The sequence below is a fragment of the Harpia harpyja genome, chromosome 6, assembly GCF_026419915.1.
Source record: "Harpia harpyja isolate bHarHar1 chromosome 6, bHarHar1 primary haplotype, whole genome shotgun sequence".
Taxonomy (NCBI): Eukaryota; Metazoa; Chordata; class Aves; order Accipitriformes; family Accipitridae; genus Harpia; species Harpia harpyja.
In genome coordinates, this window is record NC_068945.1 from 28,952,718 (window position 1) to 29,010,243 (window position 57,526).

Genomic DNA, 57,526 nt, shown 5'->3' on the forward strand with positions numbered 1-57,526 from the left:
ACAGGAGGTGAAAAAAACATACTTTGGTTCTCTAAACAACAAAGAATACAACCATATATCAGAACTATAAAATAAAGGTCATACAGGATCTTTATAGACATACACAATCTTCACAGATATTTTACAGAACATAAGACTCTAAGTTACGGAAATCAGGAATAAAACAGCAATTTCTGAAAAAAAAACTATATTAAACTATGAAGTTATTGTTTTACTTGTCTGTTTCCAAGTCACTACTTGAGGAAAAGAAAAAGCATTTAACTTTCAGAAACAAGTCTGTCTTGACACTTTTGGCATTACGTATGTGCTGCTTTTCAGGCAACACCATACAAGAGGTTAAGAGTACACAAACACAAACGCAAACTTCTAGGCTACTACTAGTTCGCAGTCAGATCTTACCAAGGTTACAGTCAGTCTCTGTTCCCATCCGTAGAACAGAGGTCATTCATATCTATACATATTTAAGTTTCATGATTACAGAATGTTCTAAAGCCTCAGATAAAAATGCCCTACAGAAGTACACCATACTGCCATTAACAGATAATTCTCACTCTAGCATGTCTTACACGTCAGAAATGCAACTCTATACATATCTAACAGGTAAGCACGGAATCACAAAAAGACCATAGTATTTAGGACAAAATTATATAAACACAATACCATTTTCATTCTCAAGGAAACAGTCTTTCAAGATAGAAAACAAGCATTGGGAAGTTTCAAAGCAGAAGCATTTTTCCCAAAATACACAATTTTAAATCTCTCCAAAGTACCAAGAATATGTTTCATTGAAAAATAACTAGCAGTAAAACTGCATAAATCAGCCAAAAGCTAAACAGAGGAAATTGCATTAGAACAAGTCCTAGATTTGACAGGGATTTTCTAATCTTCATGAGGCACTTAAATTTAACACTGGGGACCAACAAATGAAGAACAGAAAGATAATTTTATCTCTGATGAAGCTCTAAAGTGATCAGTATTTAACATCCAACTAGTATCCATCTGCAACCTGCACATGAAGTTACCACAACTCTCTAATTTGTCTTTACTCAAAGTCACATAGCCTCCTGGCACTCCCTGTGTAGTTCAGCGACCATGATTCACCAGCAAAATTTACCCATGGGATATGTTTGGGGTGATACCTGATTGGAGTGTTGTCATCTGCATTTCTGGTTCCAGCAGTGTCATGTTGATCCTTTTCTCAACAGTTACAATCCCTTAAAGACCTCTCTCTATATATAGATAGATAGATATGTTAAAAAAAAAAAATATCCAAGAGGACCTCTCAACTTTAATCTCACTCAAAACTTGCAAGAAATTCTCATCCTTATATGATGAAAACTGTGCCTACTGAGAAAACTCAGTCTTTCAACACGCAGTTCTCTGCTTATTCACTACAGGCAAGTTGGAACAGCCCAGAATCAAATTACTGCTAGAAGAAAAACGAATACTCAAAGGGGAACGCAAGATGTGTAGTTTGCAGAAGTAAGGTCCGCCCCTGATGCTCTGTAAGTAAAAGGGAGGGGGGAGGAAGGGGTCAGAGACACTAGAACTGGCAGTTTTTTCCCCTTTTAAAAGAGAAGGATGACGTCTTGGGTAGACTTTCAATCCCCTAAGGGGCTCTGCTGATGGGGCAATTTCATTCCAAGGACAAGGAGACCCAGTGTTAACATAAACATGCAGACATCCTCTGCTTTGTAACAACATGGCCAAAAACATACACATCCTGCTGATAGATCAGTCACTTTCCTTCAATCTTTACCAGTCCTTTTTCTTAATAATTGCACTATTCCCCTATCCCTATCAACTCCCCTTGCTGACCACTAAACCTGAGCTACTGTAACAAAGGACTGGAACTTCTTCCAAACAGATGGTAGTGTCTGTTTCTTAAAAACAAACAAACAAAACACCCTTTCTCCTTCGGACTTTTCCCATTGTGGACCACACCCTCCATCCAACCTGTCTAGAGGTTAAAAAAAATTAAGCCATGTTTCCCCCCTCCAGATGATTAGTTTCAAGTTATTTCGAATGGTGGACAAAACTTTTATAGTCAAATATTTCTTGAGTAAAAGACAAAAATAGCATTAAATCTTTCCTCACTAGATGATTCTAGCTCCCAACAGAAAGGAAATTCAATTTCAGTCTCTAAAGAGTCTCAAGTAATTTGCCCAACAGATAATTTAATTATCTTAACAAACTAATTCCAACGCTTCTGTCCCCAGAGCAGCTTTCCCTTATTCCTCATCTTTCCCCAAGGCTCATTGTCATTTCTCATTAGGTCATCTAAGTAACTGCATAAATCTGCAAAAATACATTGAGCTCTGCATCAAACATACAGACCAATTTTTAGATTTAAAATCCCTTTGTAGCAAGTCAGAATCCCTCTCCTGCCACAATAGTATTCACGAAGATGAGTAACTGGGTGTGCAAAACTGCTTTAGCGCTGTTTTCTGACCCCTTCAATGTTAAATAACTTCAGGGCTTCTCAAGCACTGAGATGCAAGAACTCCCCAACAGCTGCTCAACAGCTGAGAGAAGAGCATGGCAGGTTTTAGCAACATATCTTCCTTCCCCCACACAACACATCTGGGGCTTCAAAGGAGGCAGCAGAAACTCATTTGGCAGCTTTAAATACAGGAAAATCCCTTACAGTGATGATACTGTAGTATTTATCTGATTTCCATACTCCGTACATCAGTAGCATGTTGTAAAAGGCCAAGAATCAGCTCATTTGGGCTTCTCATATTCAAACGCCACACTTATGCAGTCCTAGCTTCACAGCCAGACTACGCAAAAATTGCAGGCCTAAATGCTCATTCTTGCTCTGCAATCCTTATGGAAAGAAACTGCAGTGGTGCACTGTATTGCAAGAATTTAGAGGCACTAGTGACAGAAATAAGTCACTTCAACACCTACCCTGAATATCCATATTAATCATAAATAAAGGAAACCATCAATTTTCAGCAGAATGTATGCTTCTTTTTTGCGGTGATACATGGAAATATAAGGGAAAGCAGTATGATCAAAGCAGAAAGGAAATCTTTCGTACAGTGTCCAGGAACATCACTTAACTCCCTGAAGTATCTACACATGCACTATCAGTGACCATGAACAGACAGATGAAATTTAAAGCATTAACCAGGATGTTGCTTCTTTGACCCACAAGGAAGATGAAGATTGCACTACCGAATCCCTTCAGACAGAGGTTCCTTCATTATACTCTGTGGTAATGTACTGACTGTGGCAGAGGGAGACTTACAGGCTGCAGAAGTGGCTGATGGTATCCCAATATAAATGAATTATAGAAAACTTGAAATTTTCATGACAAAAGCCACAGATTACAGAAGCAGGCTACTACGCAAAGCTAGGATTCAGTTTGCTAAGTACTAGCAGCAATTGACTATTGTGAAATGGTGCAATCTTTCTTGCGTGAAGCAGCCACTCACTGTTTCAGTAGAACAGACTGAGGATCCTGCTGAATGGCGTTCTCCCTTTAAATAACCAGACTTCCTTTCCCCATTACTACCCTTAATACTTAAAACAGCAAAACCAGCAACAGAAGTCCTTACTCACACAGACAAAACAGCTGCCCAGACCTCAGCCTGACTTGTTTAGCAAGCAGTTTAAATTCATGAAAAAGGATTTTTTTTTAAATAGCTATCAAATTATATGTCTAATGTTCATCCATCAGCCCTGAACCTTGAAACCTCAAAGGCAAACAAAGTAAGAGAGAAACTGGAAAGGAGAAGCAGAAGGGAGAGGAATATTACAAACCAGTGATTGGAGAAGGGCATTAATCTTGTTAACTTGATCAGGAACGAACAAAAACTGTGTTGAGAGCTAACTTGTTAAAGCCACCACATTAAAGCTGCCTTTGGCATTACTCCTTCCAGCTCAACTATTCCCCCATCACTATTTAAAAGTTTGTTCTAAATATTTCAAGAGATTACTGCTTCTCAGCTGTTTAGTAGCTCCCATCAGTAACAGGCCAGTCATTTCTATCATGCTCTGAATCTCATAGCTCTATCAGAAACTTTCAGACAGCATGCTAAATTTATAGTCTCCTGGGACATAAAGTCTCTTAACACAAATCTATCCAACATAGACTGGTTGTTTTTATTCTAACAACCATTCCCCTTACTCACACACAAAAGAAAACAGCAAGCCTCATTGGAATGTGTGTGAAGAACAGATCAGAGAAAGCTATATATTTCCTGTCTTGATCCTTTTGTTACAATACAGACTTAATCTTCTTCACATGTAAATTCTGGATGAGGCAGTAACCACCACTTGGTAATCAAATGTAACTTTGAGTCACACTATTCCAGAAATCGGATATACACTAGAACAAAAAAACCTCCAAAAAACCTGAGGAAATAACTTCAGAATAATCCTGTCTCTTTAAAACCCTTTCTTGGGAATAAAATACCACCCTTGTTAATAAACAAACATGCCTAACTTCTTAAATGAGTTCACAAGTCACAATATTCACTTTTTAAAAGGACAGTTTAATGACATGATTTTAAGAAAACATTATCAATGTTTTTAAAGTCACAGTAGCAGGAAGACAGCTATAAAATCCCAAAAAACACCATAATAAGTTATATTTGAAATAAATCCTGAATCTGACTGCATTCAACGTAATGACAATCCAGGATGGGAAAGGGAAAGAAGGAGAGGGAGACAGGAACATATAACCTAATAAAAGAATTATAGGAGCAATCACCTATAGAATTCTTTAAAATAAAACCAGGTGGCCTAATAAACATTTCAAATACTACTCCTGCCTTTTAACAGTAATCAGGCATAGGCACACAAGCACTAAATTAGCTCCTTAGAACCATTTAAAAAGTTCAACTCTGCATTTTGTAGGTGAGTATAATCACCAACAGCTTATGTGGCAACAATTAATCCCATGCTTTGTACAGCACTCTGCCTTTACAGTAAACAGGAGTACCTTCTGATACCTAAAGCACATGCCTGTTACATGACTTCGAGTCATACTGAAATTCCACACATTCCAACTAGTCTCCTTCCCTGCAGCACATATGGTACTTTCTAGAAGGCAAGCATCCCAGATCAAGTAAACCCCCAAAACTGACAAGCTGGTACAAGTTTTGTCCAAACCTGTAATCATAAAATGCAACAGTTTGTTTGAAAGACTGTTACCTCATCTTTAACGAGCCTACAGAGAGAAGAAACCAGGACTGTCCTAGGCTTTTAACACAATGTTTTTCATGACCTCTGGACAAAGACAACTATGAATTCATCTGGGAAAAACAGGTCAAGAGAGAGGGTCAATAAGCTACTGGAGCAATTATAATAATCTCAAATGAAAGTTAAATAGAAGGACAATTTTGACCAGAAATTATCAAACTGCATAAGATTTGTATATTCATCACCTGTTTTTTCTCTTTTTTGTAACCACGTTCATCAGGGACTTGCTCTAACCCTGCCCCAAGGGTTGGGAAAAGTTATCTTGGTATCTTAGTACAGCTGACTGAGAAAAATCAAGATATACTTAACAGCTTCAGATGACTCTGTAATGACCTTTTTTTGGCTTGTGTGGCAACGAATGAGTCAGTCACAGGTAATCTCTCATAGTTAAAGAAAGTCGAGGCCTTGATGAACATGGGTAAAAAAGGAGAAGGAATGTGAATTTTGGATAGAAAATTCACTGTGAAGCACAAAGAAATATTAAATAACTACACCTTAAATGTTCCATTAAGCTTGATGTCTGAATAGAACCTAATAATTGTGTCAAAATATTTTACTAACATCTTACCACATCACTTCCACTGAAGTGACAGGAAATTGTTTCCTGTCTATCTGTTATGTTCCAATACTTCACACATATCCTTAATAGCTTTTATTGCATTTTAATGTAGTGTAACTTAATAACAACTATTCAGTCAAGATGTTTAAGGTCTTTACACTCATCTGTCTAGCTGTACCTATCCTTGTAGGAACACACACCTACAAGGATAACATGTAGCTGTGATAAGGGAGAAGAATATGAAGAGGAGTCTGGGTCTGAAACAAAACCAAACCAACAAGAAAGCCCCTAGAAACTGTCTCTTGCTGCTCTTCAGTTCTCTAAGAGCAGAAAAAAAAAACCCAAAGGGAATCCGATGTCCTAGGACATATGGCAGCATGTGCATACAGGACTGCACTCCCAGTTCTCCCATGGGATACATAATTCCATGATGCTTCACATGCCAAAGAAATTTCTATTCTAACTCAGCTAGTAGTTTATGTTCCAGAACCATGGCCTGAAGTAACAAATTCAGTACAAATCCATGCAATATTTTTCTACGGACATCTACAGATAAACAGTCTTCTGTAAGCAAAAGGTGCGCAAAGGGTTAACCTGTTAGAAGCGCTCAGCATAAGTAGTTAGTTCAGCTGTGAGTCAGCAATGCCTGTCTAGAACTGCAAACAGGAGACCCTTTGACACAGATAAGCAGCTTCCAGCAAGTCCCTTATTTACCATCTCCTCCCGCTGCCACTCAGCTTGAATCTTCCTCATACCTTGAATTTGGCAAGTTGTCACAGAAGCAGTTTCACTGCACAAGATATGCTTCTACAACCACTTCGGATTGCTCAAATGTTTAAGCAGATTGCCATCTCGACTGGCAGATCATCTCTAAAGGTTTTTTAACAGGTTTGAAGCAAAAGGCACAACAACAAAGATCCACCATCTTTAAAAAAGGAGCTTTAACAAGCTCAACAGCTGTGCAACCTCTACCCCAAGATAACTGAAAAGTTCCCATTTGAGGGAACAAGTTTATTAATTCAAAATGCATCAGCTATGTTTCTCAACAGCTCACTAAGCCAAGTCTCCTTCTATGCTGTGACAGTTTGCAGATAACCGTATTTCAACAGCACTTTTCAGTCCCACAATGCTTTAATGAATGGGCACACAAACAACACATAACAACATACTGCAGCCTAGGAGAAAAGAGCATTGTATACCTCTGAAGATAAGGAATATTCAGGTAGTCTAGATCAGGGACTTTGGACTTTATGCCCTGTCTGAAAAGCTGCACCTCCAGCAGTAAAATTTCCACTATTGTGCTGAGCCCTGATAAAGAATCAGTTCTGAAGAGACACACCTAATGAGTCATTTCCGGGAATATCCTAATTTTCTTTGGCAAAAGGTATGGGCAGAGGTGTTCCTTTTCAAATACTTTTTAAACCCAACTCTATTTTACCTGTTCCAGTCAAGCAGATTTGCAGCCCACAATGATACAGATTCAAGGTTGAGTCCATAAAAATAACATTATTCTGATAGAGGAAACCCAACTATTTCTGTAAAATATTCCCAAGATACCAATTTTTAAACCTATCCAAAAAACTGAATCATATAAAGACTCTTTCATTTCTGTAACAGAATATCCTTTCCTTTCACCACAACAAATGCTGCTGTATCCTGCTTGTATCCATTCAAAGCTGCTGTAAGTTTCATTTTCCTAAAAAGGTACTTTTATCTGTTCCCAACACTAGTATCTCTTTCCCTGTGGCATCAAGAATAAACTGCTTCTTCCCAATTCAGGACCCTTAATCATGTCTTATCCACTAAGAAAAAAAAGAACCCTGCCTCCAGTAAATTCACAATGTCACCTTCAGGTGGTCAGCTGTCAGGTTTTGGAAACAAAGGCTCATGTGCTTTTCCCATGCTGCTTTCGAGCCCTCTACCAGTTTCAAAACTACCTCAGTTAAATTTGTTTGAAATCTCTCTTTGCCTTCATAACTATAAAATGCCCAAATCTACCACTAGTTGAGATGTGTTGAGACCACAGCCTACCATGCTGACTAATATTCCAAATTCTTCTCTTCTATTTACCACCACCACCTTTATCTCTATCTGTTGTCTTTTATACTTAGAGGACTGCAAACATCAAGGATTAGAAGGTTTTTGTTCTGTTTCTGCAGTTTCTAGCTCCTCCATTTTTAAGGCCTGTAAACGTGACTTGTAATCACATAATGATGGTATAATGTGCAGGAATGAGGAAACTCTTTTTATCCTCTTAAACAATATTTTGGATTGAAGTTAATTAATTCGTCCAGCTAGCAAAACACTGATACGCTGTTCAGAGAAGGGTATGCTCAGTTTCTGGAGGTAAAGAACCAGGCATGCCAAATGAGGTATCCCTCCAATTCAGATTACTGTCCTACAGTTCACATATTCTAAATCACTTTACCATAAGCATTATGTTTTGGCTATAAAGCCACTCCAAAGCTCTTCAGCATCTCCAATATGCTCTGCCATGCAACTCTGTGTAATTTATATAGTGCCCAACACTGTAAGGCACCCAGGACTCAACCATGCTCAAATCCATAGTATCTTGCAGGTAAAGTTGATAGCAAGAATTCAGACTCTAGAAAGACCTTCATATTGCCAAGAGCCACCAGCATATACCCCAGAGGGCAGAGTGAAGGGAGATCACCAAGAGGAATTCACGAACAGAAGGAACCAGTTATCAAATGGTTTCATCAGCCTGACACAGGATGGGGCTGAACATGCAAAGGCTTTCATGGCAGCCTGGTGATCCTCAGCTTCAGACAGTTCACATTCTTCCAAAACCAGGAATTCTGGTCACCAAGCGACCCTATATTTTGCCACTCCACTGTCACCCACCAAACAGTTAGAGGGATTCATGCCATAGTTGTCCATAAGCTACCCGCAACTTGAGAAACATAGGCAGGTCATTCTCACTCTAGGATTAGAAGGCCTGCTAGGGTATTTCATTTTTAACTTTAGGTCTTGTTCCTCCTTCTAACAAGTCTGACAGAACCTTTCAGACATTTGCAGTGAGAAAGTTACTCACCCTTGGTAAGTGCAGACCAAGGTGGCAAAGAAACCTCTATGGATGGCTATAGTCTGAAGAGGAGCTAACACTTCCTTTGACTGATGGTCTCAGCTTTGCACAACTTTTAGTCACCACAAAGCACATGGAAGTGTTTCTGGTATTCACCTAAAACAATAATCTAAAGCATTTATCACTGGAGCTCTCTGGAACTTCCACAGCCAGTAACATCAATGCTTCCCATCGAACAATGTAAATCAGTTTTATCAACTCTAGATTATTAGTTCTCCATACAAATAAAACATTGTAAGAAGCAATAAGAAGCCGCAGTGTCATCAGAACACGTACCATGACACCACCACAGTTCTTCTGTGGCGAGGACATACTACATGAGACATGAGTGCACTGTACCACTTACCATTCTTCCTTTCGCTGAGTGGAGGAAGGTTGGGGTTTCGGCCATGATGGAGGCTGAGGGTCAGCTCGGGCTGCAAGGAGAGCTCCTGCAGCTCATTGGCAACAGCTTCGCTCTGAGGGCTGGGGGCCGCCGAAAGTGACACCAGCACCGGCTCATCATCATTTTCGCCAGCCCCTCCTCCGTCCAGCCCATTTCCAGCAATGACGGAAGGGGGCAGGCACACCACACCGGAGAAATCCACTTTGGCTTTCGTGATGGCAACCTGCAAGACAAACCAGAAAAAACCAAACCATAAATCTCACATGAGAGTCTTAACCCACATGTTCAGTTCATCAAGGCATCTCCATATTCTGGAGCAACATGTTCCTTAGCACAGTGTTCATTATCATCATCAATTCAAATACAACTAGTGATTGAAACTTGCTCAACTTTAAAGTTTAAAAGCTTGCATAAACCTCCAACAGTGTCACCGCAGAAACTACAGATTATTATAATTTTCTTAAAAAGTATGAGAACATTCTCAACTTTTGGTACTTTAGGAACCCAATCGTGAGAAGACACAGATTGAGTTGTTCCAGTGAAAGCAGTCTATCTAGAACCTTGCTGAACTCTTGATTGCTGTCCTTTTATACCAACAATAGTGTTTTAACTATTTCAGTGTCAATCTGAAATCGAGTCAGGTAAAGTATCCTTCATAATAAACCTGGAGAGAGAGCCGAATACAACAAATTGAGGATTTTCAAATAAAATCAACTGCATTTCAAAAAACAATTCTCTTTCTTGCTCCATTATCTCTTCCCCATTCACTATCAGTGAAAATGAATGCAAGAAAAATATTCCACATGAAGTAAACAAAAAAGCTTTCCTGTCTAAAACCTCAGCTACGACTGAAATGTGCAATATATAAAGGACTTTAATGAAATAAGCAATTTTTAAATGTTTCATGGTATTTCCATAATTCTTTAAATAAGTATTTAAAAGCCATCACTATGCTAAAATTAAAATTGTTATGTTCAGTAATTTAAACAGAAACAAACTAGCGAAAAGTCTCCAGTGAAATTGTTACTGTGCCAACATTTAAACAGTAATGGACATTATACAAGGGCAATTATATTTGGTTTTGATTAATGAAGATGGAAATCTCCTGCTTCTTAGTATGCTGCTGTTTCAACCCATCTAAACTCAGAAGACTACCACTACATAACTCTGCTGCACTGTACTAATTTATCAAGCAAAAGGTACTTCCAGAGGCTAACCTTCAGCTTCAAAAAGACACAAGTAAAGCAAGCTGCAAATAAGTAAAGTAGAAACCATCAGGATAGGACAATCCTCCAGAAATCAATCAGAAAGCATAAACTTGGAGCAACGTTAGGAGCAACGTTTTTAACAATACAGTTTTTTATTAAGTATTCCCCACTTAACACTCATAATTAACCTGAATGAGTGTGACAACATCAACACATTGATAACTGATAAAGTAGCTCAAACAGTCTTTTTCCCCACTTCCGTTTCAGTTTCGTACTTCAGTTGATTAGTAACGTTTGCTCTGTAATACCCAGAACAAAGTCATAAGTGGTAGTACATTTGTTTCAAAAATTTCTTCAGTGTATATTCAAGGCAGCAATTAGAATTTATTGGTAATGAATAAACGCTATTTCATCCATGTTGTCATACATTCATTCCCAGGACCCTACGTCATGATTTGAAGAGAAGCAAGGGAAAGAAGGGTGGAGGGAAAAAAACAACAAAAACCACCAACCGAAGCTGGTGCTTGTTACAACAAAACAAATGAGACTGAGCCAAACCTTACTGCCATGTGAAGTATTTGCTTTTACTTCAGTTACAATTTGGCTAGAAAGAGCCTACCCCCTCCTTGATATATTTCCTGTCCAAAGCAAACATCGCTCATTTCCATTTGAGAGCAAATCGTAACAATCTGCAAAGAGAAAAAATTGGGATTGTGCCCTTCTTTTCTCTTTACAATGGATACAGAAAGCCTGGAAACACACACCCTTAAACCGCAGACTTAGAATAACAGTTTGGTAAGCTATCACAATCCTTGCAAAGGCTGGAAAGAGTTAAATCATGACCAATATAATTGGCCTCAGGCCCTGTCGCTGTAGGATGGGAGGCCTGTGGAAATGGGCTAAAAGGAAGAGTAATTGCTCAGTTAGGAGGCTGGCTGGTAAGGACTGCTGTCACCATCGTAGAGGAGCCAAAGCCAATTTGCCTTATCGAAGGAGATATTATACTTTGCCTCGTACCACATGATGGTTAGGTCAGATCATGGCAGAGGACAAGCACAGCCAGGCCTGAATCCATGAACAGGGGACAGACATATCTAATAATCCATAATCCAGCAAGGATTTGGAATGGGGGGAGACTCAACCTTCCCTCCTCAATCTACCCCAGAAAAGAAGAAGAGTTCCTTCCTCTTCCCAAAAGGGGAAAAAAAGCTTGACATGTCTCAAATACGTAAGATCTGCTTCAACTAGGTAAACAGCAAATGTACTTGGGAACTTCTGACATACTGGATTTTCTTTTAAACAGGAGTTTGTAGCCTGCCTAAACTAGGAAAATCACATTTCAAACACCATTTTAACAACAGTGTTGTAATCTATTGTTGAATCTAGTTATATTCACATCAGCCAGTCCACTGAAACTCTGTCCTTTATGTACAAGCACAGTACCCAGCTACAGTAAAAGCAGTGTAGCCTAGCCAGCTACAGCACAAAGCAGAGCAAGAAATCAGTGCTTGCACACCAGTTTGCTATGTAACCCTGAGCAACACCATACCAATTAGTGTTAATTGGTACTGGGATTATAAACCAGAGTTTCTCCAGTAAATTGTCCAATGGAACTTCAGCACAGCAGCTGGATTATCTAGAGTTGTACCTGGACCTGCAGGTTTCCTAACTCGTGCAGAAGACTACAGGGATGGAAAGCATCTTTTTAATCCTAGTTGGCACGTCATTCAATGTTTGTCCCACATCAAAGGTAACACAGCTTAAGCAAACCTTGCCTTGCCTTGACATTCATTCTTGGCCTGCCACTATGTCCTGTGTTGTGCCAGCAGTGCTGCTTGTACAGCCACACTGTGAACCATATCAGAAAGCTGATTCAGCTGAAATGCAATTTTTCCTAGGTTATTTTTCAGCTGGATCAATTCCTCCATACAAGCCACAGTTGAACCAGCACAGTACAGGGGAACACTGCCACAAAACGCAAAAAATCACAGTCTGACTCTGTGCATCTCAAAAAGCCTGGACAACAATTCTATTACTCCAAGTAGGGTTGCAGCTCAAATGAAACTAAACTGGGATGAACCATTAAATGCATTAGGAAATCCTGCCTTCTCCTTCCACCACATCCCCTACCATTTCAGGCCAGCACAAGAATCTGCAGTGACACGTGATAAACCAATGAGAAAACTGACCCAGGTGTAAAAGCTAGTCTTCTGGATCACACTCCAGCTAAATCAGGACCCTGGTGCAGTTTGCCATGCAGCCACACCAACACTTGTGCCAGCACAGCACAGGGGAGAGAACCTGCTTGCACCATTAGTACATCCAAACATCTAGCCACTACCTAAGGGAAAAAGAACTTTTTTCAGAGCAATGCCAAGTCTTAGTATGCAACACATCCCCACTTTCAAAAAAAAAAAAAAAAAAAAGCAAGCAGCATTCAGTCCAGAAGACTACAGTAAAATCTGTAATTGCGTGAGTTTGATTTTGATTTTAATGTTTTCAATTAAAAGTCTGATGAGGGCATAGAGGGATTTGGAAGATGCTTTGAGGATTTATAATCATCCATGCTGCATTATTTGGAAGTCCTGTGAAAGGCATGGAATCCTTTTCTGTAACCAACAGTAAGACTGTTTTTAGACTTCCCAGACAGTTATACCACTCTATAACTGTCATTGTAGAATGATCAATCAGTTAGTTACACACATTACTATGTAGGACCTAATTAAAATTTCAAAACGTTTGTTTTCCTGTCATTTCTGAACAGACTAGAAACTTTCCCACAAAGAAATGGGCCATACCATGGTCTTTAACTGAGTCATCCAGCAGCTGATGGACAGTATTAAGAGCAAGTATTTCTTATCCTCAGTAAGTGTTTCAGGGTGAGTGCCCTCAAGGATTTGTATCTGTTGCCTAACCAGACACAAGCTTTCTATCACGGCATTTTTCTACTTTTGGGCCAACTGCTTCCAGGATAAGAGTGGTTGTGATCCCACAGATGTTCTACAGCAGCAACACCAGCTTAAGCAACCCTAAAGTCCTCCACTGTCCAGCTGCTCATTTCTGTCCCTACGCTGCCCCTTCTTCAACTGAGGAATCAATTTAGCTGAAAACCATACATTTTTCCTGGGTATTCAGCAAAATCAGTTCCTCAATCTAGTCCACTGCCAACTACACACACAGCTGTGTCACCATAATGCAGGGGCAACAGTGAGCTCTCAGGAGCCAAGAGTGCCCAAATTACATTGCTATAAAGCACAAAACCACTGCCACAACAATACAAGCATGGACCACAACACAAGGGAGAAGATGGAGCTGCTCAAAAGAAACATTAGACACTACTCATAAATATATAAATAATCTTCATCCCTTTCTGACTTCTGGAGGCGTCTAAGAAACTTCAACTTCAGACAGACAAATGAGGCAGAGTCAATTTTGCACGAAGTATAAGATTAAAAACCATAGCCAATAAGAATTTTCAGAAAAATATTATCTTCATCAAACCTGCAAACTACAAAGACCAAATTGCTCTGCAGCTTCTACATGGTAGCTTTTTAGGTGCATCCTCCTGCCATCGCAACACCGTATCACAACAAACACACAGTAAACCTCATTAGCTTACTCCTTGGTGAAAAAACTATTCTACTTTGCATTTACCATATGACAAAATTACTTATAGAAACTTCTCGTAAAGCTGCTCATCCAGAATCACTGAAGGGTAGCTCAAAGCCCAAGACGTGAAAGGGAAACAAAACAGACAGACACGTGCAGTACTGAAACCTGTCTGACCCACAGTAAACTGGTTCACGGAGCTAAGTGAAAAGAAAACTGGGAGGGGGAGAAGGGATTAGGATTAGTTTCCTGCCATTTTAGCTCCATTAATCATCCCATCATAAGGCCAGACAAGCACCAATGTTGGCACAAGGAAGCAACAAAGGCATGCATCCAAGACCGCCCCTTTTGGCAAGAGCCAGCTTAGATCAACTTAGCTGTATCATAAGACCACATCCTCTGGTTAGACACTAAACTGGCATTGCCAACAAAAGGAACAGTCCAGCCTGCTCATTCCTCACCTCCTGTGGGCCAGCACAGGCTGAACCAGATCAAGGAACTGATCTGTGTTAAATTTGACCTGGCCATGCACATACAGACTACTAGTTTTAATCTGTATCAGTTCCTGATCCAGCTTGCCACCCAGCCACACAAAAAACTTGGGCTAGCATGAGGGAGAATGAGGCACAAGAAAATAAAAAAGAAATCAGGGTGGCTATTTTTGGTAGCAGTGTCACCTTAAGGTATTATACAGTTTAATCTATCCAACATTCGTGTTGATATGGACACATGAACTAGGTCTTCATGCACTAGACTTCTCTCAATTTTGGCAATACTCACATACTCGTGGCATAATCAAGATCTTGACAGTCAGTTATTTAAATGAACCAAAGAACAGTACCACCTTCCCTAACACGAAACCTCAATAACCAGAAAAAAAATATGGAACAAAAGGAATTAAAAAATAAGTAACTAAAAATCAGGGAGGCGGGGGTGAGGGGGGGAAGTGCATAATTCCCAAATCAAGCAAGGGCACCTCTAGAAACAGCTTTCCCTTGTTTGCATTTTGGGGCTGAGTTGCCAGGGTAATAGCAATTTCCTACCAATTTAAGAATTGCTAAGCAACCTCCAGCACCTAACAGCAACAGCATGTGTGTGCAGCCAGGCTATTTTGAGAAGACAGGTTTTTTTATTTTAAACTTAAGAGCAGCCTTCTGTTAAATGATTATGCCAGCTGAGATCATCCAGCCAAGAGAAGAGGCAATCTTGGGGCAAAGTGGCTTTAAGTAGATGAATCTTTGAAATGAGTGAGAAGAGAGGAAGAGAATGCCGTGACATGCCCAAAGGCATCTATACCCCCCAGGTCATCACAAATCAAAAGAATAACCCAGGAGAAGTGAAGTTTGCAGCAGATGGAAACCGAAGCATCACATTAGGTTGAGAAGCTATAACGATCAGAGTGAGAAATATTCCCTTTATCTTTAGATATCAGAAAAAAGTCACCAACAGGAAGACCTCCAAGGTTGTATTAAAAAAAAAAAAAAAAAAAATCAGTTTCCTGTCAGTCAGCTTAACCCAGGCACAAAACTGTTGGCAGATTTACTTCTCAGGTTAAACTAATGGCACTGCCCATAAAGTATATACAACACAGCAAGCAAGAAGGCAAGCATCACAAAGACTGTACCCTGACAATGTAATAGCTTGTTCTTGAGGAACCACCTTAAGTTAAGAAACCAAACTATGCAGACCACTAAAGAGAGACCTTCTTAGATTATGGAATTTTATTTTAACACACATATTCCACATGAATTTGCCTTCTGCAAAATGAACCAGTCATCACCTTCCTTCACTTTCACAGTAATTGGGCAGGGGGGGTTGCAAAAGCAGTCAAAAAGTAACCAAATTCTTTCTGGATTAGAACTAGTTATTTGCAGGTGTAAACTGTCCATCTTACCATGACCACAAGCCACTACCCTACAAAGCCCCTATTAAAAATGCAAAGATTGCAACACGTGAACAAAGATGCTGGTAAAGCATGGATGAGCACAACTTTATCAGAGCTAAAGAATCTGAATCTGTATGTATACTGTGCCAGTAAGATTACAGTAACAGAGGACACCTTTGAATCATCACCAGAAGTCTCTCCACTACCACCTCCAGCAAATCTATCAGTACAAGAGTCAAAAAACCTGCTCGGGCCAGCAAGAAAATGGCAAGAAATGTTATCACACAGAAGGCATGAACAGCTGTGTAGAGATGTTAGGACTTGAGGGGGAAAAGATGCAAAGAACACATCTAGCGTAAAGCAATCAACCATATAATTTCTGCTGTAGACAAACACAGCCTTGCACATGGTTTTAACAACCACTCATCAGGAACCATATTTCTTAAGCCCTAAGTACTTCCTTCATAAGACACTAGCATTTGTTTCACTCAGTCCAGCAGTGATAGAAAGTCTTTAAGAGATCTTGAAAAATGATCATTAAACATCCATTTCTTAAAACCACAAATAGCAGGCTGAGAAATGTAGATTGGCATTCCAGATGTTTTTTAAGAAATACTTTTCATGATTCAATATGTATTTGGAGGAACTTTGTGGCTTTCAAGCTCATGGAACTCTGGGTACACAGAAGAACTGATAATACCAAAGTTAGTTTTGAGAATCACAATGATATTTATAATAAACAATCCTTGCTCAAAAAGAACAAACTCCCCACCGATTTCTGAAGTTCTTATTTAAGCTCAAAGCATGAATGAGGAAGACATCCTTCTAATTTCAGAGGACATTGAGCCTTAAACTGGTGAAGCAGTTTATAGACACATAATTCTATCATACCTCTCGGTGTGCTGAATTAATCATCTAGTTTGTGAGACTAAAGATGATAGCTAATGAAGAAATAACAATTTCTACTGAAGTTCAAAGAACGAAAGAGAAAAAAAGACACGATGTTCAGGTCTCACGTGTCAATGGGTACACTTGTGTATTTTAGGCCTTGGTCATGATATAGCTCAACATCATAATTAAAAGAGGAATCCAGCCTTCTGTTACCGGGCTATTGGTTCCTGCTGCTTCCCTTTTGTCTGATCTAATGAGTGTGCACCCATGGGGTGACTCAGGTCAGCTGAACCAGCAGACGATTAACTCTGCAAAAGATTAGAAACTATTTTCTACAGGATCAGTCAGCTAGCTGGACGTGCCCTGTGGCTGCACAATCACTAGCTCTGATGCAAAGGAAGAAGCACGAGTGCACAGCTGCGCAGAGGTTTGACCAGCCTTTGCAACAGCAGCTCACTGAAAGATCAACTTAACTGTAATGTCAAAGAGCACACTTAAACATCTAGCAGCGGTGCCAACTTAAGCAGTCTGCTACACATTCCCACTCACATACCTTCCTCATTGTGAAACTAGCATAAATCTTACAGAGACAACATGTACTGGACCAGACGAAAAATAATCTAGAAAAAACCACTTCTTTCCAGGAGGATCTGTTCCCCAGAGTGGCTCACCATGGCCACAAAAACAGCTATGCCAGCAAAACAGAGGGAGCTGTGAAAGGGAGCAAGCTGTTTAAGCCTGCACTGGTGCCAAAGAAATGCATGATGAACTAGTGTTTAGAACAGGATTGCCTGTTTTCCACCACCTCCTCTTGCAATTGCTGTCTGATGCATTTTTAAAAATTTCCTTCATGTCGGTGGCAAAGCATTTCCCCCCGCCCCATAGGGGCGAGCAGATGAAGCAAAGACATGTGGCAACAGATGCCAACAACCAATGGAAACAGGGAGGCTGCAGCAAACTAGAAAAGGGAATGCTGATCTGCAGCCAGATGTGAGCTTTGACTTGGGAATCCATGGCAGGAAAACTAAGTGGCTGAGAAAGTATGAAGGAACTCATGTTGAATGTGGATTTAGGGCAGATTGGGATGAGAAAGTCATTGGACAAGAGAAGAGTGGAAATAAGCCCGCACAAGAAACAATACGCTTTCAAACGCAGAAGATTTGAACTTTGGGACAAGAACTGGATGACCTAGGGCAAAACAAAGTGGGGACTTGGGCAAGGAAGGAAAGATAGCTCAGGGAACCAATCTAGACTAAAATAAAAGAAAATAAATTTTAAGAAGGAAACAAAGGAAATAAAACAAAGGTAAAGTAGTTAGATTTTAGTCAGTTCAGTTCCCAGCACAAGCATTCATGTCAGCACAAAGCGGCAGGCAAAACTGCAGAACTTAAGAATCTGAAGGAGTTTATGGCAAGGTTTTTTGGCAACTTACTTTTGTGTGTGTCAGGAAGTAGTTTTACATTTTATCTAACTCAGTCTGATCATGGGCTGTGACAGAGCATGTAGGTCCATATTGTATCACCTCACCTCAGTTTGAAATTCGCACCTTCTCTCCTTCAAATCTAGTGGCTCTGCAGTCACAGAGCAAGTCAATTCAGCTTGCTGTTCTGATGGAAAGCTACACCTTGAAACACGCTTGTTTTCCCATTGTGCAAGCAATCTGAACCCTGCAACCACTGGTTCATTAGATCTCATCCAAAAAAAAAACCAAACAGAGGAGCAGGGCCCACTGAAAAGTGACAGCTTGCAGTTACCTCATGTTAGGTACAGCGTGAAACCAAAGCCTGAAACAGAGTCTGCAGGAAGTTTTCTGACCCCAGTCACATTCTTTAGTCATGACAGTATGAAACTGCCTACAGAAATTAAACCAATGACTTTGCTTCTCCTCCCCATCAATGGACACTGGGTGTGGAATCCAAATTTCTTCGAATTTATTGGCATCTTCTAATGCAGCTACCCAGCATGACATTTATTTAAGGGGAAAGTCCAGCAATTGAGACTGAGTTACCAGATCTTCTGTTCCCTTTTTCCCCTACGAGAGCTGACTTTCCACCCTTGGATTTCCCCACTACCAAAAAACAGGTAATAATTTTCTTCAGTGATTCATAGAGAAGAATATACCGATATTACTGTCTTGTCTAAGCTAATCAGTTTATTGAAAAGAAGTAGTACATACTCAAGAGGTGCTCCCTAACATGTAAATCTAATGAATGTGGGTAAAGAACATAGTGGAGGGGTGGGGGAATCAGTACTGCTGCTGTTCTTTGCCAATTCAAAGGACACCAAATTCAACCTTCACTACTTCTTTCTTTGAAGCAACAATACTAAGAGCCAGCACATGAAGGACATTTAAACCAAGACTTTTGTTCTGGTGCTAGAATGCATTAAAACATTTTCTATTCTTTACTGTAAGACTCAGCCTGGGACCACAGATAATGTCTGAATGTATCATCATCTCTTTTGAGTGCTACTGTATCATGGTAAGCTCAGTTACAGTTTTACAGACATTACAATTTTACTGTATAGACACAATTGGCTGCTTTTATATACCTGAATAAATCAGTCTAGTGAGACAAGTACCAGTAACACTGAAAAATGTTTGCAACATATTACCAGCTAACTTGTGACAAGTCTAACTAATTGCTAGGCAGCAGTGAAAAGTGGACAAGTGTACCATTTATACTCTTACACTATAAAGTCCCTGCTGGACAGCTGTCACACCTGATGCTAGTACAAATTCAAAATATTCCAACTCTAACACACTACTATCCCTTACATTTAGTGACCACAAGCAATTTTCAATTCACCACATAAGAACAAAAGCTGCAGACTAAAGACAGCAAAAAGAACACAATACATACCTTACTCACAGTTCCCACGGACAAACCCAGCTCACTTCCATGCCAGCAGCTCTCTCCCCAGTCACTGAAAGGGAAAACAGTACACAAATACTCAGAGATCTTTAAAAAAAAAAAAACCAAAGCACAGCCCATTTTCTTCTTTAAGAGTAAAGAGCAAAGTCCTTTATCTAGGATTTTTTTTTCATATAATCTTTAATTCATTTGGCACACACACCAGAAGTTGGACTAAAATACCGTAAAGACTGCCACACTTGTATACACATACCCATGCTACTTGCAGAGCAGAACTTTTACTTTAGGACTATTGGTTTGTCAGTTCAGAAGAATGCATTGTTTGAGATTTACTAAGCCAGAATATTCACCAAATGATACACTCAATCTTCCTGTCCTTGTACTGAAATCATTCTTAAACAATGGATAGTAGAAGTTGGAGACTGTTATGACTAGTTTGTTACACCATGTTATCCATCCAAACAAAAACAGGGAAAGGTAAAAAAGTACGTTTCAGAGATTTGCCAAGACTGCAATGGGAATCCCATTTTGGAGGGGGGGAGGAGGGAACCATCCTGCACGCCTTAAAAGCTCATAAATGTACTGAAGTAACACACTACTTTTCTCTGGCAATACAGTTTTAACAGGCATGCACAGCAGCACTTGACTAGAAAATAACTACTTTGGAGGCTCTGGAAGACTATTGCCTCAAACAGCAATAAAAAGGGTCAGAAGTTGATTTGTAGTTGCCATACTTTCACTCCTACTTCCTTAGCCACATCTAAAGAAAAAAAAAAATACAAATCATCGTATGAAGGTTTTAACACAAAGTTTTCATTCCATTTCCTCTTCTGAGCTTTTCAGACTTTAGGGCTTCCTAGACACCAGAAGCATGGAACTGCAGTTGAGATGCCATGATATTCTGTCAATAAGAGAAAATTTAAAAAAAAAAAAAAAAAACAGGCACCATTCAAATACAAACTTCAGACTGGATGGACTTAGGACACAAGCATTAACATAGCTGGAGTGAAAAAAAAAAATAAAAATAGAATGAGCTGTCTACTGCTTTAACATCAGAAGGAATAAGACTAATTAGACTGATTAGTCTCTCCTGAAGAAAGAATGACCACAGCTAGATGCTTGGATAATCAGCATATCCCAAAATTTGAAAGAGTTCCCTGATCCTCAACAAATAAAAGAAAGAAGCTGTTTAGAAGCAGCTACAGGTAATGAATTGCACATCTACTTGGTCAACTCTCCTCAATTAACTATTTGCAGGAGAAGGGATTTACAATACTGATACAAATAAAAAAAAGGAAGGACACTAGTACTTCAGAAGCTTCCCTTACAATCCCTTTCAGAGAACGTTTCAATTTTTCTTTGAATAAAATGTGTCAGCACACATTAACCATGGCTCTACCACAGAATCAAGAAGTCGTTCTGCCACCTCGTACAGTATTTGTCATCAAGTCAATATTTAGAATTACTTATAACCACTTAAACCATTAATTTAATGTGAGAAGCCATAACAAGTAATTATTTTTTCTTTAATAAAGCAGCCAAACTGATACAACTGTAATTAAAATATGATAATCATGCAAGGCTAGAAAACCAAGTATATACTTACAATGTGCTTTTCACACAATTGCGGATCCTAGATTTCCTAAAAGGCAAGGCAAAAAGGCCTCAAGAAGTCAAGGAAAGTCTTCCACAAAGATAGCACACGATCAACCACTGTTAAGAGTTCGATATTGCAATCTGATGAACAAAGTGCCTTATATAATCTGATAAAATAATTTTGCTGGAGCGTTCTTCTGACAGCATTAAGCACATAACATCAAAATTTAGATATGGAATGTTTGCTTGTGACGGTGTTGGTTTTTTAAATCACAAATTATAAGTGAGTGAAATTTATCCATATATTACATCTTTACTCCAGTTCAAGTTTTTGGCATCATTTGGTTTTGAGTGGGATTTTTTTTATTTTGGTGTTTGTTGGGGCATTTATTTGAGGCACAGATACCCCTGAAACCGCTTTTCACACATGAAAGTGTGAAGAATTTAGAGATGCATTTCATTTGAAGATTTCTGCTGGCCAATCCCTACTTTCCAGTAATCTTGGTTCACTGGATATTCTCTTCCAACTTAAGATTGCAACAGCACTGATAAAGCTGGACAATCATCATACTGCTGCATTTAATTTCCAGCACTTAAGATCCATGTTCTTCTGCATCTCATTTAAGTCGAGACAGCTCCAACACTGGGCCTTTTCTTGGTCTGCCTGTCCTACTACCTGGTACAGGGCATCTGCCAGTCTTTTACAGAAGTGGGACCCCATAACCAGTCAAAAAAATCTTTGTATTTTCTTCAGCATGTTTTTCTCTGGAGAGCTTCAAACTGCTGAATATTCAGGTCTGAAGAATATACCAGGCTATCCCTAATCGGCTGGCAGGGTATGGCTGAAGGGGGAAGAACCTCTCCGTACACCCCCAGTTCTATATCCCTTCCAAGGCACTCATTACCAGCAACTGGCCAACACAAGACACCAGGCTGGACAGACATCTCACCTGGCACAATATAGACCTTGCAATCTTACTTCTGAAGGTATGCATGAAGATTAAATATATATATATAAGTACCCACATACACTTGGTGATTTTGGCATCTTTGCAAAAACTTAGCACTATTCTTCAGAAAATAACATCCGTGTGTGTGTATGAGTACATGCAAACACACACTCAGAAAACAGGACAAATTATTTCAATAACTTCCTTGCTTCAGTTTATTTACCGCTCCTGAGTTTCCAGCACTTCCATTTGCCTTTTCACGTGTCCAGAGGTCCTTGTTCTCCCACATATAGCTCATCCTCCAGGACAGCATATATTTGTCTGTCTGTCTCTACTAAGAACTAAAGTTTTATTCCAGATACTCTGGCCAATAGAAGGCCAACTTTTAAAACTTTGTCCTATTTGTCAAGGAAGTTCCTGCTCAATCCTAGGTGGTTAAAGTATTGCATCCTGCGATTTACTGCTTAGTCACCTGAACCCCAAGTAGGAGATAAACTGGCTTGGAATGGGCATGGACAGTCATCAACTCTTTTTCTAATACGCATGCCATTAAGCTAAGAGATGCTGCAGGTACAATGTATTTCTATCATTAGCCTCGTTCAGTCATCCCATGGAATTTCAATCCAGCTTGAAGATGGAACAACAGAAAACACAGACACACACCGCCTTCAAAATAACAAGTCAGACTTCACAAAAATTTAGCAGAACAGCCTTACAACTGTAATGAAAGACAAGCTCTTTACTGCTCCTTCTACACTGCAGTGAGCAAGCAAAGATTAATCTGATAACTGAAACATTTTCTGGCAAAATTCCACAGTTAAACTGCTTTTGTTATTCTTTGCTTATAGCACAATCAAAACATTCCTCCAACACTCCTTTTTCCTCCCGCTCTACCATCAATGCAGGCAAAAAACTACTGTCCCAGATTTTCTGAAGAAAAAATGGTGTCATCTCTAAGAAATGCAGAAGTCTCATCTTGCTGATAAACTTCTCCATCCAATGGAAATGTTTATATGTCAGTGTTTACATGTTCAAGCCAAATGGCTGCTATTCCAGTGACTACCATGGCTTATTGCCTTCACTGGTGACTTGGAGTTTGAGCACGTCTGAACAACACAGAAACTCACTGACATGATTCACAAGTCTGATCTGAACACAGCAATGCAGAATTCATATCCCATCTTTCTAACAGCCATACTACTTCTCAGATGGAGGCTTTGGAAAGATTCAGACTCCAAGTGATCTGTTCCTGTAAAGCATGCCTCACAGGACACATGAGAGTGAATTTAGAGACACAGCTATATTAGGCCTAACATTAACTTGGCCCTGCCAATCACTCAGAGAAACCCCTCACCCAGGTTTGGGCCCATCTTACACAATGGAATAGAAATTAAGTTACAATGCAGACTGTAAGCACATTCTGTTGGGAAACTCCTTATATTGCTATAAAAATCAGAAGGGAGGGCAAAAATAATAATTTAAACCAAAAAAATCATTCAAGTAGAGTCTTTCAATGCTTTTCCAAAACTTTCTTCCTGGAGGAGGAAAACTTTCCCCGTAATTGACAGAAAGTGAATCCTGTCTCATCTTTGCTCAGAGCTGTACCTTCACACATATACACAGCTGCACAAAGAATGAGTTCATCATAACATGGGTATGGCTGTGTGTAAAGGATGATCTCATGTGAGTAAGCCTTAACAGGGTGTTGACCATATGGATCAATCGTGCAGTGAAGACATATCCTCAGTGCCTCTACTAAACCACAGAAAGGGCAGAACTCAAGGAACCACAGTATATATACACCCCCTCCCTACTGTGGCTAGAACTAGTCGTAATTGCCATATATTACAGGAAGCATTAATTTGAGGTTGAAACAATCTGTGAGGTAGACTCCTGTCCCAAAACAAAATTAATCTCACAAAACTAGACGTATCATTTCAGTCTCCTGTTCTCCTAACATCAAGGTAATCTGAAGATGATGTGTAGTCAGTGCATTGATTTACCTCACTGTCAGATGGCAAAATAGGGAATGTTCTGCATTGCTTTATGTCAGAAGCTCCTGCATTGTGGTACATACACACTTCAATATGCACCCATGGCAAGCAGAGGCAACAGCAGCAGCAGCTCCTGACCATGTCCAGGGGAAAATTTTTATTTCAGTGCCACAGAGGCAGCCCCCAATGATCAACTGTTAACAAATAACACACTGGCGCATGCAGCAGCAGCTACCACGCTTCTTCTGCTGTGCTCCACAAAAACCCTGCTCTTCTGGATCAGCAGGGCCAAAACAAGCTGAAATAGAGAGCACAAGTTAATTAACAAGGATAAGTAGAAGTAGTCAACATGCTAGTTTGTGGTAGGAGAGCAAAAGCAGATGGATGGCATGAGGTTAAGGTGCAAAAGAAAATCCCCAATTAAAAGCTCAGCCTTCAGCTTTCAAGATTTAAAAAGACTTGTGACTCTGTGTTAAATTTCAACTTCTTACAGAGATGTTATCAATATGGCTGTGTGCCTAAATCCAAAATATTTCTTCACACAAGAATAATGATGCTGCACACACACAAGAAAATGGGGGAGGGAAGAGGAAAGGAATGCTGCGCAAACTAAATTCATTACTGCAATTTCTGAAATACAAACCAATCTAATTTAAACAATTACAGTACCTTGCTCAGTGACAAACCCTAAAATATATCAGTGTGGAAAATAAGCATCTCATATCAGAAATAGAAAAGGATCAAAGAAAGTGAGATACTGTTACCGGCATTGTTTCTTAACATCTGAAAACGTAGTATCAGACTGATGGCAGATTCCTGTACAAGCTGCATGCACCATTTGCCCTCCACAAGGACAACCTGCATTTAAAAATCTCAAGGCATTGACTGACCACTATGGCATACCTAAGCCTGGTAATGTAAACTGTCCTCACCCCAATGCCATTCATTTCCCTTGAAGAAGCCACTTAACAGTGTTTGCACTCCATAAAGCACTCAAAGGAGGGAAGGTAAAATATACACATTAACCACACACATTATGTCCCTGAAGGACTGAACAGAGTACTTGACAAAGGAATGAGTTTCTGAATTCACACAAACTCATCCATTTCATCTATTTGAAGCACACGCATAAAAGAAGAATCATAGGAACAGTTTTAAACTACGGTTCCAAAAACGTTCCCTTTAGCTGTAGCTCTTACTAATCTGCTTTTGCACTCCCTCCCCTCCACTCTAGCTATGCATTCCTTCGGCCCTCCCCCATCTTTTATTTTGGGGGCTGAGGGGGAGAGGAATAGAAAATGCACAGATTAAAAATCAGGTCTCTAACCTGGCTTAGCACGCAGCCCCACAGACATACCATCACTACTGAGGTGACAGCACACGGTGGGGAGGGAAAAAAAAAAAAAAAAAAAAGAGGCAGATGGGAATATGAGCTGTTGAAGACAGCCCCACCACTAAAAGAAACGTCTGTGTAACCACATCCTCTGTTTTCAGTCTCAGTTCAGCAATGTGTCCAGCAGGAAATAATTAGATTTGGCTTTCCCAGAGTAGGTGTTTGACGGTTTCAGACTGCTGAACAGTTGCTTTTTCTGCTTCCTCTTCAACAGTTTCTCAGGAAAAGACACTGACCCTCAGGACACAGTTGATAAAAAAAAAAAAAAAATCTTTAAAGGAAGAGCATTGTGTAACTATAATGAGATTTACTAATTGTTACCTCTTTTTACACAGAGGAAATCAACTGCACTCTTCAAAAGGGATCTTAATCATAATACTGAGTTATCAGTAAACAGACATTGAGACAGTCCGCTTATATGATCTACAACACACGAAGGACAGCTAAGTATAGAGAGTAAAGACAAAAGACTCTTGGAATTGCTATAAAATGCACTTTTGAGGTAAAAAGCATATATGGAGACACCTCCCACCTCCCTTTTTGCTCTGATCCTCCTCTATATCTAGTACAGCTGCCCCTTCCCCCCACCAAATACCACATAGTAATGTAAGCATGGCTCAACAGTGAAAGAAATCCAGTAGGGCTTATTATTATTATTATTAAATTAAGGGGTATTTTGATTGCCTGAATGTACACTTCACCTGAAGGTTCAACGATGAAAGGGTCTGTGAAAAACGCTGCTGCTTTACCATGCCAGCAGAAGCCAGACTTACAAAAAGAGTCACAAGAAAGCACTCCTCCCCAAACCCAAGAGTTTCCTATCATTTCATATTCAAGGGGAGGAAAATTTTAAGACTCCTTTTGGAAAACCCCCATATTCTCTTAGCCCTATGTCAAAATATCTTCTGTACTCCCTCTCTTTGCATTTTATTTCATGATCTATTTGCTGCTTGAAGATTTGGGGGTCTTCTGCATGATGTTAGAGTAGATGGCCTTAGTTAAATAGAAATTAAAGCTGCTTCTGCAACTGTTGGAACCAGCAAACACAGCACTACTTACATTTTGTACAGAACAATATGATGCCCAAGAAACTATAACTAGCAGTATTTCACTCTTTTCCTGAAATCACATTTGGTATCTAAATTATAAGTGAGGAAGGACTGACAAGGGCTCAGTAAGCTAGTATCTGGTAATTAAGGGCAAATTTGCCTACTTGTGAAAAGCTTATGGCATTTGCTTTCAGCCCTGAGTCTCTTTCTCCCTTCAGCAGAAAGCACGAATGTAAAGAACAGAAAAGGAGTTCACAGTCAGCTTCAGATCATACACTTATTTTTAAATCTATTATTAGATTCTATTTAATCACAACTATTAGATCACTCATTTAATCACTGCAGCAAATCGGAACAAATGGGTGTCCCTCTCATTTCATATTCAGAAATGATTGAAGTATTTTTGGAAATACTTACAAAGACCTAAAGGCATTACACTTCTAGCAGTTCTACAGTATGGATTTTAACAGTGTCTTTACAAGACCCTACTGATAGGTGTTGTGCACGCAGCAAGATATACTTTGAAATCAGTGCCAAAAGTTTGTTTGTATATTTACCTGAAAGTGAAAGCAACGCACAATTAGAAAACACACTTTCACTAAGTTAGCTATGCCTTGGCTAACTAGCCCTGATGTCAAATACAAATTTAAAATAAAGACAGAATCGCATACTGAATTTTCTCAATGCCCATGCTGGAAATGTTGGGATACACACATTCAGCCCAGAATAACTACATTTTATATTTTCCAAACATTCAGAGCTGTGTCTTCAAATCCTACCAAGAGTTTTGGTTTCCACGATCCAGCAAAGAAGCTACAGACTTAAACACGAACATTTTTAATGCCTTCAAAATATATTTTCTATTGATGGTAGAATAAGATGCAGTTTCATGGCAGAGGCCCTGACACTGTCTGGACAAACACGGTACAAGAAAGGAAGCACTATAAGCAGCAGCAGCAAACCTGAAACCCCTTACTCAGCCCACTCAAGGTTCACCTTGTAAAACAGAACCACACAGAATCGTGTTAGCACACGGTTTGTGCGATGCAGTATAAGGGTACCTGGATGCCGATCATAAAGGTCTCGGGAGGGTATTTCCACGTACACACATGGCAAACGGTCAGAGTTTTCATCCTTGATCATGGGGATATGCGAAATTACAGTCCTCTCCAATACAAGATTTTACGGTTACAGGAAGGGAGATCTAGTCCCCACTGGACAGGCGTCTGGGACACACGGATGTTACCTTAAATATGCATCCTGGCATAGCACGGGCAAGCATCTTTTCAGTAGGAAAATTAACCCCTCCTGATACAGCCCAGCGTGTGCATGGCGCGGTGGGGAGGGCAGGAGATTGCTGCTGCACAAACCCCTTCTAAACTACTGTCACCGCCACCGGGCCTATAAAAACCCGTGGGAGAGCACCGAAAAAAACCACCGCCGACCTACTAAACGCCAGGCGTTCGGGACAAGAGAGGGGAACCGAGCCCCCCTCGCAGCGGGGGAAGGCGGGGAGAGGCCGGAGCGGGGCAAGAAGCGATCCCAGGGACCGAGGGGAAACGAGCGCGGGGGTTTCTGAGGAGGCGAAGCCGGCCCACGGCTGGAGGCAGCGGCCGTGCCCCGGTGAGAGGAGGCGCCGAGGAGCGGAGCGGAGCTGTCCAGCCGTACCGGGCACCGGCCTCCCACCCCCCACCCGCGACCGTCGGTGAGGGGGGAGACGACCGGGACCGGGACGGTGGGGGGTGTCAGGGGGCACGCGCTGCCACCTCCCCCCCCCCCACACACACACCAACGGCCGCCGCTGAGGAGAAGTCCGGGCGGCGGCGCGAGACCCGCGCCGGGGCGGGTCCCCGCCAGCGGGCCCGGGCGCCCACCCCCGCCTTTCTCTGCCCCTGGAGGCGGAGGTCACTTGGCGGCTCCCGGTTAGAGCCGGCGCTCCGTACTCACCTGGTCACGGTTCCATCTCGCTCCGACCCCGCCTGTCCCTGGCGGAGCCGCCGCCGCCCGCCCGCCCGCCCGCCGAGCTCCGCGCCTCCCCCGAGCGCCGCAACCCCCGGCCTCACCACCGCCGACCGGCGCCTCGCAACCGCGGAAGCGCCCGCCCCGCACCTCCCTACTTCGGCGACGCGCGCCGGGCTCCAGCCAATCGGAGCAGAGAGACGCGGCTGAGCGCCACCGGGGTTAGCCAATGGGCCGCGAGCACCCGGGGAAGCTAACGGGCCGGGGGGGGCGGGGGCGGGGCGGGCGCCGCGTGCCTGACGGGGCGGGCAGCCAATCGGAAGGCGGGGATGATGTCATCGGTGGAGGGGCGGGGCCGGGGCGGGGCGTTCCCCTGGGAAGGCGGGGGCGGGGGAGGGGCGGGTGCTCGCCCTTAAAGGGACCGCGACGCACTTGTGGCCTTCGCGTGTGGGGGGGGCGGCGTTTAACTTGTATCGGGCCGATATTTTTGTTGTTGTATAAAGCGGATCTTTTCCCAAAAGGCGCCGTGGCAACGGCGCGGCGAAGGCCTGGCTGGTGCCGGGGAGGGGGGCGGCGAGCGGGGCCCCCTAGGCCCTGCGAGGGCAGCATGGGGCCAGGCGAGGCCCAGCGGGGGCACAGACCTGTCCACCCCCTTCTCCCTGCCTGCCCCAGCCCCGGGACGAGCGTTCCCAGCACTCGCCCACCCCTAATCCTTTGGGATGGGCCTGGGTGGGCGCCCTGCCGTGAGGGAGTGGGGAGGCCGGGCGCCATGTTGGCATCACTGACCAAACTGTGACTGAATTGGGAGGTTTCAGCTGCCCCTTTCCGCTGGGTGAAACCTCCAAACGGCCGGCATGCTTCTCTTGGAGAAGCGTGTCGTCTCTTGATTTAATAAATAACGAAGCCGGGAAAAGAAATCGCAAATGGGTGAAATGCCCGTAATGAAAACTTCGGTTAACTGGGGCAGGGTTGTCGAGGAAATAGAGGGATGATGCCGTACCTAACAAGCAGGACCGGGGATCATAGTTATACCATTATAGTATCATTATTAGTGCACTTTCACCTGCAATGCTGTCCTCACCCCTGCTTATTGTATCTCAAAAGGGCATTACAGACATGAATCATGATGGAGGCTGTAACAGTGCTAACTGAAGGATTGTCTCACGCTGTGAAGCTGAAATAATTAGGATCACCTTTCAAGACAAAGAAAAGGGGGCATGAGGAGGGTATACAACAATAAATGGTATAAAGAAGGCACAACTGGCCTTTCCCTATTTTCTCGTGTAGTCGAAGAACTAGAGGACATGATATAACTGCAAAGCAATGTATGTGAAGTAGTTAGGAAAAAATGTTTGTGCCATGCACAATTAACCTATGAAAGTCATGATAAGAAGCTTGATGATACAAGAACATTAAGAAGAACCAAATACTTAGACGGTTACTGCCAGTCAGCCACTATCTTGCCCTAGTTTCCAGTCCTGACATTTACAGCTCTTTGCTTTTCATTCCCAGAGATCTAGTTCAGCTTTGGCTGTGCACATAAATCTTGATGTAACGTAATTCTTCTCCATGCTCTTTGACAGGGTTAGCCCTCCAGAGGTAGTTTAGTGAAAGAGTAGAGTCAAAACCGTGAAATGTTCCCATGGATCGTGGTAATTCTGAGAGTTTTAGGTTTAATGACAAGTCAGGAATATTTACCTTCCTTTTCTCCCATGTTTTCTAAGAATAGCTCTTTAGGGATCTGAGAGAAATGCTCCAAGTGGATGAGAAAGCATGGGTGTCTTCCTGGTTTACATTGCTGGTTTTAGCAAGAATGGTGCAAGGCTTGTTCTTGAAATCATTTGCTTAGGAGACCTGTTAATAGATCTGTTAACAGTGTGGGTGGAGAGGTGATGTGTCCAAGGGCATACCACAAACTGTTGGCAAAGCTCACAGCTATGCCCATATTTTCAACTCACAAGCCAGAGTCCTACTCACCAGGCTATATCTTCCTTCAAACAGATGAACATTTAAGAGATGGAAGCCTTTCCCTTCATTTCTGTGCACAGGTTTCATTGGTTTGCTAACGTCCCTACTGATTTACAAGCTCTATGTATTATTGATTGCTTGCAGTATCTACTACTGTGTTTTTCTAAAGTTCCAAAGGTATTTACAGGCCTTGATAAATATACAGTAGGGAAAAACAGAAAGAGAGAAATCTGCTTGCTCATAAAAGCTTTCTGTCTTTACCAGGAATAATGAAAAGGGAAAAAACACGTATTACATGCAAGCTATATTTTTTGTTTCAGTTTTGAAGGCCTCTTTGTTATTTTTAGTAGCTTTCAGTTTCCTTAAGACTTAGAATGAATGAGCTAAATTCACATTTTATCAACAGATGCGTAAGAACAGTCTGCAGTATTGGTAAAGGCAGCAGATCAAGTGTATTAAATGACTTCCATTTGATTCAATGTTAGGTGAAGGTTTACACTGAACACAGAAAACACCAGTGCGGTATAACAATACAGGAGAATTCAATCTAGTTACAGTGGGGCTAATTCTAAGTGCAGTTCTGAAGTCAGTTGCATAATTACAAAATCAAGTTACTTTTGGTTGCCTACCATGAGCAACTAAGCTTGGAATCTTGCACAGAATTATTTTATTTACCTAACCTAATGTCTTAGTCATCACTGACTTAGCATTACATTCAGTTTTGCGTTTGGGTTTCCTTTCTCTCTAAAGAAAAGCAAGAAGAATAGGGAAAAATACTCCAAAAGAGAACAAAGCTAGAAGGTGTCCCTAAGAGTGTTTCTAAAGATAAAGTTCTTAAAATGGCTCAGTGCTTAACATTAAAGGCTGGATGGCCTTCAGCCATCTGAAGATGACTCTGCTTAAAATCATAAGCTATTAAAGAAACCTTAATGGCCCAACAACTCAGAACATGCCTAATAATGTTTATTGTCATGGTATGAGGCTGATGGACAAATCGTCTCCTGATGCAGAAAGAACCTGGTTGGCGCAGCTAACTATTCCAGCTTAATTTTTTTGAAGGTAATGAATTCTGCTAACTAGGCTTCTGACTAGTTATACGCATCTTAGCAGCTCAGCAAGATCCTAAGTTTTCCCGTGGTTTGCACGGGCCACAGCAGCAGATCCTCACGTGTGTGGGCACAAGCGAGAGCGTGCGGGGGCTTTCCAGGGCCCTGGGGAAACTCCTCCCAGAGGCACTTGGCCAAACCGGGGTGATTGCCAGCCCTGGGCTCAGGCAGGGCCGGCACACCGGCTGCCGTGGCCAGGCTCCTGCAAGACACTGACCTGGGCTACAAGGGAAGCCACTGCTGTGGTGCCTCTCCCCCAGCAGCTCCGGCGAGCACTTGCACGTAGATGGTTTCTGCTGGGCCGTAATTGCCGGCATGGAGGCTGGATGAGCTATTCCATCTGACCAAGCACTGTCAGTGCTCAGCTTCTGTGTGCGGCCTCAAGCCAGAGCCTACACTTACCTCTCAGGCTGCAGGGCAGAGGCTGCCGCGGAAGGCATGCCTGGCAGGGAAAGGAACAGGAGGGTGCAGAAGCAGGTACTGGAGTTCAGGTGTGTGTATTTGAGTACACAGGAGGACTGGTGGGCTGTAGACACTGAAGATTGGGCTCCTGACGGAGAGCGGAGGGGTGTGAAGACACCCTTCTGCGCGTGGTCCAGCTCTGAGCAGGCAGCTGCTGCAACCGCCCAGGGTAGGAGCGCAGTCCTGCTGTTAGCAGCCCCTGTGGGAGCTTTAAAGGCAGCGGTTGTGTTTGGGGTTGTGTTGTAAAACTAGGAGGAGATGGTATGTTCTCAGCCTTGTTTAATCAAGTCCTGACAAGCAAGAATAAAAAGCGACAGGAGGAAGTGCCTGACATGATTCCCTGCCTGAAGAGAGGCCAGTCGCTTGTACTTTTTTAATTTAATTGTGTTCTTTACGTGGTTTCGTTCTTATTTTCCATGTCCTGCACATCAGTGGCTGGTTGCTGTCTTATAATCCCCATGGTACAAGTGCCTCTTGAGAACAGAGTTGGGAGAGGACAGAAACATCTTACAGAGGTAGTTCAAAGGCTGTGTTCAAAGCATTAGAGACAACTCATTTTCCTATCTTACTAAGGATTTTCTGTTTTAAAATGGGTCAACAGTTTCAGTTTGGTAAACATCAACGTATTTCTATTAATGTAAGCTTTGCTGGGCAAGCAATCTACCCTCCTATCCATCCTTTTCAAGAAAAGAGGATTTTGCATGCTCAGCTGCTCAAAGAAAGAGTAACATATAGGAGAGCAAAAGCAAAAAAAAAAAGTTGAGGCTTAATAATTGCAATGTCTTCTTTCAAAGAATACATAAATTATTAACTTAAGGCTGTGGCTTCCAACTTGTGATCCACATGGGAAGAAAAGTTTATAAGCTCATCAGTTCAAAAGTGCAGTGAAAAGATACCTTCTGTTTTATGAGAAATGTTGAAGGTTGGCCATAATCTTTTGGTCTGAAAGGACTGGAACAGACACCAACTCCTCTGGGGTTATTGTAGTATTTTACCGCTTCCCATAGATGGAGCCAAACTAACATCGTCCAGCTGCATGGGAGTCAGCAGCAATGAACGCAGCTTCCCCAAAGTCACAGAGGAGAGCTATAGTAGGAGAGTTTGTCGTGTGTCCCCAAGCCCCATGTCCTGCCCATTCCCCTAGGCTGACTCTCTAATACTGTTTCACTGTCTCCCAGGTCTGTTCCCACAGTGCTGCAGTGACAGGCAATGGTACACGAAAGCGCTAATTCGACACTGACCTTCCCATACAGCTTGAGGGGAAATGGTTTTCAGATGTTACAAGTATTACCTTTCTAACTACATTTTCTAACTATGGTTATATCACAGCTTTGGCTATTGGTCTGTTCTTCTGCATATTGAATGGATAAGGCATTAGGAAAGGGTTTAGGAAACATGCTTTGGAGGCTTCTTCCTTCCACTGCCACACTGTGATCTTGGGCAAAGCTTTGATCTACCATGTCTTGTGACTCTGGACTTCCACTGCAAAATGTTTGGGATCTACGGATGCAATGCAATGACTTGTAATAGAAAGTAGGAGCTTCAGAGAACAGAGAGGAGGGCTCTGCAGCCTCTCTCACCTCTGAAGTGATAGCTAAATTACAGCGATTTGGTCAAAAAACTGCATAAGGAAGACAGACACAACTATCAGCCAAACAAGGATGAGAGCATTACAGGGTAAGGAGTTAGTGTTTCCAGCCTTTGGAAGTGAGAAATCATAGCTACCCCCCTGACAGCAACTCAAAGTTCTTTGCTCACTTTGAGAGCCAAGGAAGGCGTCTTCACATCTGTGTTCAGACCAGTGCAAAGCCGCTCATGTCTGGGTAAGGAGCAAGAGTAAATATTTCCACACTGACTTTACTTACCTGGCAACAGGTTTCATTACACTAGATTTGAAAGTGTTGTGGAAACATCTGAGGCAACTTACTGTATAGACAGAGTGCCCTTTTGCTAGCCTGTTATTTTTAAGCAAGACTGTAAAGCAGATCATTTTCTCAAAAGACCATTGCATTTAAAGGGCCAGTCTTGTCCTCCTGCTATTCAGTGTTCAGACTGAATCACGAACAATGAATTGACATACGGAGACTATGTGTCAGTAATATCCTGGTGATACAAATGTGCGACCAACAGGAGAAGAGGTCTGCGTCTGATTTTATATCCCTGTGGTTCTATGCCTATGGTTGCATTTGCAGCAGTCACTATACTTTATCCCTTTCACAGAGGCATGTGGAGCACAAGCACAGCAAAAGCTTGTGACAGTTGAAGAGTTGAGGAAGCTGGGAAGGGCTTTCTGGTGCCAGACCAGTCTTTTGGATGGAGCCTCCTCTTCCAGCGGCTTGCTGTGAAGAAGGAAGAGGTGCTGGAGCCCGCTCTGGTTTAGCACATCCTCATCAGGACTGTATTATTTCCTAGCTGCCACTCTGACTCCAAAGTCTGCTCTTGAAAGAGTTATGTTCTGTAACTTTCTGTCATTGCTAGAGAAGGTGCAGCTGGAAAGAGGAGATTTGATCCCCAAACAACCCCGGGGCTCCCCAGAGAGGTGAGTAACCAGCATGGGGAGAGGAAGTGTATGACACTCACATCTTTACTTTGTTTAGATGTTTTCCGTGGAGCAAGTGAGTACAAGAGGATCTTTGGATTTCTCTTTGCAAAGCCTGGGTTTGATTTCAGCTGCGATGTCATCCCCAAAGAGCTGACTCATCCAGCAGGGCTGCAGCTCCAAGGAACACAGGCAGAGGCTGGGAAAGTTCAGAGCTATTTTCAGAGCTCGGGGGAGTTGCACCGTGGGGTCCCACTCTCTGGAAGAGGTGCTAGACAGAGAGCGTGCTGTCCAAGAGCATCCGAGAGGCTCAGTAAAAACTGGACAATGCCACGACCCCGCAGGCTTCAAAGCAAACAGATCACAAAGGCAGAAATTAGTAGAGGAAAACAATTGCCATCCCCTGGGAAAGTGTTTCTTCAGCGTTGTGATCTTGCCCAATCACCTTCACATAGCTTAGCTGCATTAATTAGTCCCTGGAGCAGGAATTTGGCAGTGCCCAGTCAAGTATGGTCCACAGGGAAATTGTGTGGCACAATGGCAGAGCACGCTGCGTATTCACCAGCCCGACTGCAGGCTCCTTTTCTGCCTCAGTTTACCTTTATCTGTTTACCTCAAACCAACTACCAGGCCTGGTATTTCCAAAACTCTCCCTAGTCTGGGTGGGGCTTGTTAACATAACATTTAGCCTTTCAGCCTTAATAACAAGATTTACAATTGTGATAATGAACATTTTTAAAAGTGATTTAAAATATATATATATTAAAAGCAGTGGAGGGGAAAGCTCTGGAGGGAAATTAGAGTATTCTGATTTATGTCTGAGAAAAGAGGAATCAAATGAAAAAAGAACGAGTGCTTAATGTTATCTGGGGAACACAGCAGCGGCCTCTCTCAGACAGGCCTGATGTTCCTACAGAATAACAGATCCAGGAATGAGCATCCCAGAAGAAAAAAGAGGCACAAACAAAGGAAGTAGGAATGAAACTCAAGTGGAGCTGCTTTCCACTTTCCCCTGCCCCTGCTGCAGCACAACACTGAAACTGAGCAGACGAATTTGCTCCCAAAGAAAGATATCCTTGTGTGGCAGAGCTGCCCGGCAGACACCAAAGACTCTTCCAGCTGCTGGCAACGTAGCAAGAGTGACGGGCTCCTGGCCAGGGCTCTCCTGATGGAGCCCACGTAAATCAGAGAAGTGCCTGTGGGCGGTTGGTGAGCACCGGGGACTGCTCAGCATCTTGGATGCCGACAGTCCGCAACTCATCCTGCTCGTAGGGAGCCGTTTGTCAGAGTCGGAGTTAAACATCTGGTTAAAGGGCCTGATGATAAAGTGCTCTGTGCAGAGCTGATTTCTCCAGAAATGTGCGTGGTGCCAGTGTGTAATGTCAGGAGGCAGCTTTGCCTGAAATATCCAGGGGCTCTCGTTTCAAAAAACTGGATATTGGTGAAAGGCGGTAGGTTGGGAAGTGAAAGACAGATATGATTAACGGGAGGGAGAGACTGCTATGCTGAAGTCTGCTGTGATTATTTAGTTTACAGGGAGACATTCAGAAAAGGGAGCATAATAGAAGAGCAGAGAATAGAACTCTAAAGATGTTCTTTTGGGTGCTGCTTGCTCCTATGCTGAATGAGGACTCAGTGAACCTGAAAGGTGACGCATTTTAAAATGGGTAACAGGAGATGTGTTTATTACAGAATAATGTTACGTGTGTACAGGAAATGTATTTACTACAGAATAATGTTATTTGTGAGAGTTTCACAGACCATCATTGAGAACAAGAGTCAGCTTAAGTCTTAAATAGGATTAGAGGGGGGAAAAAGAGGATAATCAGAGGTTGTTACTTTTATTCTCTCTTTCATGTTTGAGGGATAAAAATCCCACTAGCTTCAGGGCATAGAGCAACCTCAGAAAGCCCGTTACTACAAATAACTTCTTGTGTGGCCAAATTATCCTATTCTTCTCTTGAACTTTTCTGGGAGTAATCTTCTGCTGGTTTCTGTCGTAGATGGGATGGTAGCCTGCAGGGGTATTTTTTTTGGTATGTTTGTTGCTGCTGGGGTGTAAAGGTATGAGCTGGAATTTCAAAGACTGCTTCAGGCCACTTTCATTGGCAGAAAAACACGTGACAGATGTAGATAGAGGTATACTGAATGACACATTTTTTCCACCACTCGATTCTATGCCAAACAAGAAAAAAAAATTAAATCTGTATTTTGTGACTATGTTTCTTTTTTCACAGCAACCCAGTCTTCGGAGCATCTCTTAGGTTAACATTTTCCAACCTTGTATCTTGGGCACCATCCATCTCCTGGACGTTGTCTGCATCTCTATTGCTGTTTCTGCTGTAGTGAAGAAATCCAACCTTCTCTGGTGCCACCATGTTCCAGACATCTTCAGTCTTTCCACAGCTGTTCATCTTTGGGATCTGTCAGCGTATGGGCAGTGGGGTCTGGCACGCTGGGAGACCCCACGTTTGCTCTCCCTGCTATGGATGTCAGCAGTTCGCCAGCACCCCTGTTCTCACTGCTGTGTCCAGAGGCTGATGTTTAGCCGCTGCTCACCAATCTTCTCCCTGAGATGTTGGAAGTCCCCTCTTGCTGACTTGATAATTTGCCTCCTGCGGGCATGTCCTCATTAGCATTACCCTGGTTTGGCTCCATGGTAGGTTTATCCTGGCCCTGATGGTGCCAGAGGTTGTGGCATTCGCTGTCCCTCCTCTGGCTGTGTCCCGTACTGACCTTCACTCCTCCCGTGGTGCTGCCTGCATGCAGGTACTCCGAAAGATGAAGTCTCTTCTGCCCCAGCCATCCCGCAAAGTGCCCAGCTGAGGGTGAAGTGAGCCACACAAATTGCGATTGCTGTATGTCTGGTCTTCTCGATCTGCTGGGCACGGCGTTACTTGCCGCTGGAGACACGTACAACCACTGATCCTCGTCTGCTCTTGCACCTGAAATGTATGCCTCATCCTGGGCTGTGCACCAAGCTGGCTCGTCCCCCTGTGTACTTGGTGGGTTGCGAGAGCTGTCACTAGATCTCTCTGTCAGGTCAGTGGCCCAGGACTGGCAGGGACTGACCACACTTTTGCCAGGAGGCAGGTGGCAAGCCAAAGATTAAAAGTATTGGATCTAAAGGGGATATCGAGTATCCCGTACAGGTGCCTGGAGTACAGAAAGACTTCAAAAGGGTGTTTAATTTTCCTAGTGAATCCATGCTTTAAAATGTTTAAACAAATCAGATGCATCATTTGGTCAAATGACAACTATATATATAGAAGAGAATGGTGGTGATAATTCACAAAACTTTGGAGGATATAAATGTCAAGGAAGGAGGAGTGGTTACGGTGGTACTAGTGTGATAGCCAGGAGGACTCAAGTGAATTTGAGAAAAGGAAAAATTTGGCTCAGTACAAGGAACAAAAATATAAACTAAATAAAGCGAGCTAAAATAAGTAACTGTACAAAGCCTAAGAAACCAAACAAAACCTTTCCTCCAAGCAGTTATTTTGAAAGAGGAAAAGTACCAGATACTACATTGAGTTCTCTGCGAGCTTCTCTCTTGTTACGGGTTTTTATATGGGAGCCACTCAGAAAATTATGGTGATGGTGGCTGCCTAAAATGGAAAGAGCCAACAATAATCTCTGCTTGATTTGAATAATCCCCAAAAGGGAGAGGCTGAAACCCCTCAGAAGCAGTAAATTAAAATTGAACAGAAACCTGGCACGTATAGTAAATGACGCATATAGTGAATGGCACAATCTTCTGTTGGGCATTGCACATAGAGGACAGACACATCATGATTTTCCGTGTCTAAAATAAAGAGCCTATAAAAAGTACTTCTTCCAGTTATGGAGACAAATAAATTTGACAAGAGTGATTTGTCTTCTTATTACAGAATTGATCTTCTTTTTCTCTTTCTTTGGTTTCCTCCTTTCCCTGGTGAGCTTTAAGTGCAGAGAAAAAAAGGTGTCCGATCTGGGTAAGAGTCTGGCGCAGATGAGGGGTCTGAAACTGAGAAAATACTGTTGCTTTTCACATTGACAGTGCTCTCTCTTCACTGGAGTGTCCCTCAGGTTTAGAGGATGTGATAAAGCGTGTTCAGTCCAAGTGGAAGAAATGTTAAAACTTCAGCCAAGAACAGAAATAGTCTTTAAATTTATGCACTGTATTAGAAAATTGTAGCAGTAGCTAAACCAAACATTTAAAGGCGTGGCAGTTTGAAGTCAGGTTAATGGTCAAAAACAGAGGTCAAAGTTGAGCTTCCCAGGCAGATTTTTTTTCTATTTTCCAGTAAAAGTTTTTAAAATGAAGGCTAGAAATATCTGTATACCGATGGCTGCACTTTGGTGGATGAGTGCGTAAAACAAGGCTGGTCACTGGATCAGCGGGACAGACGCCGCGAAGGAGAGCATCCTCTTCAGCTTTATGAGGCATTGACTCCTGCGCTAGCTGGGAGGCAAAGAGCTGCCGCACCATGTACACAGTATATTAACTGCTGGTATTTTCAGTACATACCAAACCCCAGCTCAAATAACTCCACTGTTAGGTCATGCTAAAGTGCTCTGCTGCTTATTTCTCTCTGTCACATACAAGTTATTGGGCTGCAGAGGCACCGACAAAAGCAGTACATGGAAGTTTTAAACTATATAAGCTTCGGGTCTTAAACCCAACAAACATGCAATCAATGAGCACTCGTTGCTCCGTGTTTATGCTTTGATGAAGAAGGCCGGGGGTTCCTGCTGGAAAGCGGGATGACAATCTTCAAAGAGCCCTTGGCAGCAAGTCCCCGTGCCGCCCCGCTCTGCTCCTTCCCACTCCCCCAGTTTCTGTGCCGAAGGCATCGGGTTCAGCACTCGCCTCTCTGCGGGGCTTCGGGGCCAGCTGGGAGGACGCAGGCGATAGGAACGTGCCGCCGTCGCGGCACTCTCCGTTTCCCCTCTGTGGTTTTGAGCTTTTGGGCATTTTGTTTCCAGGGCAGCGCTTTCAGGATGTTTTTCGTTCACATGTATTCGCAGGCGGAACCGTCTGCCAAGTGATGCGCCTGTTTTTTTATCTGGGAAAAATCCTTGACGTGTTTTACAAGATATGAGGCCCAGGAACTACGAGCACGCACGAGCGTCTGCAATCTTTCTTCGGACAAAGCCCGCGGCCCCAGTGCTTGCTGTCCCACCCGAGATAGCAGAAATCAGTGCCCGAAGCGGTGCCCGGGCGTTGTTTGCAGGAGAAGCTCCCAGGCCAGAGCCCGCAGCCCCATCCCAGCCCTCAGCAGCGAGGGAGACGTGCTGTGCCGGCAATGCTCTGCTCTTTCTCGGCTCGACGCAGCAGCCCCGGGGGTGACAGCGCTGCCGATGTGCTGGAGAAGGCTCTGGACTGCTTCAGCCGGAGCAGGGTGCAGAGACGAGCCACAGTGCCCCGTCAATTGGCAAAGCACATGGGGATGGGTTTCAATTCTCTCTCTTGTTTTGCCACCGAGTTCTGCACCGTCCTCTCCCTCCCAAGCCCCATCCTTCCCTCTTTTCAGATCCTGTTCATTATCCCAGGTTTCTACCACTGATTTTTTTCCCACACCTCCTGATTTTAGTTTTAACCCCTCTATCAACACATACCCAGCTCCTGCACTTGAACACAAATACTGGGAGCCCTGAACGTGCCAGGGACAGTCTCTCTCAACATTATTATTGTTATTAATATAACACCATGTATTAATTACAATAACATGTAAAACAGGTAAAATAATGCCAGTAATGTAACACTATCCTACAGCTGGGAGGAACAATTCCCGGGAAAGCTCTGCTCCATCCAAAGATGGCACGTGCTTTGGGAACGTCACCTGCCTGTGCTGAGGGAGATGTAGGAACCAAGACGGTGGTGCTCTGTGTTTTAATTTAAAGGCTTCTGATCCCAACAGGTGTGGAGCAGAGGGTATTAGACAGACTAGCCTCACATCTGAAGTCCATGCTTCAGGGCAGGGCTGTGTTAGAAAATCTTAATGAAAGAGGATGTGGTTTTCTTTTTACGCTAATAAAGCTTGTTTCCCTTAGTCAGGTTTGAAGAAATGGCTGAGTTGTTTTAGCTGAAATTTTTCTGAGAAAACACAGGCCACAGACAGACACCCAACACAGAAACTTTCTGCCCATATCACTGGTCAAAGTTATCAGCAACTTAAACAAGGCTTGATAAGAGGAAGGGTCAGGTAACCTCAGCTATTTGTATTCCTCCCTGTACCTCTCATAATGAGATCTAGCCTTGTTCATCTTGCTGGGTCAGCAGTTTTATAGCTAGGTGAGACACTGGAAGAGCCACATGTACCTTCAGAAAGCTCTAATATTTAGGTATCCTTTTTGTTTTGAGGCAGGGGCAGCAGTGTAAAAGGACAGAGTGGAGGAAGAACATGTACATCCTCTCTGAGCACCCACCTCTCATTGCTGCTAGTGATGGGTCTGTAACACTGGTGAATCAACAATGGGATTTGTACCTGCCACTGAAAATGTGACCATGGAAGTAGCTGGACAAAGCCTAGGTCAGAATTAGCAGGAACAAACGTGGCTGCGTGTCTTTTCCTGCAGTTCGGACATCCATATCCTGAGAAAATCGGGCACTGTCCAAAATAGGCAAAGCGTTCTTGTATTTGCCAGTTCAAGAGCTGTTTCATTAGTGATATCAAGAAGGAAAACACAGATGTCAGCGAGGTCAGGCCGTCTTGGTCCATGCTTATTTGTGTTTTGGATTTGCTGTGAGCAGGACTCCGTGACCCAGCAGCACGAGCTCCATTGCCTCGCTCTGCAGGGGCTGTCCCCAGCAGCAGAGCCCCCCGAGGGGGTGTTGGGGAAGGGCTTGGCAATGGGGGTCCTCAGGGGAAAAAGATCCAGTTCTGTCGCTTTATTTCTATAGCCTGTGCAGTAGATCTCTGGACAGAAGTCTGAGGCCATCGTCTCCTGATTCAAGGTCCTCACTAGCAGTGCTGATGCTCATGGTGTCATTGCTCCCCCCTTACATCTCCAGCCATTCCTTCCTTCAGCTGCATCTCAGCACTTCGCCACCTCTGCAGCACCAGCACGACGATCCAGGCTAAAAGACCAGTAGGGTAGGAGGAGAAGAGGGCTAGATCTCTTTAAACGGGTGTTGCCACAAAAAGCCCTTCAGGAAAACGCAGCCCTCGGGGTTCAGCCAGCCAGCCGCGTTCCCGCCTGGATATGTGAGCACGGGTCCCCCCTGGTCCTGCCTGCCTTCCCCAGCAGGTCTGTGGCCATACCGGCATTTCCAGATGTCCTGAAGCCTGCTCAGGGCTGGAAACCCCGGACAAACGACCGCAGGCCATCCGGATGAGCGTTTGAGTTGGGAAAGGCAGATGTGCCAAAGGAAACCTGGCTGCATGGTTGCCCCGCTGTGTTCCACTGACCAGGTCTGTTCCTGTGTTCAGAGATAATCTTCACGTGGAAAAAAAGAAGGTGGGTGCCTTTCTGCCCCCACTTTTTTCACTACTCAGTGATAAATGAAAGTGGTTGGGAAAGTGCCCTTCCTCACCTTCAAATTTTTCCTCTGTGTCAGAAATTCAGGTCTTAGCAAGCTGGTTCCCTTGAAAGCTTCTGGTGATAAAGAAAGTTGGACTCGATCTTAAAGGTCTTTTCCAACCTAAACGATTCTATAAGGAGCAGTTGTATGAGCCACCAGCTGCAGCAACATTCAGGGGAAATCTGAGAGAGGGGAAACGGGCTCATGGAGACCACCCGGAGCTCTGTGTGTCACTGAGGGGACTGATGAGCAATGGGCAGAAAGAAGCAGATAAAGGTAAAGTTTCCAGGAGCGACAGGGAAACAGTCATTGCAGGGGATTTCACTGGTAGATTCGCTTTGCAAATACGAGAACTCCCAGAAGTGGATGGCATGTGCAGTGGTACACCCTAATAAAACCTCTCCCTCAAAGCACAGCCACGGACCCCAATTCTACTTGCAGTTCAGCTTCCTCTTACATGGCTTTTGGGCTTCCCACCGCCACGATAGCTGACGGCTGCCCCGACTTCAGAGCCTCCCGCAGCCCGAGCTCTGCTTACTCAGTTGGTGAAATAGGTTATTGCATGTGGTTGTCCTTTAGAAGTTCACCACTCACTTCAACCACAGCCCTGAAAGAGCTGCCTACGCGTGGATGTGGGCTGAACCCCAGGCAGATATCGCTGCTTAATAGCCGGTGACAGTCAGAGCTCAGCTAAAAAGCAGGGGGCATAACAAAAGCATGAGTGTGAGCTTTCGTGGTGAAAAGGAACGGCAAATTGAGCCTTAAGCACAACATGTCTCTCTTACACCTAATTTAACTCTCATTCTGACAGATCCTGGTGCTGCAGACCTTTTATCTGCTGGCTGCAGCCTCTCCCGCAGCCGTGACTCAGCCGGCCCTTGCCGACATGCCTGGTTTGAGCGGGACCCTCTCCAAGAGGCCCCAGTAAAGTTCAGACCCCATGGCCCCAGCCGCTTCTGACTTCCCTAGGCAGGACTGCATCAAGCAAAAGAGCTGGTCCCAGTCTCTTGGTGTTTGGGAAGGGGAGAAGCTCTGCCTCAGGCCTGAGCTCGCTTGTGGCCAGGAAAACACCTCCAGGCTGTTGTCTGTCCTCCCCGTCCCGTGCTCCTATCCTTGCATTTGAGGACCTGCAGGTTTTTTATATTAGCACCACTCCAGGAATTGCATTTGTTAGTCCCTTTATGTTGGATGGGGGCAGGGGAAAAACAAAGCTGCAAAGGCTTGGCGTCCGTTGGTCTGCAGGTAGGAGGTTTGTTTGGTGGTGAAAATATTAGTGTTTCCTTCATCAGCTGGATTGCTCTGCTGCTGAGAGAAGCCACCCTGCTGACCACCCTTGTGCCACCCATGGCAACATTGCCAACTGAACCCATGGAGAACCAGTCTGAGTAGGTAGAATTTAGAAAAATAGAAAATGAAATCAAGCAGAGCTTTAAAAGAACAAACAGAAAAGCCCTTTTTGTCAGACCTGCTACCTGCACTGGCTCATTGAAGGCTTCGGTGAGGATTATACCAGGGTAAGGATGGCCCCACTTGCTCCCGTCCTTGCATCGCCCCTGCCCTGGCCCAGCCACTGGCCGGGTGACACAAAACCAGGTGAAATCTGGGAGGCAGGATGTCCTGAGCTGTTTGACCACGCGAATGCTTGGGACAGCGCGAAGCAGGGAATGAACAACTGGTGAAAGGGGAATGATGCTGAGCTCAGCTCCCCAAGACCTGCCAAAGAAGTTCCATGGGATGTTTGGGGGATTTCTTGTGTGCTGCAGGACAAACGTTGCTGCCTGCAGCCCCCAGGGTCGGAGATCTGAGAGCTTTTTTGCCCTTTTTTCCTGAAATGCTGTGAGATAGTGTTATAAAAGATACAACTTCTCTCCAACCCCTTGCCTGCATCCCTCTGCGGGCTGAAGCCATTCATCTTAGCCTGAAGTTTCTCCGAGGGGGGGCCAAAAGACTGCAATTGCAATGGTTTGGCCACCGTGCCCTGCCTCCTCCAGCCATCAATGTCCCCTGGTACAGCTAAAAGACTGCCAGGGAGGAGAACTCCCGCGGATGGTGCAGCTCCCTCATGGCATCACCTGCACCAGCACTCGCTGTGCACTGGGACACACACATCTGGGATGTGTAAGAGCTGGCAGGGCTAAGGCCCCTCCAAAAGGAGCAGACTGAAATTTGGTTGCCTGCAAAGCCAGCAAACATCCCCACCAGCCGAGGGTTCAGCTGCAGCAGCCAGCGCCTTCCCTGGAGCCAGCAAGAGCCAGGAGGGTCCCCGAGGTGCCAGCCCTGCCCCACGCTGGCGTCTGGGCAAAGCTCATGGTCTGTCAGGGAGATGAGGGGGCTTTACTGGAAAAATTGAGATGCACAAGGGTTCAGAGAGAGAAAAGGACTCCAGAGGGCTGGCTGGAAGTGGTGTTCACAGGCTGGCTGCTGACAGTGGCTGCAGCCACACAGAGCTTTCCAGGTTTAAGAGGTCAAGGAAAAACTGCCGAAAGACGGGGAGCGTAAGAGGAGGGATGGCCACAGACTGTCCAAAGTCCTGCCTGAAGAGCATCGAAAGGTGAATTTAGGAGCAGAGGGAACTGAGGCGGCGGTCTGCAGCCACCCTGTGTCCCACCTTCACCCCGAGCAGGCGCCCAGAGGCAGTTTTGGTCCTGGCTCAGCCACTTTGCTCCAAGCGGGAAATTAAGAAATGTGTTTATTTCCTCCTGAAGTGGAAAATAAAAGAAAACCAGCGCAAAAGCCCCTGCTCGGGATTATGGGAATGAAAGATGGGCAACGGGAAACACTATTTCCACTGCTGGGAAATGCAGTTGTCATGTCAACCAGCTGCCATCGGCAGTCCCACACGGCGTGATAAATGGGATCAGGCTTGGCGGGGAAGCCTGCCAAATCTGTGTGGGAAGAGAAGAGAGCCTGAGGACAAGTTTGTCCGCACCCAAACATGGGTGGCTTTGGAGAACACCAGCTACCGGTGTCCCCAGCGGTACCTGGTGACACCAGCCCCGGCGGAGCACCGCAGCTTGCAGCATGCTGTGGGGCGGATGCTGAGAGCGCCGGGTGCCGCCGGCACCCCAAACCCCAAACCGGCCCACGGTTTGCCCTCGAGGGCAGCAAGAGATTCCAAGGGAAGAGCCTTCATGGTGACCTTCTCCTTTCGCATGCCGCAAAGCCGACATCGTGTTCAGCTCGGTCTGAGGTACGATCAGAGACCAAAAAAAGGAAGCAAACAAGCTGAAATAGGCGAGTGTCTTGAAAGCGCTGGGTGTGCGCTTGCACCCGCCAGGAGTTTCCCTTCACCTGACGCTGATAAAGAAAAGCCACCGAGAAACCACACGGGCCCCTTCAGCAGCATCCGTGCCAGTGAAGTGCCCGCTGGAGCCACCACCACGTTAACCTCTGCCAGCGACTGATGGCCGAAAACCCCAGTGCGCAGCTTTGCTCAAAAATAAACATCGTAAACACGTTGGCTGTGTCATCTTTGTAGCTCAGCGAATATATAGATGGGGGCTTCCCTGCTACAGTGCCAGCAGCTCTGCAGGATAACGTGCTGATTTTTGTGTCCCAGAGAAGCTGGGGTGCTGATTCCCCTCCTTTGAAGAAGCCAAAATTGCAATTTCTGTTGCAAAAGTAACCTTCAATAGTAACATGCTTGCAGCAGCAGCCTTGCAGGCTGTCCTAGGGGAGACCTTACATGCTTGGTTTGAAAAAAGCAGTGTTTTCAAACAGGTGAACAACTACCTTTCCCTTCAGTTTTAAATAGATTTCCTTAATAAAATAATGAGTTTGTCCTTATTTTGGGGGCTAGTCGGATTGCATGATTGCTCACGCGTTGGACGTGAAGGACTCTTCAATGCATTGAAAGCAAATACACCAAGCAGAGTGGCTTGAGAGCAGAAATAGCAACTTAGACCCTTTCTAATGGCTGGTGACAGTATCTAATGCCGTGGTGAGAGTGTGCTTTTAAAATACAGGGGACAATTATTGTGTCCTTCTGCCCACACCTATGTTTGCAAGCCTTGCCACCCAGCCCTTCCCAGGAGGCAGGGGAAGGGCAAAGCCCACAGCAGCTGATTTACTTGGCTTCACTGGCATGTATTTTTATCCTCTGCTGTACAGCTTGCATTTTGTTTTCATACTGCTGTAAGAATCAATGCAAGTTAATTATGTTTAAAAGGGACAGGAATATTGCTCTCAGATGTACTAGATATTGGCCCTCCCTGCAAACTCTGTAATTTCCACAGATTAAGTTTAGAAGACTGTGGATGTAATTGACAACAGCCAAAGGCCATTTTAAGCAAGAGTATTTAAGCAAAGAACAAAAGGGAAATTCTGTGGGAAATAAGCTTCAGTTTTATTGTTAAAAAGATGATTTAAACTGAAGTATGCAACTTCATCGGTGATGTCACGGCTAAAATTACCCGTAAATAAAACAAAAAAGCCTGACAAACTCGCTCTGCTATTGTCTAGCTGCTCCAAGGAGCTTTTGCCATCCCGTGGCCGCTGCCCCAGTATAGCAGAAGAAAAGAGAAACTGCTTTTGGCCAGCAGCTCCCCTCCGGCGACCTGGCCCATCGCTGCTGCCAGAGGAGCGGGGGCCTGGCCGAGGGTGCAGGCAGGGATGCTGAGGAGCAGCAGCTCGGCTCCCGGAGCTCCTCGGCCACCCCAGCCCCGCGGCTGAGCCGGCAGGATTTTGTCCCCACAGCTCCAGGTTTCACGCCAGCCGTCTCTGTGATGGTTGCACCAGCAGCTCCCGAGCTGTTTGGGTCAGTGACCCTTTCCCACGGTGTCAGGAACGGAGGTGACACCTTGTCCCACTCACGTGGACGTCCCCGCGTGTCCCCAGCCCCCTCCCCATGTCTGGGGAATGACGAATGTGGAATGTGCATGGCTCTGTCGAAAGCTGGGGACAGGACGGAGGGAGCTTGTGGGACACGGATTCAGCACCACCGTGGTGACCCCAGGATGCACCTGGTACAGGATCATCACCAGGAGAGAAATATGCAAGGGTTTGGGGAAACTCTCAACCAGCCAGGGAAAAATCAAGGTGACAGTGCTCCCTTTCCATAGGGTCTCCCAAAGCGGGAATGGATCCCAACAGGGGGGATCCCAACATGGCCGCTGCTACAAGGCACAGGGCAAAGGACAGGAGTTCCTTCTGCCGCAGCAAAACCCCTGCATCCAAGCCACGGCTCGGTCCCGACCTCCTCATCGTCACCAGCACGGGGCTGGGACTGTGGCCAGAGCCCGCACGCCGCTCCCTGTTCCTAAATCCCCCGGCACTGCTGAAGGCCTCTCCCGAACACCTCTCACTGATTGAATTTGCCTTTGCTGAAGTATCGCCAGGTCCCAGCAGCCACCATAGGGCCGGGAGATGACAGGAGCTGTGAGCTGTCACCAAAAAGATGGGTTTTCTGCTGCGACAAGTGGGTATTGTTGGGCAAGTTGATCTGAGAAGAGGGAAAAGGGGAAAACCAACAGGAGAAAAGATCAGTGTGTTTCCCTGCCAGCACTAGTGGGTCCTGCTAAAACTGCAGCCTGAGCTCCTGTCAGGAAGAGCTGAATCGGCACAAAATTAACTGAGGGAGAGAAAATGAGAGAGGGGGTGGGAAAACAGAGGCAGGATGAACAGGAAAATCAGGAGAGCAGCGATCCCTGCCACCAGTCCCCACAGCATCTCCTCTGAAGGGCTCCATAGGCTCTCGCCCTCACGCGCGTACTCACCATGAAAAGCAATACACTGTACAAAAATGTGACTTAATTTCTGTCTTTCCTATCACTAGCTCTTGGCACAGTGCCTCCCTCACCGGCAGCTTTCGCACGCACAGGGTGTCTGACACCTGCTAAAATGGAGCCAGCCTTTTCTCTAAGCACATCCCTCTCGCTGGGTGCAGGGCTGCTGGCACGCTGAGGGGATGAAGCTGCCGATCGCCCGAGAGATGAATATTTTGGCATGAAGCAGAATTAGTGGGAGAGTGGGTTGGGAAGGAGGCAGGAGGAAGCGAAGCCATATGGGCGTGAAATGCCAGGAGCACCAGACAATGGCTAGGAAGGGGGAAGAAGGGCTTTTTTTATTAAGAACAGCTAAAAGAGAGGGGGGCACCTGTCCCTTAACTTCAGAGCCCGGAACAAGGAGCCCATCCGTTTGCACCCGTAACCCATCTGCGCTCGCCGAGGCCGCTGGGGGACATGCACGTCCGTGGTGTCAGATTCCAAACTTGAAAATAACCGGTGCCCCTCGGGTCGGCTGTCACCTCCGGAAGGGCCGGCAAACTCCCGCAGGGCACCGAGGGAGCAGCCAGACGGTGGGAAACACCGTGGGCGAGGGGCAGGGGGGCTGCGGAGCACGGGGGAGCGGGGAAGTGGTGGTAACCGAGCAGGCACGAGGTGGGCGGAAAGTCCGCCGGGAGCAAGGGCAGGAAAGGAAGGATGCTCACCCAGTATCCTTCCTCATCACAGCTTCCTAACGGCTCCCGGGATCCACCTACCCCTGCTCCTCCACAGAAATCACCAGAGTTGTGTAGGCAGGGCCCCGGGCACCATCCCGGCCGGTTGGGATGTTGTGGGGGGCGGTGGGGGGACCCCCCAGGCAGACGGTGCCCCCGTACCCATAGGGCAGGTTTTCTGTTTCAGCCGGGTTGCCTCGGCATGAACACGCAGGGACGCTGCATTCCCAGACGTGCGGAGGATCAGACAAGCTGGTTTTGTCCCGTGAAGAATTACGTGGCTTCAGGCCCATTCTCTGTAGTTTTTGCTACGTCACATTGCTGCAGTTCTCAAGCACAGCGGAGCCCACAATGCTGGGGGTCCCTCCGAGCGCGAAGGGATGGCTGCCTTAACAGTCTTCATGAGAAACGGCCTTCGGTGGAGACCTCGGAGCCCCTGTTGGTCCCAAATGACCCCAATATACTGCTTTTCAGGGCCGATCACAAAGCTGCTCCCAGAGGCAGGGATGCTAATGGACCAGGTGCAGGGGAAGGAAAAGCACAGAGGGCTTTTGCCACAGGGTTTATTGTTTCGCCAGTTGCATTTTACTAGCAGATATTCTGCAATACCCTTAGGTGGGCATCTGGGTACGTGAAAGTCCCTCGAGCCATGCATTGTTCAAAGGGAGCAAGTGACGATGACGATGATGATGCCAGCCTCCGCAGGGCCTCCGGGGTGAGAGGCCGATGCCGACGACAGCGGTACGAGCAGGGAGCAGAAATGGCAGCAGGTTTGCACGCAGATTAGCCACCCGCTTAACTTTGAGGCAACCAGCAGCACAACATGCCGCCTTCTACCCAGCCCTTCCCTGCCGGGAGGTTCCCGCCTGCGCTGCAGCTGGAATGGAATGCAAACTGCAGGTTCAGCCTGGCATCATCCCTGCTGGTGCGTGAGGGGGTGTCACTGCTGATTTTTTGGTGGTGGCATTAGAAATCAGTCTCCAGAAAGGCTGCTTTGGTTGACTTTCGCTTATTTTATTTTTCCTGTGTATTTGCATGTTTCCAGGGAGAAGATTTGGGGTTATTTTTTAATTTTGGAGCTGTTTGGTCTTTTTTTTTTTTTTTTTTTTAAACACTTGGGTAAAGAAAATATGGGTTGTGAAAAGAAAGGGCCTAGAAAAGGGAGACATATCACCATCCCGCACCACTGGGCCAGCACCTGCCTCAGGCTTCGATCCGCGTTAACAAGCAACCGATCTACCCAAGAATTAAACTTGTGAATGCTTGGAGAAGTGGTCTAGGTTGTGAAGGGAGTTGGAAATTGTGCCTACGTGACTGGCCAGGGAAATTATAAGAGTAATCCTATATTTCAAAAATATTTAAAGTACCCAGCATGATTTTTTTTGTCAGTGATCTATACACACTATTTAATATGGGATTTTTTGTATTGGTGATCTACACATACTATTTAATACAAGATGGGTGGCTGCTGTCTGATTTCAAGCCAGAGACCTGCCTGAGAATTGAGCCAGAACAAGAGGTACTTGCTTTGAAAAATCACCCCTGATCCCACTTTTCTCAAGCAGCATCACAAATTGGAGCCATCTGGCATTTTTCCGCCAAACAGCCCAAATTTCACAAGACTAGCTCTCACTCCAGACAAGAGTCCCAAGCTCTTTTGTACGTTCCAGAAGAAGCCACAGATGTATTTTCCTTTTGTTTTCTGATGGACGTATGAAGTTTTAGAAGTCGACCACTGACCGCGTGCTAAGAGTTTTCAGATGTTTTTCTGGCTGTAGCCCACCTTCGGGGTCAGGCTTGCCTGACGGCGGTGGGAGGAGGCAGGAGAGGCGATGGTTCCCCAGTCCTTCGGGACACGGAGCCGCTCAACTCCATCTGCAAACCAACCACCCCGCTCTGCCACAGACTCCCCAGGTCACCCACCCCGGCTTAGCAGCAAGGCTGGGAGGAAGGGAAAATGGATGCAGCGAGTCGGAGGTGAAGCATCCTTGCAAGTGCGAGGAGGGGGCAGATAAAAACCGTTCGTCAGCTGCTCGCTGCGGGGTCGTTCGTTCCCTGTCCTGGACCGTGTGCTCTTGCCTTGGGCAAAGCAGCAGGGGACATTCGGCTGCCGGGCACTCCCGGCCAAAGTCACCCCTTGACCCATCCCGCTTGGCTTATGAAAGATCCATCTGCAACGCTGCGACTCCCGCGAGTGCTGCGATAGTCCAGATAAGGACGACTGCAAGAAAAATGCATAAGTATTTTTAGTTCCCATGCTATTTTTTTTTGCTGGGTCGGCTGTGAAAAAGGATGAGGGGGAAGATTACTCATTTTCTGTAAAATTACTAATTGTCTCCTGAGGACAATTAGTTCAGCCAGTTGACTCCCCCTCACCCCAACCTCACATCCTAAGACTGAAAAGCAGAGAGAAAAATTACACCCCTGTTTTGCACAAATAACTCCAGCAATTGAGAAAGAAACTATTTTTTCTGCTATGTGTGTTTTTTCTCTCTTTTTCTGCCTAGTACCAATCCTGGCAAGGTGGCACATGGGAAACTAAACTAGGAACTTCACATTTGCTTTCCATTGGAAAGTGTTTAAAGCTTAAGGTTTCCACCTATTACCACGACAAAAAGGGGTTCATACAGTGAAGGCAGAAAGAGGAAAGGAGGCCTTTTCTTCCTTTTCTGTTTGCATCTTTTTAAATGATTGACACTAGAGAGCAGAACTATAAAATAAAGGCTCGATAGAGACTGTCCTCATTGCTGCCAGATCTTTTCTCAGTAAAAGACCTAGTAAGATCATCTCTGATGTCTTCTGCATAACCAGCATGCCAAACTCGCCTTCCCAGGGATTCCTCTACTGAAAACAATCATAAGTGAGTTCAAACAGTACTTGCATTTTTTGCATTTTTTAACTATATTCCACAGTAGCAATCACTGCAACAACGGACAGAAAATACAAACTCAACGTAAGATGCAGCATCTCACAAGGGACAATCAGCAGGAGACCGGGGGAAGGCAGCTTTTGTAGTCCCTGCAATTTTTGGCTTCTCTTACCAGACTCCTCGCAAGACGGGGGAGGAATAAATCATTACCAGCTGTAACGGTGCTGGTACAGCATAGATGCCTGTCCAGAAGCAGCTGATTGCATCAAACAACTCAGCCTGGCTCATCAAAGCAGCCGTCACAGGGGGAATTCCTGGGCTTACGACATCTCTGGACAGAGTTGCTGAGGTTTGGGGGGGTCTCCTAAAGGTCCCCCCACTGCTGAGAGGGCTCAGGGCACTCACCCAGGCACAAGTTGCATCGTAGCCAAGAGAAGAAGGATGTTAACCTGCCATGCTGGGTTATTCAAAGCCTTTCCTGGTGGTAACGCTGGGCTTTTCTAAGCATCTCCGCCTGCGGTTAGAAAAAACAGGAGGTGCGCTGGGTTCACGTCTCTCACTACGTGCTCAGCGGACAAGGGACTTTCTGCAGCAGCATCTAGATTGGAGCAATGCATTGTAAGTGAGCATCAAGCTGTAATTCCTGCTTCATCTTATCAATAGTACCACCAGGGTAGACAGCGTGATGAAAGCATACCTGCTTTGTAAGCTGACAAGAGAATAACTTTGTTTGCCATAACCTGCCCTGAACTTGATTTGGCCATGTCTCTGCAAGCCGGTGGTATTCTGTCAGCAGCGATTGCTCCAAAAGTCAGCACTGAACCAGCTTACTTTTCAAGTTTAAAAGCAGGTCACACATTCACGTGGCATTTGCATTGACACCAAAGCACTGAACAAGGAAATTATTTTTATAAAGTCCTCTCTTCTCAGGGAGCATGGTCAGATGTTATCCCCATTTTACCGATCATGACAAAAGGACCACATTTTGCTGTAAAATCAAGCACGTGTTCCTTTTTCTACGCAGCATGACACACCTGGGAAAGGTTTACAATATGGTCTGAACCAAACTAAGACGGCTGGAGGATCACAGAGCCCATGCTGTTGAGCTTGGTAGCCCACGTACCTTCTTGAGGAGCTACTCAAAGTGTCTTCACGTGGACCAACCTGCACCATACGCCCTGTGCTCAGTTTTGGATCATACAGTAGAGCCGGTTGGATGTTGGGCAACACGTGCACCACTCGGCACAGGACCCAGCTTGCACTCAGACACCGGTCATTTAATGGGACCCACCATCCTCGTACCACAAGCCACAGCTTCTCTTCTGGATAGATAGTGGCCAAGGGGCTGGGGAGTCCCTCAGCAAAGGGGGCTGCGGTGAGGAAACAAGAGAGAGCAATTCCTCCAGCCCGTGCCCGAGAGGTGCCTGGGAAGGAGAGGGACCAGGAGGAAGCCCCAGGCAGGAGAAGTTGCTCTGGTGGGCCACGGCCGGTCCTTTGGACACAGCCGGGGCCTCTGCTCTCGAGGGCAGCTGGCCAAAGAGGGCTGGGCGGCTCTGCCACCGCGTTGCTGCTGCTATCCCCTGCCAAGGGCAGTCCGATGTCTTTCTGTGTGGCATTGGAAAGCCGAGCTTCACACTCGAGCATCGTATTGTACATCACATTAGCCTCTCAAGCAGCTAGGACTGGACAGTCAAGATTCGTTAATGTGGTTTTAACGTTAATTACGTTTGTAGAGCAGTGCTGCAAAGAAGCCTTTTGACAAGCACGTCTTTCCTCAGCCGATGTGCCAGCAGGGTGAGGCTTCGTCGGTTTTCCCTTCCTTTGCCTACCAGAACCGCACACCTCTTCCCACCAGCAGAAAACGACAGAGCGTTAAGACCCATCAGGACAGAATAAAGGAGTTCACGGCCGTTGTGCTGTCCAGCTGACAGATGATTTTGGCTTCTCCTTCCCATTTCTTGCAGAGTACACAATACTAGGTAACGGCCCTGCGGCAGCTAACCTAAATCCCTCTAGCTTCTGGAAAGCAACCGGAGAGATGGCTGCCAGGGACAGTTGTTGTCGCAAAGTCAGTTTTCTTAACACAATGCTTTGAAGTCTTCGTTTGTTGCCTCAAACAAAGGAAGTCCACGACTACAACCACCCTACAAACCACACAGGCTTTTACAGCTGAAAAGGCGTGTTTCCAGAGCTATCAGGCCACATTCTTCCATTCACCTCTGACTTTCTAATGCAACTAGAAAGCAAATTCCTCAGGGGGAAAAACAAACAAACAAGAAAAAGAGAATATTTAGGCAGGATGAGAGCTGTGGTGAAGTCATAGATGGGCAGAGGAAGGATGGCTCCAGCTCAGTTCATCAGAAGGGACTCAATCCAGAAAGCAGAGACTGAAATTATGACTGTTGGTGGCACCATGAAATTATTTGGTGATATCTTTAAGCCAAGTGCTAGTAAGAAACCTGCCCCAAATGCAAACAATCATACATAGCAACAACATCTGATTTTGCCAGCCCAACTAATTCACTCTGCCTCGCAAAATCATGCTAAATCTGTGAAATAAAGATTACACTGAAATGGCCTAGCAGGTTTTGGTGGTGGTGGCACCAATATAAAAATATCATCCCACCACATCCCTGGGGTGTCCTGAATTCAGACAAAACCTTTTGCCACAATCACTTTACAAATGCTTCCTTCTCACAACTTAATTTTTCCATTCCATGTAACTCCATGGATTTCACTCTCATCTCTGAAATGTCTTGCACTGAAACACACCACCTGGCTATTTCTTTTTCTGCCCACCATACAGTCCCTTGCTTGATCCAACATATAGTTACCCAACTAGAGCATTTTTTGCCCAGCAGCATTCAACACAATAGGTAGCACATTCAATTCATTAACCTTCTGACATGGCATCAAACAAAAATTTTGCCCATATTAAAACAAAGGCCTTCAGTTCATCTGGGGTTTTAATTCACTATAATGCTATAATGACACCAAGGAAAAAAATAAACCCCACCAATTCGTACAAGCAGTGTATGATGCAGACAGCAGAGTCCAAAAGTGAGCATCCCCCCCAGCAAGGGCATGCAGCTTTTCTACGCAGAACGACATTGACCCTATCCTCATCTCCAGCTCCTGGTGCGCCCTTCCTCCCGGCTAAGGTTCAAAATCTTCAGATTGTAATTTGATTTCTTTTGGATCATGTAAAAGTCCCTCTGCTTCCATTCCTGCCCTGCCCGGTCCCTGGCAGCGAGAGCGGAGCCGGGCAGGGAAGCAGGGCTTGGCTGCTACCTGCCAGCGTCCAGCCTCCTTCCGCCACCGGCCACACGCCAAAAAACACCGAAAATATAAAGAAAACAGAATATACCAACAATACAAATAATACAGGCACTGCCCTCCAGCTCCGAGACTGATCCCGCTCTAACTCAGCAAGAATAAAACCGACTCCTCAGGGAGAAGAGGTGCATGATCAGGTTGCTGAGCTCAAGGGTGCCAAGCTTCACAAATTAATACAGTTTTAGACTCGGCTACAAAAGCTCGTGGCACACTACAGGAGCGGTTAACGTCTTGCAGACAGGAGCTAGAAAGTCTCTGGAGTCAGTTTTCATTTTTAAAAGGTCAGTCAAACATACACCTTCTCAAAGGTGAGGCCAACATGCCACTCCATTACAAAAAGACTTCCATGCATGTTTCTCTTTCAGCAGTAGGTAAAGCTTATATGTATTTGCTCCAGAGAAAAGCAATGAGGAAATAAGAATTATTACTTTTTTCTGCATTCCTTTGTCCTCTTCCCTGCTTATGAGGAAAGGAGAAAATTTTCCCACTTCATACTCTAACACTAAATACAGTATTTCAGTTTTCTTGGAACATTCTGCTTTATTCTTGATAAATACTTTGAGAGTTTTGAAAGCAGCATATGAAGTCTCCAACTGGTATCTTTCTAAATGTTATAGAAAGAGTAAAAATGCAACAGGGACATCATAGGCTGTCTTCTCTTGTGAAAAAATTATTAAAAGCTCATACATTGCCTGCTGTAATCTGGGGAATCTCAAAACTATAAAACTGTGGTATCAAAGTATTTTTTGATTCCCGGTCACAAGGCAAGCCTAGGAGAAATAATTCAGAAGAAAGGAAAACATTTATTTTGTATGCAGCAGGTGACTCTGAGGCTTAGGACTGCACGGACACGTGCACAAGGAAAGATGATGAGGAAAATCCATCCAATTAGTTTTCTCACATCAGCATTCACAAAAGGCAGCGCTTCATAAAACCTTCACATCAGCAAGTCACTGCAGCTCCTCAAGGACATGAAAAGAATGACAAACTTCCCAAGAACTACAGGACAGGGGAGATTTTTTTGTTCCAAACAGCAGCTCTGGGCCTCTCGACGTGCCATCGCTCAGCTGAGACAACAGGACACTTGGTGGGGCCCTATCATGCCTCTAATCCATCCAGACATGCTGAAATCTTCTGTCTGTCACAGATTAAGATCAGAAAGGCCAAGGCAAGAATTGTAAAGCACCAATTTTTAGTAAGGAAGCCACAGCGAAGCCTGCCAAAGCCTGGTCAGTATTTCTCTCTAATTCCAAATAAATCCTATCAGATAAAAAAAAAAAAAACCCAACACAACCCCACGCCCTCGATATCTGGATGTAAGCATACAGAAGAGATCAGCCGTTACTAAGAATAAGACCAACGTGGGCTGTGACGGCAGCTGGACAACAAGCGCTAACGATCGCAATCCTCCCAGCGCGAGCCGAGCACTGGGTGAAGTCAGAAAAATGTGTTTTCCTATGGATAAACTGGGGCTGATCCCACCGTGCCAAGGCTGGCAGGGGTTTGATCCCAGGCCCCTTCTGCACAGATGCCCCCGCGCCCAGCACACGCGCATCCAGCTGGTGTCCGGCATTTGAGATAAAGCTACAAACAAAACATCGCGAAGAGGATTTCCCTCTTGTTAAAACCTGCTCCTCTGAGGTGCCATTCCCAGCGTGACCAGTAACCCCGTGCCTTTTAAGTCGTTTCCGACTCACAACTGAGCGTGTCGGCACGCTTGGGAGACCTCCTAAACGCCTTAATGCAATTTTGGTAGGCAAAATCCAAGCGAAAACACCAGCGAGCTGGACACACCTATTATTTTCTTCAGCTGCTTTGAAAAATCACAGCAAGCAATGCTACAAACAAAAAGCACTGAGTAATGGGGTACTCTGCAAGAAGAAAACCACCCTATCCAGTCTATTCCAGCTCCAAAAGAATATACACCCAGTTTTTCAGCCAGTGCTTGTAAAAACGAAGACTGTCGCCGCTGACAGGGCTGAGGGGATGATGTGAACTACGTGGTTTATTTCTGCTGCGATAGCACCCCCGTGAGCCAGGCCCCACCATGCAAGCGTTGACGTGCTGGAGACGCACGTCTGGGAACCTCACAGGTAGTTTTTGCCCTCGCCATCACTTGTACGTCTCCATCGCTGCGAGCTTTGGGGCAGACTCTTGTCTCTCTGAGCTTTCTGATCTGGACCACCACCAAGTTACAGCTCTTCCCTCCCCTCCAGCCGCAGTAACTGCACCGGTACGACCCCGACTGCAGAGGACAGAAATAAATCCATCTTTGCACAAGCTTCTGCCCCTTACCTTAAAGTGGCTGCGCTGTCCTGCCAGCGGTTCGGATGGAATCACTGCATTGCTACGAACAGCAGAGGAAGCTGTTGTTAGCCAGATAGAAAGGTAGATAGATCTCTTTTTAATTATTCTTTTCCAGAAAGTTCCGGAGTCTGTTTCTTTCAAACACAAACCAAAGGAAGAATAGAGAAGTTAAAATAATTCTGTACCGAGCAGCTTATTGCATGGTGTAGCACCAGTTCAAAACGAGCTCTTTTGCTGCTGTTTATCAAATCCTCAAGCTAACCTATTTTATCTAGTGCTATCAAAACCTGTAAACTGTAAATATTATCAAGTCAATTATATCCTG

General features: G+C 44.7%; 1 long non-coding RNA gene across 1 annotated transcript; it reads right to left on the reverse strand.

Annotated features, from left to right (window-relative positions):
• Positions 1 to 9,453: 9,453 nt before the first annotated feature.
• LOC128143497 (uncharacterized) lies at positions 9,454 to 26,932 on the reverse strand. Its single transcript, XR_008235768.1, has 3 exons — positions 26,877 to 26,932; positions 19,719 to 19,782; positions 9,454 to 9,487 (listed from the first exon to the last, which is right to left on the reverse strand). It is a non-coding gene; the product is annotated as an uncharacterized LOC128143497 (long non-coding RNA).
• Between the last annotated feature and the right edge of the window lie 30,594 nt (positions 26,933 to 57,526).